We start from the raw sequence: 72,089 nt of genomic DNA on the forward strand, positions 1-72,089 counted from the left end.
TGCCCGGCGGGAATTCTGCCCCTTCCTATCTGTTGCTTCTGTCGGGTGGGTCTGGCTGGACTACCGCTGCCCGACGGGGATTCTGCCTTTTCCAACTCTCGTTTCCTAATGGTTCTGACCCGCACCTCCCAGGTGTCCGCGACTGGCCCAGGCCTCTGTGCTTTCCGCCTGGGCCTCGGCCCGGCCCTGGATCCATGTGGCCCGCCCTAGGGACTCCTACACTTTCCTCCCCTCATTTCCCATGCATTGTGCCCCGCACCTGCCCAAGTGGCCGGGACTGGCGCAGGCCTGTGACATCTCCCTGCCTGCCCCGAACTGTGGGATCTGCCTCCCTGCCTGCCCCGAACTGTGGGATCTGCCTGCCTGCCTGCCCCGAACTGTGGGATCTGCCTCCCTGCCTGCCCCGAACTGTGGGATCTGCCTGCCTACCTGCCTGCCCCGAACTGTGGGATCTCCCTGCCTGCCCGGCCGGAACTGTGGAATCTGCCTGCCTGCCTGCCCCGAACTGTGGAATCTGCCTGCCTGCCTGCCCCGAACTGTGGGGTATGCCTCCCTGCCTGCCCCGAACTGTGGGGTCTGCCTCCCTGCCTGCCCCGAACTGTGGGGTCTGCCTGCCTGCCCGGCCGGAACTGTGGGGTCTGCCTCCCTGCCTGCCCCGAACTGTGGGATCTGCCTGCCTGCCCGGCCGGAACTGTGGAATCTGCCTGCCTGCCTGCCCCGAACTGTGGGGTATGCCTCCCTGCCTGCCCCAAACTGTGGGGTATGCCTCCCTGCCTGCCCCGAACTGTGGGGTCTGCCTGCCTGCCCGCCCGGAACTGTGGGATCTGCCTGCCTGCCTGCCCGGAACTGTGGGATCTGCCTGCCTGCCCGCCCGGAACTGTGGGATCTGCCTGCCTGCCGTGAACTGTGGGATCTGCCTGCCTGCCGTGAACTGTGGGATCTGCCTGCCTGCCTCCCTGCCCGGCCGGAACTGTGGGATCTGCCTGCCTGCCGTGAACTGTGGGATCTGCCTGCCTGCCGTGAACTGTGGGATCTGCCTGCCTGCCTCCCTGCCCGGCCGGAACTGTGGGATCTGCCTCCTTGCCTGCCTGCCCGGAACTGTGGGATCTGCCTCCCTGCCTGCCCGCCCGTAACTGTGTGATCTGCCTCCCTGCCTGCCCGGCCAGAACTGTGGGATCTGCCTCCCTGCCTGCCCGGCCGGAACTGTGGGGTCTGCCTGCCTGCCCGCCCGGAACTGTGGGATCTGCCTCCCTCCCTGCCCGGCCGGAACTGTGGGATCTGCCTGCCTGCCTGCCCGGAACTGTGGGATCTGCCTCCCTGCCTGCCCGGCCGGAACTGTGGGGTCTGCCTGCCTGCCCGGCCGGAACTGTGGGATCTGCCTCCCTCCCTGCCCGGCCGGAACTGTGGGATCTGCCTGCCTGCCTGCCCGGAACTGTGGGATCTGCCTGCCTGCCCGCCCGCCCGGAACTGTGGGATCTGCCTGCCTGCCCGCCCGCCCGGAACTGTGGGATCTGCCTGCCTGCCGTGAACTGTGGGATCTGCCTCCCTGCCTGCCCGCCCGGAACTGTGGGATCTGCCTGCCTGCCGTGAACTGTGGGATCTGCCTGCCTGCCGTGAACTGTGGGATCTGCCTCCCTGCCTGCCTGCCGTGAACTGTGGGATCTGCCTGCCTGCCGTGAACTGTGGGATCTGCCTGCCTGCCTCCCTGCCCGGCCGGAACTGTGGGATCTGCCTCCCTGCCTGCCCGGCCGGAACTGTGGGATCTGCCTGCCCGCCCGGCCGGAACTGTGGGATCTGCCTCCCTGCCTGCCCGGCCGGAACTGTGGGATCTGCCTGCCTGCCTGCCCGGAACTCTGACTGATGTGTCCTCTCTGTGCTCTCTACCTTCCTAACTCCTGAACTCCTACCCCTACCTCACCAGATCCTCACTCACTCTCCTCTTGTCTGTTCCATCACTCCTTCGCTCCATTCCACTTCTCCTTCACTACCCACTGCCCCCACCCTCCACTTCCCTTCTGCCATCACTCTGACTGACGTGTCCTATCCCAAGACCTCGCCAAGGACAAGGATATTAAAGCCATGCTCGAGGGTAGTCACATGCAGAAGCTCAGATCCAGATCGTGGAGGAAGACCCGGTTTTACAAGCTGCAGGAAGACTGTCAGACGGTGTGGTTCAATTCCAAAAAGATCCTGAGGTCAGCCAGGAGCCAAATGTGTGAGTGTTGCTCAAATCTTGGAGGGATGGTGTGAAGGCAAACGTATTTTAAATTAAGTTTTAAAAAATTGTCTTGGGCACCAACAATTGCAGGTATTAGTCCTTGATTCTTGGTATGGCACCACACTCAGGCCAGTAGAGTTACTGCTTCACTGCACCAGTGAACTAGATTCTATCTTTCATTGATTCTGTTTTGTTTGGAGATAGAGTACAGACAGGTCCTTCTGGCCCAATCAGCCACACCACCACCCAGCGGTCCACCTGTTTAGTGCCAGCCAAATCACAGGACAATTTACAACGACCAATTCACCTACTAACTGGTCGGTCTTTGGAGTGTGGGTAGAGACCAGAGCACCCGGAGGAAACCCCCACACTCACAGGAAGGACATGCATACTCCATACAGACAACACTGGAATGGACACACTGCAGTGGGTGCAGAGGCTCCCAGGGGTGGTGGCGAGAAAAGATCAAGATCAGCTTCATTTGTCACATGTGCATTGAAAGTAGAGTGAAATGCATCAAATCAAATCAGCGAAGGTTTTGCTGGGCAGCCCACAAAAGCATCACCATGTCCTAGTACCAACACGGCATGCCCACAACTCACTCATCTTACCTGAATATTTGCAATGGTAGCACCAGGAGCATGGCAACATTTGCAGGCTGTGTCCGGCACATCCTCGAATTGTGTTGCTCGTTGATGCAAATGAGGTGTTTCATTGTTCGCTACGATGTACATGAGACACATAAAGCTCATTTTACCTTAAATCCCAGAGGTTGGATTATAATCTGCCAAACAAAAGGAGCGAACTGGGGCGAGTCTCAGCAACTCTGCCAAAGTCACATGACTCCTGAGAGTCAATGCCACAGCCACCATCCATTCAACCACAGAGTCCACCAAGCTCGTCCCATTCGCTCACTTTTGGCCCAAATCCCTCTGAGCTTTTCCTAAACATGCACTTAACCAAAGGTCTGAAATATTATTATTCGACCTGCCACAACTCCATCGTCTGGTAGCTCACTCCATATGACAACACCCTGATGTCCCTTCTAAATCTTTCTCCTCGCACCTTAAACCTCTGTGCCCTAGTTTTTGGTTCCATGTCCCTGGGTAAAGATTATGTGTATTGGCCCTCATCATTTTCCTCACTTCAGTCTCTGGGCATTCCAAGGAATAAAGTTCAAGTTTGAGTTTATTGCCATGTGACAGTAATTATCTACAACCAAACGAAACAACGTTACTCCGAACCACAGTGCACCTACTAAATATATATCACACTTGACACATAGACAAAAGGTGAGAGTCTGAGCCTGCCCAACCTCTCCCTATTAACTCAGACCCTCGGGTCTTGGCTGCAGACAGGAAAATCTTCTCTCAACTCTTTCCAGTTGAATCATGCATTTTGCAAAACAGGCTAAACTGTACACAGTACTCCAAACACAGTCTCTGCCACTGCAACAGAATGCCCCGACTTCAACACTCACTGTGCTTTTTCTGACGACAAAGAAAGAATATTAGCTTAAGCAGTTTCTACTGTGTCATCAAGCATCCACAGCTCATTAAGTGGTGCCAGAAGCACCCATGGGTGGGGTGGAAGGGTGGCAATGTGTGTGCGCTAATATCCGTGAACCTGGGGGTTGTGCAACCTCCCTTGTGGACTGGGCTAGCCGGGGGAGAAAGTGAGAGCAAGGGTGCCCTTCCAGGCTGTAGGCTCACACAGGTGCTTGTAGAACCGATTCCTGCCCCGTGTCCAGGAGTCAGAGTTACTCCAGCCCCAGGCTCTTGTCAGGGTGCACTCGGGCCCAGTTAAAACTGGCTAAGGCAGCAACAGTGTTATTCACCACACCACAGTGAGGAACACACTGACCCAAACTCCACCGGTCCTGATGAAGGGTCTCGACCTGAAACGTCAAACATCGACTGTTCATTTCCCTCCATAGAAGCCACCTACTATGCTGTGTTCCTCCAGCAATTTGTGTGTGTGTGTGTGTGTCTGTGTGTGTGTGCGCGCGCGCGTGCGTACTGCGCAGGATAACAACTCTCCAATTCCTTCAGCATTCCACAGGCAGAAGAACTTTCAGACGATAGGACCCACATGTTGCAATATTCTCCTCCTAAGCTCCTTTGTCTCTCAGCTCCTGGTCCATTTCCATTTCTCTGTTCATCCAGGTTTCCCACAAACATGACATGAGGCATATCCATCAGGCAGGAGCTAGGGAAACCTGAAGCAACAGGTAGGAAGGGGCAGAACCCCCGCCGGGCAGTGGCAGTCCGGCCGGAGCCGCCCGACGGAGGCAACGGGTAGGAAGCTGGGTCCAGGGTAAGTAGCAGAACTACGGTGATCCACCGGGTACGTTGGTAAAGGCAACCGAAAGCGCGGTTAAGACGAATAAGACTGAACGGCAGGTCCAGCACACCCGAGAGGAGCAGGAAAAGCATGACGAACCGGGAAAAACAGGATAAACCAACTTCGGAGCAAACAAGGAGTAGACGAACCAGGTATAGAGCTGGTTAAACCAGCTTCGGAGCTCACCAGATACAAAACAAAATGACAACTCGCCCGGTCTCCGTCCCACGGCCCCTTATAAACACCTGCGGCCGAATTGGCCACAGGTGTGCCTCCTTGATCCAGGATGATCTTAACAGGCTCAAAGGGGCCGGGAGGGACAGCTGCAAGACCTGGAGTCCGGAGCATTTCGGACCGGATCGAGACCTGGAACGCGGATTCTGGACCGGACCCTGACAATAGATAGATAGATAGATAGATAGATAGATAGATAGCTAGATAGATAGATACTTTATTCATCCCCATGGGGAAATTCAACTTTTAAAATAATACTGAGAAAAACATTACTAACTAATGGAATCTGTGGATGCTGAGGGCCTGGGGGAACTAAAGGTCATGTAGGGGAAGCAAACAGAAAAGTATTGTAACATGGGGATGTGCCTTTGACCTCCTACATGGGGTAGGGGTGGACCTGGCGCTCTCTCCCTGGCTCTGTGTTGTGGCAAACTGCTAGATAGATGCTTGATCAGCCATTCTCTCCTCTTCATGCGGCAGTTTCTCTGCATCAATTTGGAAATGCCACGGATCCAATGACTGGCCTCGTCGGCGTCGGTGCCACCAGATCCAAGTTCTTCCTGCTGCCTTTAAATATTATGCTAAAGCATTGGTCGGTGGGTATTTCTGCGGCATACCGCTGTATTCCCTCCGTCTGATGACCAGGTTTCAACTCCTTGATATCGTCAATGGAGAATGCAAGGGAGGGAGCAAAACAGCGGCAGAGATCAGAACAAGAGATTCAGACACATTCATAAGCACAAGACATTCTGCAGAAGCTGGAAATTCAGAGTAACACACACACACACACACAAAGTTATTTATTCACAGTACTCTATCTATTTAGAGATACTCTGTAGGACTGGCCCTTCTGCCCCAAAAAGCCACATTGCCCAACACCCCACCTATTTAACACCAGCCTAACCGCAGGAAAATTTCCAATCACCAATCAGCCTTCTTTGAACTACAGGAGGAAACCCACATGGTCACAGGGAGAATATAAAAACTCCTTACACACAGCACTGGTATTGAACTCTGAATTATTAAGTATCCACTCCCAGCCCCCCATCCCTGACCGAGCAGCAACTGCATCGCACAAACCCCTCTGCTATTGTGGTGCCCTAAGATGCCGGAGGAACTCTGCAGGTCAGGCAGTATCTATGGAGAGGAGTAAAGAGTCAACACTTTAGGCCAACATCCTCCATCAGGATGAATCCTGCAGACGAGTCTCACTGTGTGTGTGTGTGTTCTACCCCTTCCTACCCTTTGCTTCCGTCGAGCTGTTCCGGCTGAACTGCCGCTGCCCGGCGGGGGTTCTGCCCCTTCCTACCCGTTGCTTCTGTCGGGTGGGTCTGGCTGGACTGCCGCTGCCCAACGGGGATTCTGCCTTTTCCAACTCTTGTTTCCCAATGGTTCTGACCTGCACCTCCCAGGTGTCCAGGACTGGCTCAGGCCTCTGTGCTTTCCGCCTGGGCCTCGCCCCGGCCCTGGATCCATGTGGCCCGCCCTAGGGACTCCTACCCTTTCCTCCCCTCATTTCCCATGCATTGTGCCCCGCACCTGTCCAAGTGTCCGGGACTGGCGCAGGCCTGTGACATCTGCCTGCCTGCCCCAAACTGTGGGATCTGCCTCCCTGCCTGCCCCGAACTGTGGGATCTGCCTGCCTGCCCGGCTGGAACTTTGGGATCTGCCTCCCTGCCTGCCCGGCCGGAACTCTGGGATCTGCCTCCCTGCCTGCCCAGAACAGTGGGATCTGCCTGCCTGCCTGCCCGGAACTCTGGGATCTGCCTCCCTGCCCGCCCGGAACTGTGGGATCTGCCTCCCTGTCTGCCCACCCGGAACTCCGGGATCTGCCTCCCTGCCTGCCTGCCCCGAACTGTGGGATCTGCCTGCCTGCCTGCCCCGAACTGTGAGATCTGCCTACCTTCCCTGAACTGTGAGATCCGCCTCCCTGCCCGCTCCGAACTGTGGGATCTTCCTCCCTGCCTGCCCCGATCCGTGAGATCTGCCTGCATGTCTACCTGCCCCGAAGGGTGGGATCTGCCGGCCCGCCCCGAATGGTGGAATCTGCCTGCCTGCGCTGAAATGTGGGATCTGCCTGCCTGCCTGCCCCGAACTGTGGGATCTGCCTACCTGCCTGCCTGCCCTGAAATGTGGGATCTGCCTGCCTGCCTGCCCCGAACTGTGGCATCTGCCTGCTTGCCTGCCTGCCCTGAACTGTGGGATCTGCCTGCCTGCCCCAAACGGTGAGATCTGCCTGCCTGCCTGCCCCGAACTGTGGGATCTGCCTGCCTGCCCGCTCTGAACTGTGGGATCTGCCTGCCTGCCTGCCCCGAACTGTGGGATCTGCCTGCCTGCCTGTCCGGAACTGCGGGATCTGCCTGCCTGCCCCGAACTGTGGGATCTGCCTGCCTGCCCCGAACTGTGGGATCTGCCTGCCTGCCCCGAACTGTGGGATCTGCCTGCCTGCCCCGAACTGTGAGATCTGCCTGCCTGTCCGGAACTGCGGGATCTGCCTGCCTGCCCCGAACTGTGGGATCTGCCTGCCTGCCCTGAACTGTGGGATCTGCCTGCCTGCCCCGAACTGTGGCATCTGCCTGCCTGTCTGCCCCGAACTGTGGGATCTGCCTGCCTGCCCCGAACTGTGGGATCTGCCTGCCTGTCTGCCCGGAACTGTGGGATCTGCCTGCCTGCCCCGAACTGTGGGATCTGCCTGCCTGCCCGCCCCGAACTGTGGGATCTGCCTGCCTGCCCCGAACTGTGGGATTTGCCTGCCTGCTCTGAACTGTGGGATCTGCCTGCCTGCCCGCCCCGAACTGTGGGATCTGCCTGCCTGCCCCGAACTGTGGGATCTGCCTGCCTGCCTGCCCGGAACTGTGGGATCTGCCTGCCTGCCCCAAACTGTGGGATGTGCCTGCCTGCCTGCCCCGAACTGTGGGATCTGCCTGCCTGCCCCAAACTGTGGGATGTGCCTGCCTGCCCCGAACTGTGGGATTTGCTTGCCTGCCTGCCCCGAACTGTGGCATCTGCCTGCCTGGCCGGAACTGTGGGATCTGCCTGCCTGCCTGCCCGGAACTGTGGCATCTGCCTGCCTGCCGTGAACTGTGGGATCTGCCTGCCTGCCTGCCCCGAACTGTGGCATCTGCCTGCCTGCCCCGAACTGTGGGATCTGCCTGCCTGCCCAGAACTGTGGGATCTGCCTGCCTGCCCCGAACTGTGGGATCTGCCTGCCTGCCCCAAACTGTGGGATCTGCCTGCCTGCCCAGAACTGTGGGATCTGCCTGCCTGCCCAGAACTGTGGGATCTGCCTGCCTGCCTGCCCCGAACTGTGGGATCTGCCTGCCTACCTGCCCCGAACTGTGGGATCTGCCTCCCTGCCCGCCCGAACTGTGGGATCTGCCTGCCTGCCTGCCCCGAACTGTGGGATCTGCCTGCCTGCCCAGAACTGTGGGATCTGCCTGCCTGCCCCGAACTGTGGGATCTGCCTGCCTGCCCAGAACTGTGGGATCTGCCTGCCTGCCCAGAACTGTGGGATCTGCCTGCCTGCCTGCCCCGAACTGTGGGACCTGCCTGCCTACCTGCCCCGAACTGTGGGATCTGCCTCCCTGCCCGCCCGAACTGTGGGATCTGCCTGCCTGCCTGCCCCGAACTGTGGGATCTGCCTGCCTGCCCGGCCGAACTGTGGGATCTGCCTGCCTGCCTGCCCCGAACTGTGGGATCTGCCTGCCTGCCTGCCCCGAACTGTGGGATCTGCCTGCCTGCCCCGAACTGTGGGATCTGCCTCCCGGCCCCGAACTGTGGGATCTGCCTGCCTGCCCAGAACTGTGGGATCTGCCTGCCTGCCTGCCCCGAACTGTGGGATCTGCCTGCCTGCCTGCCCCGAACTGTGGGATCTGCCTGCCTGCCTGCCCGCCCGAACTGTGGGATCTGCCTGCCTGCCTGCCCCGAACTGTGGGATCTGCCTGCCTGCCCGGAACTGTGGGATCTGCCTGCCTGCCCCGAACTGTGGGATCTGCCTGCCTGCCTGCCCCGAACTGTGGGATCTGCCTGCCTGCCTGCCCCGAACTGTGGGATCTGCCTGCCTGCCCGGAACTGTGGGATCTGCCTGCCTGCCTGCCCCGAACTGTGGGATCTGCCTGCCTGCCTGCCCGCCCGAACTGTGGGATCTGCCTGCCTGCCTGCCCCGAACTGTGGGATCTGCCTGCCTGCCTGCCCCGAACTGTGGGATCTGCCTGCCTGCCCCGAACTGTGGGATCTGCCTGCCTGCCCCGAACTGTGGGATCTGCCTGCCCGCCCCGAACTGTGGCATCTGCCTGCCCGCCCCGAACTGTGGGATCTGCCTGCCTGCCTGCCCCGAACTGTGGGATCTGCCTGCCTGCCTGCCCCGAACTGTGGGATCTGCCTGCCTGCCCCGAACTGTGGGATCTGCCTGCTTGCCTGCCCCGAACTGTGGGATCTGCCTGCCTGCCCCGAACTGTGGGATCTGCCTGCCTGCCCCGAACTGTGGGATCTGCCTGCCTGCCCCGAACTGTGGGATCTGCCTGCCTGCCCCGAACTGTGGGATCTGCCTGCTTGCCTGCCTGCCCGGAACTGTGGGATCTGCCTGCCTGCCCAGAACTGTGGGATCTGCCTGCCTGCCCGGAACTGTGGGATCTGCCTGCCTACCTGCCCGGAACTGTGGGATCTGGCTGCCCGCCCCGAACTGTGGCATCTGCCTGCTTGCCTGCCCCGAACTGTGGGATCTGCCTGCCTGCCCCGAACTGTGGGATCTGCCTGCCTGCCTGCCCCGAACTGTGGGATCTGGCTGCCCGCCCCGAACTGTGGCATCTGCCTGCTTGCCTGCCCCGAACTGTGGGATCTGCCTGCCTGCCCTGAACTGTGGGATCTGCCTGCCTGCCCCGAACTGTGGGATCTGCCTGCCTGCCCCGAACGGTGGGATCTTCTTGCCTGCCTGCCCCGAACTGTGGGATCTGCCTGCCTGCCCCGAACGGTGGGCTCTTCTTGCCTGCCTGTCGCGAACTGTGGGATCCTCCTGCCTGCCTGTCTGCCTCGTCTGAACTCTTGGATCCTCCTGCTTGCCTGCTTCTTCTGAACTCTTGGATCCAGCCCCGCCTGCATTAACCCTTACATGCCATGGCATCCCCATCCTGTCCTCCCCCTAGTACTTCAGTGTCTGCGTCCTGCGTTTGGATCCATACGGCCCCCGTTCCTGACCAATATATAGTCAATCTTTAGGTTTTAACATTGTTATGAGTGATGGACAGACCTGATGGACAATGGGGTGCAGAGTTAACCATTCCCAACCCCCTCCTGAGAACTACGAACTATTGCTGTTGCTATGCTGCTCATGAGAGAGAGACAGTTGATTTACTGTATTATGACTCTTTCTGGATTATTTACTTTCTACTACAAGGACTGTACTTTACTCGTTAGCATTCCTCAGGAGATAGCAGGAGTGGCCTGATTTGATGGACACGGTCATTCAGAGTTGATGGATAGCCGAGACCCCGTGAGTGGGGATAAAAGACAGGTCTGGAGAGACACCCTTCAGACACACCAGTGGACACTGACTGAGTGTTGGGAACCCACAGAAAGGTGGGGAGTTTCGGAGACCGAACCAGGAGATCGGTCAGTAAAGCTCACAGTGTTACAGCAGGGCCGGTGGGGACTTGTGTGCGTGTCCACTCATGCCAGAGTGACGAGTCCACCACAGAAGAACGGTCTAGCTGAAGACCAGAGGGGTCATAACTGAATGGCCACAACGACACGATGGATTAAGGAAGCAAAGGAAGGTTTGGCTGCTGTAGCTGTTACCTCTCGCTCGCTCTCTCTCTCTGCCACGATTTCAACACAACAACCATAACTACTTCAGCATTTATGAACTTAACTTTATACTTTTCTATGACAATTCATTTACCCCTAGACATTGATAGAGCTTGTTTATTATTGCTTATTATTATTCCTACACTTTTAGGTTTATTATTGCTAACCTGTGTTATATGTATATTTGCATTATTGGTATTGTTTTGCTTACTTTACTAATAAACTCTTTTGAATATAGTACCACCAGACTCCAACGGATTCCTCAGTCTCTGCTGGTCTGACACCCAGTTACGGGGTACGTAACAACATGTTATAGGTATTATAGGCTAAACTTAATGTTATAGGTGTTTATGAAATGTAAAACTACTTTAAAGATCTGAATGAGATACTTTATTGATATAATATTCTTCCAATCATCAACAAAAATACACAATATTTTGATTTTACAACCAATGCTGATGGTGGATGAAACCCTGTTTGCAAAATACATCGAGCACTGCATTTTAAATGAGTAATGAATCCTCTATGTCGTCCTACCATCAAAGAAGGATGCTTCCTTACACAAGCTATGATATTTTCCAGTGGAATTTTGTTTTTCAAAAATAGTTTCACCTTTTGTATCTGTCTCTAACTGTCAGGAAAAAAGCATTTCCTCACTGGTGTAATCTCATGTGAAAAAGTATCAATATTAAATATACATGTAAAAATAGAACTATATTTTTAGGCAGGTTCTATGACAGTGTCATAGAGTCTGAGCAAAGTACAGCACAGAAACAGGCCCTTCAGCCCATCTAGTCCATGCCTAACTAAGCTGCCTTCTCCTATCGATCAGAGAAGATTCACAAGAATGATTCCAGGAATGAAAGGGTTACCGTATGAGGAACGTCTGGCAGCTCTTGGGCTGTATTCCCTGGAGTTCAGGAGAATGAGGAGGGATCTCACTGAAACATTCCAAATGTTATAAGGCCTGAACAGATTAGATATGGCAGTTATTTCCCATGGTAGGGGAGCCTAGCAAAAGAGGGCACGACTTCAGGATTGAAGGATCAGGGATGTGGAGAAATTACTTTAGTCAGAGGGTGGTATGTCTGTGGAATTTCTTGCTATGAGTGGCTCTGGAGACCAAGTCATTGGATGCATTTAAGGCAGAGACAAATAGGTTCTTAATTAGCCAGTGCATCACAGGTTATGGGGAGAAGGCAGGGGAGTGGGGATGCCTGGGAGAATTGGATCAACCTGGTAGCTTATTCACAATCTCACAATCCTAGACCCTAGGTTTAATCCTATAAACCTCAGGTGCTGTCCTTGTGGAGTTTCTGCATTCTCACTGTGACCATATAGACTTCCTCTGAGTATTCCAGCTCCTATTGGCTAAACTAGGTCAAATTCTGCCTTGATATCAAAGACAGTTATTCCTGACCCTCCTATGGAATTCAGCTTTCCAGTGCCTCTTTGGACCAAGGGTGTGATGAACGCAAGAACATTAGAACTAAGAGCACAAGTAAACCACCTGGCCTTTTGAACCTGCTCTGCCATTCAATAAGATCATGGCTGGTCTGGCCATGAACTCAAGTTCCACTTACCACCCTTTTCCCCACAGCCCCTGCGATGCAAAACTCTGTCTGAGTCTTATGTAACTGGGTGACCGTCGAATCTTATTCATTATCGTTAAAAGTGTACTTAGGCATCCATCTGCAGGCTTGTTGTGAAAACTTTAAAGACTTGAGCTTTTACTATGTTACGCTCAGAGGACACACCAGTTGAATTTGATTTAAATGAAGAAATTAGGGAATTGCGTAGTAGGTTTGATAAAGCCATGGCAACCATAGATACATTAAGCAAAAGGTCCTATGTATATGGCCCAAGGGAAAAGACACATCTTTCCATTGACGGGGGATGTTGAGAAAGATGGGAGGCCTGTTGATGACTTTATTGAAGAAGTACAATGTGCACTTCATTGCAGAAATTAGTCTGACCAGGATCAGTATGACTTTGTTATGTCCCTGCTCAGGGGTGCAGCCTTAGAGGAAGCACGTATGCACAGTGATGCTGAGGAAGACCGGGCTGATGACTTGTTCACCTATCTCAGGGAAGCTTTCAGAGACAGCGTAGTGCACCCCAGCTCTGGCATAGCTTCTACAGTCGCAACCGGCGTGAGGTTTCTGGTAAACTATGCGTATACCTGTCTGGACACGCCCCTCTGCTGACTGCTCCTGTGGCTCCTCACACAGACCCCTGTATAAAGGCAATTGGAGGCTCTGTCTCCAGGATGTCGTGTGGTGGGCTCTTGCTGCTGACGGTGCTTTCTTCTAGCCAATAAAAGCCTACCTTGACTCACGTCTCTGAGAGTTATTGATGGTGCATCAATTTTATTAGCTGGAATTTTAAAACATGGAGAGCATTTTACGACCGGACAGATTGGACATTGATCCTCAAGCCCCAGGAGCAGCCTTTGAACTCTGGCTTGCATGCTTCCAATCGTACTTGGAAGAGATTCCCGTGACTCAGCCTGCTATCATGCACAAAATCCTCCTTTCCAGAGTCAGTCCGAAGGTATACCCCCTTATCAGGGACCTGCCAACCTACCAAGGGGCACTGGACGCCCTCAAAAGACAGTACCTGCGGCCGGTGAACACCGTCTTTGCAAGAGATCGCTTAGCAATGCGGCGGCAGCGGGCCGGAGAGTCGAGCGCTGAGTTTGTCCGGGCCCTACAGACACTTGTGCGGGCCTGCGACTGCAGGAGACTGATGGCGGAACAGCATGCGGAGCTCCTGGTACGAGACGCCTTCGTTACGGGAATCAGGTCCGTGTACGTGCACCAGTGGCTGCTGGAAAATGCCGATCTTACCTTACGCTCGGCGATCGAGCTGGCCAACACGCTGGAGGCTGCTCTGCACAACGCTGACTCTGTCCTGCCGCGCGATCCCTCGCCGGCCCTGTGGACGCCGCAGACTCCGCCACCTGGCCAATCGACCTCAGCTGCTGCCACTCGCGAGTTCACGAACTCCCCGAAACCCTCTGGTGAAGCGACCACAGCTGCTGCCAGTCACAAGTCCGCGCAGTGTTACTTCTGTGGACTCGAAAAGCACCCCCGAAAACGCTGCCTGGCCCGAGAAGTTACTTGCTCCAGCTGCGGAAAGAAGGGCCATTTCACCAAGGTCTGTAAGTCTAAACCACGAGCGGGGTCAAGCATCACTGCGTGCGAGGCATGGGGGTCGCCATCTTGGTTGCCGCCATCTTGCCTGCCCACCTCGTGCAAGGCATGGCGGCGGCCATCTTTGTTGGCGCCACCTCGCCCCGCCTCCAATCCACGGGTGCTTACCGGGCACCAAGACGGCAATTCAACTCTGGCCTCCGTAACCCTCGACCAAAGCGCCCCACACCAGCTTGCAAGGTCAATGATGGAGATCCTGGTGGAGGGGCACAGGACTAGCTGCCTGTTTGGCACGGGCAGCACTGAGAGTTTTATTCACCCAGACACGGTGCAACGCTGCGGACTCGTGACACAGCCGGTAAGCTAGAGGATCATCATTGCTTCTGGGTCATATTCCACACACATCCGGGGGGTTGTGTAGCGACATTGGTGGTGCAGGGCACAGAATATCGGAACTTTGCGCTACTGGTCACGCCTCAACTGTGTGCGCCTGTGCTATTGGGGCTGGACTTCCAGAGCCACCTAAAAAGTGTGACTATGGCATATGACGGGCCCCTCCCACCACTCACTGTCAGGAATCCTCAGTTTTGTGGGACTTCGTCATATACCCCGCTACTGACCACACACACACACCGACCCACACATCCCACCCAGCACCATGCCGACAGCTGCGCTACTGACACCACTTGCAGCCTCTCCACCCTCAAGATCCCTCCCCCACCACTGTTCGCCAACCTGACCCCCGACTGTAAACCTGTGGCAACTAAAAGCAGGAGGTACAGCGCGGGGGACAGGGCCTTCATTAAGTCGGAGGTGCAGCGGCTGCTCAGGGAGGGGATCATTGAGCCAAGCACAATCCCTTGGAGGGCCCAGGTGGTCGTTGTTCGGAACGGGCAGAAAAATAGGATGGTCGTGGACTATAGCCAGACCATCAATAGGTTCACGCAGCTTGACGCGTACCCCCTACCCCGCATCGCGGATATGGTCAACCAGATAGCTCAGTACAAGATGTACTCGACAATAGATCTGAAATCCGCTTACCACCAGCTCCCCATCCGCCCAGAGGACCGCCCCTACACTGCCTTCGAGGTGGGCGGCAGGCTCTATCACTTCCTGTGCGTCCCCTTCGGTGTCACGAATGGTGTCTCGGTCTTCCAGAGGGAAATGGACCGGATGGTGAACCAGTGCCAACTGAAGGCCATATTTCCATATCTGGATAATATCACCATCTGTGGTCACGACTGGCCGGATCACAACACCAACCTCCAACGATTTTTCCAAGTGGCCAAAGCTCTGAACCTTACCTATAATAGGGACAAGTGTGTGTTCGGAACCACCCGACTCGCTATCCTTGGGTATGTCGTGGAGGACAAGGTCATTGGCCCTGATCCTGACCGTATGCGCCCCCTGTTAGAACTCCCTCTTCCCACCACTCCCAGACGGTGCCTGGGCTTCTTTTCCTATTACGCCCATTACGCAGACAAGGCCCGCCCCCTGGTCAAGTCCACCACTTTTCCCCTCTCTGCCGAGGCCCGCGCGTCCTTCAGCTGCATTAAAGGGGACATTGCCAAAGCAACGATGCATGCGGTGGACGAGACCATTCCCTTCCAAGTAGAGAGTGACGCCTCTGACTTCACGCTGGCTGCTACCCTCAATCAGGCAGGCAGGCCAGTAGCATTCTTTTCTCGTACCCTTCAAGGCTCTGAAATTCGGCACTCCGCGGTGGAGAAAGAAGCCCAGGCCATAGTGGAAGCTATTAGGCACTGGAGGCACTATCTCGCCGGCAAAAGGTTCACCTTGCTGACCGACCAGCGCTCAGTTGCATTCATGTTCAGCAAACAACAGCGGGGCAAAATCAAAAATGATAATTTTTGCGGTGGAGAATATAACTCTCCACCTACAACTAGGATATCCTGTATCGGCCTGGAAGACTCAATGAGCCCCCTGATGCCCTATCCTGGGGAGCGTGTGCCAGCGCGCAGCTCGACCAGCTATGCGCACTCCATGCAGATCTTTGCCACCCGGGGGTCACCCGATTTTACCATTTCGTGAAAGCCCGGAACCTGCCGTACTCCCTTGAGGACATCAGGACGATGACCAGGGACTGCCAAGTCTGCGCTGAGTGCAAACCGCACTTCTACCATCCTGAAAAGGCGCAACTTATCAAGGCCACCCGCCCCTTTGAGCGACTGAGTGTTGACTTTAAGGGCCCCCTTCCCTCCACCGACTCAATGTCTACTTTCTCAACATTATCGACAAGTACTCGCGGTTCCCCTTTGCCATCCCCTGCCCCGACACCACTGCCACGTCCGTCATAAAAGCCCTGCGCCAGCTCTTCACTCTGTTCGGATATCCCTGCTATATCCACAGTGATAGAGGGTCCTCCTTTATGAGTGATGAGCTGCGCCAGTACCTGCTGGTTAGGGGCATTGCTACTAGTAGGACCACGAGCTATAATCCCCGGGGTAATGGACAGGTGGAGAGGGAGAATGCCACAGTGTGGAAGGCCACACTTTTAGCCCTTAAGTCAAAGGGATTGCCGGTCTCTCGATGGCAGGAGGTCCTCCCCAAGGCACTCCACTCCATTCGCTCCCTGTTATGTACGTCCACCAATGCCACCCCTCACGAACGCCTATTCTCTTTTCCCAGGAAGTCTGTCACTGGGACCACCCTACTGGCTTGGCTGACATCCCCAGGGCCAGTGCTGCTCCGGAAACACGCGAGGAGCAATAAATACTCCCCACTGGTCGAGAGGGTTCACCTTCTACATGCGAACCCCCAGTATGCCTACGTGGTCTTACCTGATGGGCGGGAGGACACGGTCTCCGTCCGCGACCTGGCGCCCGCAGGAGCAGCAGACCACTACCCCAAACACACCACAGTAACTACGAACCCTGTACCCACCGAGGTGTATACCCACCTGACACTGCGCACACCGAGCCCTACACAGACTCCTCACGACATTCCCATACCGGGCGCCTCGCACACGCATGAGGGATCACCGATGCCTAAAGGGCTGACACCTCGTCAGGCCGGAACCAGCACAACCACCGTCTCCGGTGCAATGTAGATCGCAGCGACAGATTCGACCACCTGATAGACTTAACCTGTGAATATACTTGTAAGACACTTCACCCCATGGGGACTCTCTTTTAACACAAAGGGGGGGGTGAATGTGGTGAACTACATATACCTGTCTGGACACGCCCCCCCCCCCCGCTGACTGCTCCTGTGGCTCCTCCCACAGACCCCTGCTGACTGCTCCTGTGGCTCCTCCCACAGACCCCTGCTGACTGCTCCTGTGGCTCCTCCCACAGACCCTGCTGACTGCTCCTGTGGCTCCTCCCACAGACCCCCTGCTGACTGCTCCTGTGGCTCCTCCCACAGACCCCCTGCTGACAGCTCCTGTGGCTCCTCCCACAGACCCCCGCTGACTGCTCCTGTGGCTCCTCCCACAGACCCCTGCTGACAGCTCCTGTGGCTCCTCCCACAGACCCCCTGCTGACTGCTCCTGTGGCTCCTCCCACAGACCCCTGCTGACTGCTCCTGTGGCTCCTCCCACAGACCCCCGCTGACTGCTCCTGTGGCTCCTCCCACAGACCCCCTGCTGACTGCTCCTGTGGCTCCTCCCATAGACCACTGTTTGGACAGCTCCTGTGGCTCCTCCCACAGACCCCTGCTGACTGCTCCTGTGGCTCCTCCCACAGACCCCCTGCTGACTGCTCCTGTGGCTCCTCCCACAGACCCCCGCTGACTGCTCCTGTGGCTCCTCCCACAGACCCCCTGCTGACTGCTCCTGTGGCTCCTCCCACAGACCCTGCTGACTGCTCCTGTGACTCCTCCCACAGACCCCTGCTGACTGCTCCTGTGGCTCCTCCCACAGACCCCTGCTGACTGCTCCTGTGGCTCCTCCCACAGACCCCTGCTGACTGCTCCTGTGGCTCCTCCCACAGACCCCTGCTGACTGCTCCTGTGGCTCCTCCCACAGACCCCTGCTGACTGCTCCTGTGACTCCTCCCACAGACCCCTGCTGACTGCTCCTGTGGCTCCTCCCACAGACCCCTGCTGACTGCTCCTGTGGCTCCTCCCACAGACCCCTGCTGACTGCTCCTGTGGCTCCTCCCACAGACCCCTGCTGACTGCTCCTGTGGCTCCTCCCACAGACCCCTGCTGACTCCTCCCACAGACCCCTGCTGACTGCTCCTGTGGCTCCTCCCACAGACCCCTGCTGACTGCTCCTGTGGCTCCTCCCACAGACCCCTGTATAAAGGCGATTGGAGGCACTGCTCTTCCTTCAGTCTCCAGGATGTTGTGGGCTCTTGCTGCTGATGGTGCTTTCTTCCAACTGATAAAAGCCTACCTTGACTCACGTCTCCGAGTTATTGATGGTGCATCAATGGTTAACATACCCATACGCAGAGATGCTTTCTGTAACTCTTGCCAGACCCACAAACCCGATTCAACATTATACTGGAAGACCACAATCTGTGCGGATAGGTAATAACATCTCCTCCTCATTGACAATCAACTCTGCTGCGCCTCAGATGTGTGCTTAGCCAATTGCTCTACTCTACTCTAAGGCCATGACTCTGTGGCCAGGCACAGCTCAAATACCATCTAGAAATTTGCTGATGATGGCAGAATCTCAGATAGTGATGAGGAGTAGAGTGAGAAATACCAGCAAGTAGAGTGTTGTTGCAGTAACAACCTTGCACTCAATGTCAGTAAGACTATAGAACTGATTGTGGATTTCAGAAAGGGTAAGACGACGGAACACAAACCAATCCTCAGAGGGATCAGAAGTGGAGAGAGTGAGCAATTTCAGGTTCCTTGGTGTCAATATCTGACAATATGTGGTCTGAACATATTGATGCAGCTATAATGAAGGCGAGACCAGCAGCTATATTTCATGAGGAGTTTGAGAAGATCTGGTTTGTCACCTAAAACACTCAAACTTCTACAGATGTAGAATGGAGAACATTCTGACAGGCTGCATCAGCTTCTGGTATGGGGTAGGGCTACCGCACAGGAGCAAAAGAAGCTATAGAAAATTGTAAGTCAGCTCTATCATAGGTATTAACCACCGTAGTATACCCCCATCACCCAGACATGCCCTCTTCTCATTGTTACTGTTGACAAGGAGGTACAGAAGCCTGAAAACACACACAGCAATTCAAGAACAGCATCTTTCCCTCTGCCATCAGATTTTTAAATGGTTGTTGAACCAATGAAGACGACATCACTTTATTTTGTTTTAGTACTGCTATTTTTAATTTAACTATTTAACAAACATATATTTACTGTAATTCAAGTTTTTATCATGTATTGCATTGTATTGCTGCCACTAAGTTAACAAATCTCACAACAGATATTAGTGATCTGAAACTATTGAAACATCCATACTGATTGTATCAACAATATTGATAACCACCGCATTATTGTCTTATGTAAGGAATGTCACTTGGATGGGAGTTTATTCCCATGTGCCTACTACCTTTGCTCTTCCACACGGGGTGGGAGCAGACTTGGGGACTGCTGTCAGTGAAGATATTGGGTGAAGTGGCACCCTCCCTCTGTGGTGTACCCGCTGGCACAGACCACAAATGACGTTGGTCCAGTCGCACTCTCCTGTTGATGCTGCAGTCTCTCTCCTTGAGTTTGGTGAAGTCATAGATCCAGTGGCAGGCCTCTGTCCATGTTTTCCTTCCTGCCTTTGAAGACAATGGTGAAGCAGCGGCTGGTGGGCATCTCCTTGGCGTACCACTGCATGACCTCTGACTGATGACCTGGCTTCAACTCCTGGATATTGTCACATTCTGCAGGGGTTCAGGGATGGGGATGGAGGGGTGGAGAGAAACAACAGCAGAGATCAGAATGGGAGATTCAGGTTCATAAAGAGATTCTGCTGATCCTGGGAATTCACAGTAACACAATTTGCTTATTATTTATTTAGAAATATAGCACGGAGTCAGTCCCTCTGTCCCAATGAGCAGCACCACCCAACAGCTCACCTACTGAACTCTAGCTGAATCACTGGACAATTTACAATGACCAGTTATGTTTCTGTAGCACAAATCCTTCACTATTGGTGGTGATGAGGGCCTCTGTCAGTCAGAGTTGACCATGGATGTTGTGTCCTAGGTGTCTGGGTACGCAAGTCTGGGCAGTGCCACATAGAGAGCAAGCTCCCCCCCTCCACACATCTGATGAATCCAAAGCCAGAGACCGATACAGTTTGATACCAGAAGCATCACAGAAGTTGCCAGTCAGCATTGAACTCAGTATGGAATGCCTTAGGTATTCCAGTTCTAGATTTTTCCCTCAGGGTTTACTCCCAAAGCCTTCTGCATGAGTGGGCAAGGCAGCAGACCTTTGAGATCAGAGTTTTCCTTCTCTTAGATGAGCTGCCAACCACAGTTGCCGAGCCTCATCGACACAAAGTTACTGATTTTAAGGTGACAGTAACCCTCCGTTTCCCTTCTGCCATTAGTAGAAATGGTTTCGATGGGCTTGTTAGCTAAACCACACGTGAATACCAGTAGCTGAATTTGGTTATCAGAGGCACATGGCACTGGGAGCACTTAATAGATAATGGAATCTTGTCCCCATACCACCCCTGGCTATAACAACCTTAAAATAGTAAATAATTCCTTGCTAACCTAATCCTTTCTACCTACACAATGTCCATATCTTTGAGCCTTTTCAAATATCTCCATTATAATTGCCTCTACTGCTATCCCTGGCAGCAACACTCTGTGTGGGAGAAAAAAACCACCTGTCCCATATATTTCTTCTGAATTTACCACTTCTCATCTTAAGTACATGACCTCTATTCCATTATCCAGTCTGAGTATACAACTTCAATTGGAGCTATTATCAGTAACGTCCTTTGGCACACCAGACATTCCCTCTTCGGCAGGTAGCCCTCATGCAGTAAATACCTAAGTCCAAGTTTGTGCTGTTGGAATCTCACATGAATTACACTGCTGCTCTTGGAACCAGAATAAGTGTCACCCTAAAATATCTTTGGGTCCATTGAATATGTAGAAAGCTACATATCAAATGCAGATAACTGGGGCCACTATAGATGGGTCTGCATTGAGATAGTAAACCAAAGGGCCTTTTTCCCTGCTGTAGGGCTCTGTGACACATCATGGTCTCACAGATGCTTTAATTAACTGCACTCTCCATCTTGTTCATTAGCTGTCAGTTAGTGCAAAGCTTAACAGTGCCAGCACTCACCAGTCGAGGTTTAATTCCCACCGCTGTCTGTAAGGAGGTCTCCCCGTGACTCTGTGAGTTTCTTCACATTTCAAATTCATGCAGGTCACAGTTAGTAGATTGTGCGCCTACGTCGGTGCTGGAAGCATGGCGTCTCTGGCGGGCTATACCAGCACAATGCTCACACTGTTTATTATCGACACAAATGACGCATTTCACGTACTGAGGAATAAAACCGTAGCCTGACCAAGATGCAAGATGCAGAGATACAGCTTATATTTACATCTGTCTTCACTGTGATTCAGGATTCTTGATTGCACTCTGCTACTTTGTGCTCATCACTCAATTTTTTTGTGGAATTTCTGCCATGTGTACTGTTTACTCTGTCACCATTCCCGTAAGCAAGCAATTGCATCCTGGTGTTTCTGACAGAAACTGTCTGTACATTGTCACACCCAAGCATCTTTCCTTCAGTGATATCAGTGGGTACGAGATGAGATAGTGCAAGCTTAGCTTTATCAAAAACATTAGTTTTATTTCTCACAGGAACATTGAACATTGAATGAAATGCATCAATGACCAACACTGTGTGAGGTGGTACTGGGCAGTCTGCAAGTATCACCACACCTCCAGTGCCAACAAAGCACACCTACAACTTGCTAAACTTAACCCGTACATCTTTGAAAGGTGGAAGGAAATCTCAGCACACGGAGGAAATCCATGTGGTCACGGGGAGAATGTAAAAACTCCTTATAGCAGCGGAATTGAACCTTGATTGGTCATCGCTAGCACTGTGAGAGTGTTGCACTGTCACTCTACAGTGCTGTACCAGTGACAAGGGGCAGTTAAACAATTAAACTGGTACCTCCTCATTGAGTCATTCCATAAGCCCAGTTGAACAAGACCTGTTTCAATCAAGCAAGAGTTCAGAACTCCTCTACAAGTTACCAGCTAGGGTATCACTATTGCCATTTTGCAGTGCCAAAGATCACAATTAGGGTTTGATTCTCACCAACGTCTGGAAGAATTTTGTATGACTGGAATAGTTGCTTCTGGGTGCTATGGTTTTCTCCCTCATTCTAATAACGTCCGGGTTCAGGTTAGTGAATGGTAGGCATGTTTTGTTGGTCCGAGTACTGTGGCAACAACTGCGGGCTGCCTTCTGCACCCCGCTCCCCCTGCTAACCACATCCGTGGACTGTGTTGGACATTGACACAAAATCAGGCAGTTCACTGACTGTTTCAATGTACACGTGATAAATAAAGCTAATCTTCAAAAGGACAGCCTAGATTACTTCACAGAGAGGTAAAAAGACGAGGTGGTCAAGAAAGAGATGGCAAACAGGAAGGTGAATTCAACAACACAAGGAACTGTCAGAACCACTTCCTGCACTTCTACAACCACCACGGAGGAGGCCCCAGAACCTGAGATTGTTTCACAGCCACAATTCTTACCTGCCAAACAGAGTGACTCCCCTCATCAGGAAGGACAGCCTAGATTATTTCATGGAGAGGTAAAAAGAGAGGTAGTGGCCAAGAAAGAGATAGCATACAGAAAGATGAATTCAGCACTAACGAGGATCAGAATCCGCATTCATTTTTGAGTCACAGTCTTTTCTACTTATTAATACTGCTTAAACTTTACAGAATTGCAAAGTCTTAAAGTACACTCAATGACCACTTTATTAGGTACACCCATACACCTGTTCGTTAATACAACAATCTTATTGGCCAATCACGTGACAGCAACTCAATTAATGAAAGCATGCAGATGTGGTAAAGAGGTTCAGTTGTTATTCAGACCAGACATCAGAATGGAGGAAGAAATGTGATCTCAGTTACTTTGACCGTGGAACGACTCTTGATGCCTGATGGGGTGATTTGAGTATTTCAGAAACTGATATTGTTTTGGGATTTTCACACTCACCAGTCTCTAGAGTTTACAGAAAACAATGGGATAAAGAATAAAGACATCCAGTGAGCGGCAGTTCTGTGGGCAAAAATGACATGTGAACAAGAGAGGTCAGAGGAGAATGGCCAGATTAGTTCAAGCTGACAGGATCATGGTAGTAACTCAGATAATCATGCGTTATAAGAGTGGTGTACAGAAAAGCATGTCTGAATGCACAAAATGTCACACTTTGAATTGTATGGGTTTTTTTGAGCGTGTCACACCAGACACTCTTGGCCATTCTTGTCTGGCACGTCGTGTCAGGATTGGTCTTCTTTCAGGTTAACCAAGTCACAATATGAACGTTCCTGACTCGACCATTATATTTTTTACGAGGCTTGACGCTCAACCCGGCACGGATGGAAAGTGTGCTCACGGATGGCCAGACTTGGATTCGAACTTGGGAGCCTTCGCTCTGGAGTCCGGTGTTGATGCCATTGCGCCACCAGCTGGCCAGTGAATGGGTTACAGCAGCAGAAGACCACAAAGATATACATTTCTGCCAATACACTTAATTTCTCAAACTCTCTCAAGTAAACATACAGATCTATTTATCTAACCCCTTTTTACCTTCATCTACTCCATAAGAATTAGGATTCCAGCCATCTGATTTTGTTGAAATACAACAACTCATCTTTTCAATTTGATTTAACTATCTTACCTTCAGACACCAGTTTTCTAACTCTGGAAGCCCCCCATTGCCTCTGTGTCGCTCCCATCCACTCTTCTGCCTGCCTGAATCTTCTTGCTTTCAGAATCATCTCAGCTGTCCTCTCTTCTCCTCGGTCGCTTCCACTCCCCAGCCGACCTCACCCCACAGAGATCTGTCGCTCACTTACAGGCCTGTTGGCCACAGATTCCATTCTCCCACTCAACCACTCAATTTCTGGTCCAGCTTCCTACTTCTGGCCCTTCCTACTGAACTTCCAGCAGGTTAACCAGCCAAAGAAGATGGCAGCCACGCATGGCGACACTCCGAGGACCATCAGCGCCGTGAGTATGTGGAGTTACTTCGGTCAGATACAGAACTGCTGCCTATTTCAAGGGAATATGGTCCGAGCTTCAAACGATATTCCAGAGACAAAGTAATAAGACATCATCATCTTCAGCATAGAGGGGAACGGACTTGTCAGGTACAGCTTCCATCCTGCAGTTAATGGACTGTTGAATAGCTCCATAGTATTCTTCACAATCTACCACATTGTGATTCAGCATGTGAATACAAGAAATTGAAGCGTGTTGTGGAAACAGCTCAGCACATCATGGAAACCAGCTTCCTGCAGTACGATAAAAAAAGAGTTGTCACTTCACAATCTACCTCATTACGATCTTACATGGGACTCCACTCAATGTAGTATATACCAGGCATTTTGACTGGTTGCATAAACTTCATATATGGAGGTGCAATTGCACAGATTAGAAAAAGCGACGTAGGGTCATAAACTTCATAATGGGCACTAGTTTCCTTGGCATCAAGGACTTCATTAAAAGGTGGTAACACCATAGAATTTCAATATATTGTAGCATTTTAAAAAAATATTTGACACACATCTAAGAAATACTAAAAAGCTGAATTTATTTTTGTATGTATATTCAATACTGATACTTTTCACATGAGATTACACCAGTGAGAAAATGACTTTTTGCCTGAAAGCTTAAGGCAGATACCAAATGTGAAACTATATTTGAAATCAAGAGCTATTTCTTAAAAAAAAAATCCACTGCAAAATATAATGACTTGTGTATCTGGTAATGCTTTTTCTATGATAGGAAGATACAGAGAATTCATTGTTCATACAAAAAATGCTGTTCCTGATGTTTCTGCATACACTGTGTCCACCATCAGTACCTGATTGCCATAATGTTGGAAGAACATTGGGAGATATTGTGAGATGGGAATGACATTGACATCACATTGCAAGAATAGCTTATTAAGCTGCACAGTGAGATAACAAATCAAGCAAAATTCAAGTGCAGCAAGCAACATTTCTGGATACCAGTGATATTCACGATAATTTTCCAAAACTCTGAGAAAGCCAAATTGATTTTTTATGGGATTTCCCACCACTTACCTAGTTGAATTGTTTTTATTCAATCTCTTCATCTGCAATCAAAACACTGTAAACATCATGCTGTTATGAACAAGATATTCAAAACCTCACGTACAAACAAGCTGGATGAACTCAGCAGATCGGGCAGCTGCAGCATCTGTTGAAATGAGCAGACAACGTTTCGGGCCGAGACTGAAGAAGGAGGGGGCAGGGTGCCCCATAAAGAAGGTAGGGGGAGGGTGGAAAACCAATCAGAGGAAAGATCAAGGGGTGGGGGAGGGGAAACAGGGAGGAGATAGGCAGGAGAGGTGAAGAAGGAATCTAAGGGGAAAGCATTGTGTAGAAGAAGGCAGAATCATGAGAGAGGTGATAGGCAGCTAGAAGAGGAGACAAAGTGAAAGTGGGATGGCGGGGTTTCCGGTGATGTCATCATCGAGAATGGCAGCTTAAGTCACTAGCTCCTCCGGAAAAATGCGTATTAACCCCATTAACCCATCAAATATAATATTTTTTGAAAGATATTTGAACTGAAAAGAGGGGCAAGAATGGGGAGAAGAAATGGAAATAAAAAAAGCGACACTGTGGAGCCCGCGTCCGAGAGGTGTGCAGCGAGCGGCTCTCCTACCCGACCGCGTGCTAGCGAGGCGGCTGCTGGGCCTTGTTCAGTCGAAGCAGCAAATGTATTTGAAATCCTGAAAGAAATAATGGAGGTCCAGCCAGATAAAAAGCAGCAGCTCCGTGATATTAAGGCAGAGCTCGCCAACGTTAATCAAAAAACAGCGGTGGCAGAGACTCGCATTGAGAAGGTGGAAGATCACGTTCAAAATGTGGAACGGATACTGAGCAAGACAATAAAAATAATACATCACCAAGAAGGTAAACTGATTGACCTGGAGGGAAGATCACGGCAGAAAAATATCAGAATCTGCAACGTTCCCGAAGGAGCAGAGGGCTCATCTATGACGGAGTTTGTCGGAAAGTTACTGCGGGACGCGCTGGATCTTCCCCCGGCTATGAAGTTGGAAGTCGAAAGAGCCCACCGCGCGTTAGTCCCAAAACATACTCAGGATACAAAGCCACGCTCATTAATAATTAAATTCCTTTGGTACAGCACCAAAGCGGAGATTCTACGAAGGGCCTTGGGTAAGAAGAGAGTGTTTTTAGAGGATAAATTAATGTATTTCGACCAAGATTACCACCCCCCCTTCCGCGGTCCTCCAGAAACGCAAAGAATACTCCGAAGTAAAGCGAGTATTAAAGCAAAATAAGATTAGATTTCAAACTCCGTACCCTGCTAAACTTCAAGTGCTTTATGACAACGGGACACAATTGTACCAGACAGTGGAAGAGGTGACTACAGACATGAAGGCCAGAGGGTTGCCCGTGAGCATGACCAAAACGAAGGAAAGCCTGGCTGAGGAATTGTCCCACTCGGCATGGGAAATAGTGCGAGAAATGAGAAGGCAGGAGACGTGAGGAGGCCGAGAGAAACATATCAGGAAGAGACCAGTAGTTTCCCAAACACAGTCCTCATCCCTTTCAGAAGAGCCATAAGGTTTGGCCAACTTTAAAAATGTTGAGAAGCTAAACAGAAGCAAAAGTACACGGTGATATATCTATCTCGAGAAATACTTATTATAATGTGGATTTTATATTACTTAGTTATTCTTTATTCGCTCACTTACTCCTTTTTACCCACCAAAATGAGAATATGTACATATATGTGCATGTATGTGTGAATTGTGTGTGTCTATGTATATGTGTGTGTGTGTGTGTGTGTGTGTGTATATATATATGTATGTGTATGTGTGTGTGTGCACGCGCGCATATATATGTATATATAGGAGTACACAGGGAAATCTTTTCTGTGTAATGGATTTGTTCACTGACTTTTACGAATACTGCAATGGGGGCCCTCAACTCACAAGTAGGAGGGATTATCCCCCACAGCTAGACATTTCCTCTAGCTTAACGCAGGGTCATTTATTAGAGACCTCAGCCTTGGAATCACACGTTCATTGCCATTTTTGTTATTATTTGAGTTTCCTGGTTCTTATTTGTTCAGGGAGTAGATGGATTAAGTTTTATTCTAACTTCAATGACACATTGACAGATAAATACAGATGGCTAAGGACAAGGTAAAATTCATTTCTTTTAATGTAAATGGGCTATTAAATCCAATCAAACGTAAGAGAATTGTATCCAAAATGAAAAAAGAAGCCCATGTAGTATATTTACAGGAAACTCATTTAAGTGATAATGAGCATAAAAAACTAAAGAGAATGGGCTTCACTAATCTGTTTTTCTCCTCATATAAATCAGGACATAGGAGAGGAGTTGCTATTCTTATCTCAAGTAAGCTAAATTTTGAAAAAATATTCGAATTGGGAGATAAAGAAGGCAGATATATTCTGGTAAGGGGGAATATAGATGGCAATTCAGTTACTCTATTGACTATATACGCACCCCCGGGAAGTGATACTGGTTTCTTTCAGAAAATTACTGATATTATGGTAACGGAAACAGAAGGTCTCCTAATATGTGGGGGAGACTTAAATTTACAATTACAACCAAACTTACACTCTTCCAATAGAAAAACCTATGAAACAAAATCTTTACATAAGAAAGTTCATACACTTTTTTAGGATGTTGGTTTAATTGATATATGGAGGGACCTTTTCCCTGACAGAAGGGATTACACTTATTATTTTGCTCCACATTCTGTATATACAAGAATAGACTATTTCATAACATTTGGAAAAGAGAAAGGCAAAATAAACACCTGTGGAATTGGGACAATAGATGTAAGTGACCATGCACCTATATATTTATCTGTTGATTTTGACCTACAACCAAAGAATACTATTTGGAAATTAAATTCAAGTCTACTCAATGCTCCGTACTTTAAGGAACAAATTAAAAAAGAAATTGGTCTCTACTTAGAATTTAATGATAATGAAGAGGTTTGACCTCCCATTTTATGGGACACTCTGAAGGCGGTCTTAAGAGGGAAAATTATAGCAATATCTTCATGTAAGAAAAAAATAAGGAATAAAACATTAGAGGAATTACAAAATAAGCTGAAGAAACTTGAGAAAAAACACAAATTGAATTTGGCACAGGATACATTAGGGGAAATTAAAAGAATTAGGAATGAAATAAATAATTTGGCTACACAAGGAATCAGGAAAAACTTAATGTTTCTGAAACAGAGACATTATGAAAGTGGGAGATCAGCGGGAGACGCTCATGGAGTGAGTACTGTTTCAGATCCGCTCCATAATCTTTACTTATTTTAACCTTTGATCACCCTTATTCAACTTATTATTACCTACACCAAAAGACTTTTGCTACTTTCTCGGGCTTATTGTTAAGATTTTATCGTGCATTTTGGAAGATATGCAAACAGAAATGGCTCTTAGATCCAAACGACGAGAACCGGGGCGAAACCCGAACGGTAATGGAAAGAAGCCAGCTCAACCTCAACGCACTGAGTTAACTTATGAACTGCTTATGGAGCTTTTGGATAAAAAATTTGAGGAACAACGTCAGGCTTTTCAACGAGACATAAAGGTTTTTCAAGATTATATGGTTAAGACGGATTCAGTAATTAACCAGCAGCAAGCGCTTATCTCATTGCTGCAAGAAGAAGCGCGGAAACGAGATTTGACAATTGAAAAATTGCAACAGGATTTAATTTCGACTATTAAATTGGTGGAGACACTTAAAGCCAAGAGTGTCGATTTGGAGAATCGGTCCAGAAGACAGAACCTACGCATACTTGGTCTCCCAGACGGCATAGAACAAGGCGATCCTTCGAAATACTTTGCTCAATTTCTAAAAGATGCGTTTCCGTCGGTTTTTCCAGTAAACCCTCCGCTACTTGACCGAGCACATAGAATTTGGAGTCGATCACCGACGGTTTCAGATAAGCCCCCGGTGGTAATCGTCCGATTTCATTACGTACACGATAAAGAACAACTCATTCGTGAAGCTCGAAGGGCTGGGATGATTAAATTTCGTGATTATTGCTTTCGCTTGGTCCAGGATTTCAGCCCAGAAATCATGAGAAAAAGGCTGCTTTTTAAACCTCTGATGTCTGAATGTTATGAAAAAAACCTAAAACCTGCGCTCTTATACCCGGCGAAGCTCAGGATCTCCCCCCCGAATGCTCCGCGTAAAGTATTTTTGTCTACCTTTGAAGCGAAAAAGTATTTGGAAGAGAACTTCCCTACTGATACAGTTACTACTCTCCAGTAAATGAGTGATTCTGATCGTGAAAGATGGTTTTTGATTTTTTAAACCAGGGTTAGTCTCTGGTTATTGGTGTAGGTTTATCCTATACTTCATATTTAAGTTAAAGTGTGTTTTCGTTATATTAATCGCTCTGTCTTATACACTTTAACTACTACACTATATTTTTGTCTATTATTTTTGTTCCCTTGAAGGTATATTTTTAACCTTTCGAAGTGAATTTTTTGTTTAATATCAAGATAATGGTTTTTTGTAAAGTATTGGTTTAGTTTAAGATGGCGTTATTGTTTCTTTTTTCGTCTTCTTCCTATAATGCATCGCTTATCATAGTTTAAATACTTCTTGATTTGTTTGGGTTATAACCCGATTTATAAACTTTTAATGATTTTATTCCCTTTTTCTTTACAACTCAGCATATTAAGAAGCGCAGTTTTTAGTACTGCGTTCATAATTCTTAAAGTTTGGGTGGTTTTTTTATATATATATCCGTTAAATACGGAGTGGTCTGCCGCTGATATGGGGGTAGAGTTAGTTTCATTTTTTCTTTTTTCTAGCCATATTTTGGCTTTTTTTCTTTTTCATACGGGGGTGGGGGTTGGCCTGTTTTCTTTTTCAATTTTTTTCTTATCAATTTGTTTTAGTTTTTTTACTTGGGCTGTTCATGAACTACAAATATGTCTACGATGTCGTCACTTCCGGGTCCGCTCTTTATTTTTGTCCCTCTTCCGGATGCATGAGTTTATAACATGGTTAACCCTTTATATACCAAAGGGATGACTTTAGAAACATGGTTCAAACCATTAACTTTGTGTCTTGGAATACTAATGGATTAAACCATCCGACTAAACGAAAGAAGATTTTCAAAGTATTCCAAAGACTTAATGCTCATATTATTTTTGTACAAGAAACTCATGTGAGGAAGGAGGACAAATATCGCTTCTTTAGGTCTTGGCGGGGTCAACAGTATCATTCGAATTCGAATACCAAAGTTAAGGGAGTTTCAATTTTTATTGACTCCTCTATTACATTTGTTCAACACGATATCCTTTCGGATCCGAATGGTAGATTTTTGTTAATTACGGGTTTACTCGGTAATAAAAAGGTTGCTATGGTTAATGTTTATGCCCCGAATGTGGATTGTCCTGACTTTTTTAAGTCCTTATTTACTTCTTTACCTAATTTAAATGAATATAAGTTAATAATGGGTGGTGACTTTAATTGTTGTTTAATTCCTTTGATGGACAAATCTACACCTATTCAGACTCTACCCAATAAGTCGGCCACTTGTATTAACTCCTTTTTGACTGATAATGGAGTTTTTGATATTTGGAGATTTCGTCATCCTAATGACAAAGAGTTTTCTTTTTTCTCACATGTTTATCACTCCTATTCGAGAATTGATTATTTTTTTATTGACTCTTGTTTTATTCCATCGGTAATTGGTTGTAATTATGATATTATAGCTATTTCTGACCATGCTCCTTTAAAACTTTCTATTAATTTTACGGATACAGCTTTAAATGCTAGACAATGGCGATTTGACTCTACCTTATTGCAAGAACCGGACTTTATTAAATTTATGAAGGAACAGATTGATTTCTTCTTTTCAACTAATTCCACGGAGGATATCACATGCGGAACACTTTGGGACACTTTAAAAGCGTATATACGTGGACAGATTATCTCGTATTCTGCCGGTCTGAGAAAACGCATTAAGAAGGAAACTTTTTTACTGGTTGATAAAATTAAAGAGATTGATAAGAAATATTCGACTACTCCTAGCATGGAACTTTATAAACAAAGGGTTGAACTTCAAATGGAACATAGTTTATTACTTACATCTCCGATAGAAAATCAATTAATGAAAACCAAATCTGATTTCTATATACATAGTGATAAATCAGGAAAACTGTTAGCTAGTCAGCTGAAGAATGTTTCAGTTAAACGCCAGATTACTAAGGTTCGACAGCAGAATGGGGATTTGACAGTTAACCATGATGACATAAATAAGTCTTTTCAAGACTTTTATACCTCCCTGTATAAATCTGAATTCCCTCAGGATCATAATACCATGTGTGATTTTCTCGGGAAATTGAATTTTCCAAAACTATCATCTGATGATATTTCAGTAATAGATACTCCGTTTACGGATGCGGAAATTAAAGGGGTTATTTCCTCAATGAATTCTGGGAAAGCACCAGGTCCAGATGGGTATACAGTAGAATTTTTTAAATGTTTTTCTGACACTCTATCTCCTTGGCTATGCAAGGTGTTTGAAGAAGCAATTAGATTGGGGAAGTTGCCACAATCTTTTTATAGAGCTTCCATTTCTTTAATACTGAAGAAAGATAAAGACCCTACTGATTGTGCATCCTACAGACCAATATCTTTATTGAATGTGGATTCTAAGATTTTTTCCAAGTTGCTGGCTTCTAGGTTGGAGAAGGTATTACCCCAAATTATTTCGGAAGACCAAACCGGTTTTATTAAAAATCGCTATTCTTTTTTCAATGTTAGGAGATTATTGAATATTGTTTATACTCCTTCACATAATACTTCAGAATGTGTTATATCATTAGATGCGGAAAAAGCATTTGATAGAGTTGAATGGCCCTACTTATTTTATGTGTTGGAGAAGTTTAATTTTAGTCCGACCTTCATTTCTTGGATTAAACTGATATATCAAACTCCAGTAGCCTCGGTGTTTACTAATAATCAAAGATCTCCATTTTTTCGTTTATTTCGGGGCACTAGACAAGGTTGTCCTCTTAGTCCATTACTATTTAACATCGCTTTAGAACCTTTGGCAATTGCCATCAGAGAATCACAGGATATTTTAGGTATTAATCGTGGAACAGATATTCATAAGGTATCTTTATATGCAGACGATTTATTATTATTCATCTCTAATCCTGAGAAATCTATTCCAGCAGTTTTATCATTGTTGGCTCAATTTAGTGAGTTTTCTGGGTATAAGTTAAATCTTAATAAGAGTGAATTGTTTCCTTTGAATAGACAGGTCCCAAATTATGGTATTTTACCTTTTAAATTAGCTAACGATTCTTTTACTTATTTAGGGATTAAAATTACCAAAAACCATAAAGAATTATTTCGGTTTAATTTTTTACCCTTAATTGATCAGATTAAAGGTTTGTTTACTAAGTGGTCACCATTATCTTTATCTCTGATAGGTAGGATTAATGCTATTAAGATGGTTATTTTACCTAAATTTTTATATGTTTTTCAAGCGGTACCAATTTTTATTCCGAAATCCTTTTTTACTAATGTTGATTCAAAAATTTCTTCATATATATGGCAGAATAAAAATCCCAGGTTAGGTAAAATATACTTACAGAAGACAAAGAAGGATGGTGGGTTGGCATTACCTAATTTCAGATTTTATTATTGGGCAGTTAATATTAGATATTTGATATGTTGGTTGAAAGAATGGGATGGTCCTTTTGGCCCTCATTGGGTGAGTTTGGAAACCAAATCGGTTTCTGCTTATGCTCTGGGTTCTATCTTAGGGACATCTCTCCCTTTTGCTCTTTCTAAACTGCCGAAGCGAATTGACAACCCGATAGTTAAATATACCTTACGTATATGGTTTCAATTTCGGAAATTTTTCAGGTTGACTCAATTCATGTTAAATAGTCCTATTGTATCTAATTGTTTTTTCCTTCCCTCAATTATAGATCATGCTTTTTTGGCTTGGAAAACTAAGGGATTATTAAGATTTTCCGACTTATTTTTGGACAACTGTTTTATGTCCTTTGAGCAACTAGCTAATAAATATAATTTGCCTAGATCTCATTTTTTTAGATACTTACAGGTTAGGCATTTTTTAAGTACGGTACTTCCTTCATTCCCAAATTCTCTGTCTTCAGATACTTTGGAAAGTTTGTTTGAATTAAACCCTTTTCAAAAAGGGCTTATATCAAAACTTTATAATATAATTATGAAGATACGTTCAGCGCCCTTTGATAAGACCAAAAATGATTGGGAAAGAGAACTTAATCTTATTATTCCTATTGAGAATTGGGATAGAATTCTTAAATTAGTTAATACATCATCTATATGTGCCAAACATTCATTATTACAATTTAAGGTTGTACATAGGGCCCATATGTCCAAGGATAAATTAGCTCATTTTTATTCTCATATAAACCCTATTTGTGACAGATGTCATTTAGAAATCGCTTCTTTAACTCATATGTTTTGGTCATGTCCACTTTTGAGAAAATATTGGAAAGATATTTTTGATATTATTTCGGCGGTATTGAACATTGATTTACAACCCCATCCTATTACCGCAATTTTTGGTTTACCGATGATGGACTTACTTCACTTATCTCCTTCCGCCTGTCGAATGATTGCTTTTCTCACTTTGATGGCTAGAAGATCTATTTTGTTGAATTGGAAGGAAATTAATCCTCCCACGGTATTTCATTGGCTTTCTCAAACTATGTTATGTCTAAATTTAGAAAAAATTAGAAGTGCTGTATTTGATACTTCTATTAAATTTGAAAAGATATGGAGACCATTTATTCAATATTTTCATATGATGTAATGGCCCTGTGCCGGGCTTATTGGTTTTTTTTTCAGCTTTAATCGTATGTATGTTGAGAGGATCGGAGTTGACGTCATAGATGTTTATGTATACTCGTGAGATACTATGAACAGCCCTTTTTTTTTTTCTCTTTTTAAAAGTTTTTTTTTCTTTGTTTTTTTTCTTTTTCTTGATACTAGATTAGTAGATTAGCTAACTTTCTTAGATAGATTTTTTTTTCTCTTTTTTACACTATATATTATGAAATATCTAAACTTACCTTGTTCATATATATACTATATGGTTTATGCTTTGGGAAACTTACTTATGCTCTATTCATTGTTTATGTATTACTTCATGTATAATGGGAGTCTATATATTTGTAATCCCTTACCATTATTTGAATTGTATCTCATTCATAATATTCTAAATATTAATAAAAAGATTGACAGAGAGAGAGAAAGTGGATCGAAATCTATGAAAATACTGGCGTGGAAACTGAAAAAAAAAGATAGCAGAAAATACAATTCATAGAATTAGGGACCCAAGAACAAAAATGATAAAAAATAAGCTAAATGAAACTCAAGAAGCTTTTGAAGTGTTTTACAAAACTCTATATTCCAAAGTTCCAGGGGGAAGCATAACCCAAATTGACACCTTCTTGAATTCTCTAGAGTTACCCACTTTAAGCGAAGAACAAAATAGAAGGATGACTGCTGACATAACTGAAGTTGAATTAAAAGCTGCAATTAGTAGGCTTAAATTAAGCAAGTCACCAGGATCAGATGAATATACGGCAGAGTGGTACAAAGAATTTAAAAATGAGTTAATTCTTGTTTTACTCCCCACACTGAACTGGGCTCTAAAAAAGGCACAAATTCCACCAAGTTGGAAGGAAGCGATAATCTCAGCTATACCGAAAGGCGGCAAGGATAAAAAGGAATGCGGGTCATTTAGACCAATATCCGTTCTTAATGTAGATTATAGGTTATTTACCTCCATCATAGCCAAACGATTACAGGAGTTTCTACCCATACTGATACGTAATGATCAGACAGGTTTTATACGACAATGCCAGACTCAAGACAATATACGAAGGACACTTCGCATTATGGATCATATACAAAAAAATTAAATCGAAGCAATAGTGATAAGCGTGGATGCTGAAAAAGCATTTGATTCGGTTAATTGGAATTTTCTTTACAGAGCTTTACAGAGATTTGGTTTCCAAGACACAATTATTAAAACTATACAGACACTATATGACAAGCCTACTGCTAGGATTAAAATCAATGGATATTTATCAAATAGTCTTACCCTAGAAAGGGGCACGAGACAGGGTTGTGCATGGTCACCACTACTCTTCGCGTTATATCTGGAACCATTAGCTCAATACATCAGACAAAATGAAGATATCAGGGGAATTACTATTAAAGGGACAGAGCATAAATGGGCTTGTTATGCGGATGACATTTTGATCTATCTAGGGCAACCAACATACCTTTTACCTAAATTGATGCAATCCTTTGAATAATATGGTCAATTATCAGGATAAGATCAACATAGATAAAACCCAATTACTTTCATATTATTATAACCCACCAAGAGAAATTGAAAGTCAATACCCCTGGGCATGGCACAGAGTCTTTCAAATATTTGGGCATCATTATGCCAAAAGATTTGGCAAAATTATCAGAATGTAATTATCAGCCTTTATATAAAAAAATTAAGGAAGATATGGCAAGATGGAACCTGATTCCATTTTTCAGTCTCAGTTCAAGGATTGAGTCTATTAAAATGAATATACTGCCCAGACTGTTATATCTCTTTCAGACCCTACCAATAGAGATTAATCAAAATCAATTCAATGAATGGAACAAGATCCTCTCAAGGTATATTTGGCAGGGTAAAAGGCCTAGAGTTCGTATGTTGGTGCAACCCATCATATGACGCTCAATGGAAAAACATTGAGAAGCGGGTACTTCCCACCCCCATACAAAGGTACATAAATACTATTGATAACCCATGGGTGAAATTGACTCTTAAAATATGGAAAACTACTATAAAAGAATATAATCTAGAGGGAGATATTGCAATTCTTAAATGGTGTGCATATGACTCTGATTTTATACCAAAGAAATTGGATGCTACATTTAAGGACTGGACAACTAAAGGAATAACAGTTCTTTGCAACATAATGAAAGAAGGAACACTGTTCAGTTTTGAAATGCTTAAAGAGAAACACTTATTAGAAAAACAAGATTATCATCGATATTTACAGTTGCCACAATATGTTAATAAGACGCTTAAAAATGTAACCAAGGCAAATACGTGCTTGATAGAGCTCTTTAGAAAAGCATATAATTCAGATAATGGTAGTAGAATCATTTCAAGCATGTATAAGGGGTTGTCAAATCTTAAAACACATTCGACTTCATACATTAAAACAAAATGGGAGAAGGAAGGAGGGATAATCATATCTGAGGAAGTATGGACAACAATGGAAATGGAGGGAGTTTGGATGGAAAAACTTGATAAGATATTTTATTACACCCTCTCACAAATCCCATTATGATAGTAACCTCCCTGTTTGCTGGAGAAATTGTGGAAATCAAAATGCAAATCATTATCATATTTTTTGGGACTGCCCTGTTATCAAAAACTATTGGAGGGGATACACAATGCCCTACAAGACATCTTTAAATGTGAAATACCCTTGGAGAGTAAGACCATATATTTTGGATATATACCTCAAGAATGGTTGAAAAGAGATAAATATTTAATGAATATATTGTTGGTGGCTGTTAAAAAGACTCTTACTAGGAAATGGTTATCACAGGAGAGCCCAACTTTAAATACATGGATGGAAATTACAATGGACATTTACAAAATAGAGAAGATAACAGCATCTGTTAATCATAAGCTGGAACAATTTGATTCATACTGGGAAAAATGGTTTAACTACATAATGCCTCATAGGCCTGATTTTATTCTCACAAATCAATGAATCTGTTGTAAAAAAAAATCACTCCCTATTTGTACATAGTTCTTTCCTTTTGCTTGTTTTTTCTTTCCACTCTTTTCTATAAGTGTATACCCCAGATAAATACTTTGTGGAGATTTTGTGATATATATGATTACCGTAGATTCCGGATTTTAAGCCGCTACTTTTTTCCCACATTTTGAACAGCTTTGAACTTTGCGGCCAATAATCCAAAGCGGCTAATGCAAGGTTTTTTTCATGCCGCCTCGTAAACATTTTGCCTCGTAACAGTAGACCAATAAAATTGATGAGTAGTTCACAGAGGTCCAATGAAATTGTACGATAAATCAAGCGCACTTTCACAATTAAATTATTGTAAATCAGTCATTTGTACTCACCCTCATCAACATGGAAAACACTCGAAGCACTGTGCTACCTACCCTACTTAGTTTAAACTATATTTGTTTTCTGTACTACATCGCGGGATGCTATGACGTCACACCCGGTTTCGCGGCGTCTTGTGGGAAAATGCCGTTTGCGATGAAACGGAAAGGAGGGGGGGAGCGGATTCCGCGAGCGGCTTTGGATCCGAGCGAAATCTGCTTTTAAGTTAAAGGTATCAATAACTTTTCCTGGTAGGCTGCAGTATATATATTTTTTACCAGTCGTTAGGAGATATTGGAATGTTGTTCAGTAAAGAAGTATACGCAACGTATATTTAAAAGTAGCCGCGTACGGGCACGGTTCGAAAAAAAGCATTTGCAATATGTATTTGTTTTTGTTACCATATGGATTTAATTAAAAGTTAAAAAAATCCTCACGTGTAATATCTTTCTGTGTAAATATCTCATATTACAACGTGGGACACCTGCGGCCGAAAATTCGGTGCGGCCTAAAATCCGGTGCGGCCTTTACATTTAAAAAAATGATTTTATTTCTAAAATTAGTGCCAGCGGCTTAAAATCAGGTGCGCTCTGTAGTCCGGAATCTACGGTATATGATATATATGTACAATGTCTGAAATACATCTTACGGAAATGTTTGTTTGATGAACTTCAATTAAAAAAATTACAAAAAAAAAAGAAAGTGGGATGGGGGAAGGGAGAGAGAGGGAATTACCGGAAATTGGAGAATTCGATGTTTATACCAAGGGGCTGGAGACTACCCAGACTGCATATGAGGTGTTGCTCCTCCAACCTGAGTTTGGCCTCATCATGGCAGTAGAGGAGGCCATCTATGGACATATTCAAATGGGAATGTGAAGCAGAGTTGAAGTGGGTGGAAACCGGGAGATCCTGTCTGTTGTGGCAGACAGAGCGGAGGTGCTCGACGAAGTGGTCCCCCAATCTGCGTCGGGTCTCGCCAATGTACAGGAGGCCACACCGGGAGCACCGGATGCAATAGATTACCCCAATAGACTCACAAGTGAAGTGTTGCCTCACCTGGAAGGACTTCAGTCCTGACGAAGGGTCTCGGCCCAAAATGTTGACTGCTCATTTCAACGGATGCTGCCCGACCTGCTGAGTTCATCCAGCTTGTTTCTACGTGTTGATTTGACCCCAGCATCGCAAGTTACTCCCTCTTGTTCATGCTGGAGTCTCGTTTCTTGAGTTTGGTGAAGTGATAATTTCAGTGCCAGGCCTCCTTGCTGTCAGTGGCCACCAGGTCCAGCTTGCTGCCTTTAAAGACGATGGTGAAACAGTGGTCACTGGGCATTTCCATGGCATTCTGCTGCATCCCCTCCGACTGGTGACCGGGCCTCAACTCCTAAATGTCACTGATCGAGATCGAGACCACAGGGGTTCAGGGGTGACGGTTAGAGAGGGGGAGTAAAATAACAGCAAACATAAGAATAAGAAATTCAGATTCAAAGGCATAAACACAAGGCATTTTGCAGATACTAGACTAACGCACACATATTATTCATTTATTGTTTTATTATGAAATATTGTGTGAATAAGGCCCCTCGACCCAAAGTGCTGCTCTGCAATGCAATCCACCAATTTCACAACAGTATAATCACAGGATATTTACAATGACTACCGTAGATTCCGGATTTTAAGCCGCTACTTTTTTCCCACATTTTGAACTGCTTTGAACTTTGCGGCCTTTAATACGAAGCGGCTAATGCATTATTTTTTTTCATGCCGCCTCGTAAACATTTTGCCTCGTAACAGTAGACCAATAAAATTGATGAGTAGTTCACAGAGGTCCAATGAAATTGTACGATTAATCAAGCGCACTTTCACAATTAAATTATTGTAAATCAGTCATTTGTACTCACCCTCATCAACATGGAAAACACTCGAAGAAAAGCATTGTGCTGCCTTTATGGCAGTTATTTAGTTTATAATATTTTCTCTTAGTAATTCATTTTCTAGTTAAAGTTAGAAGAGTTTTAACTATATTTGTTTTCTGTACTACATCGCGGGATGCTATGACGTCACACCCGGTTTCGCCGCATCTTGTGGGATACCAGTTTGCGATAAACGGAAAGGAGGGGGGGAGCGGCGGAGCCAAAACGCTGCTTTTAAGTTAAAGGCGATCAATAACTTTTCCTGGTAGGCTGCAGTATATATATTTTTTACCAGTCGTTAGGAGATATTGGAACGTTGTTCAGTAAAGAAGTATACGCAACGTATATTTAAAAGTAGCCGCGTTACGGGCACGGTTCAAAAAAAATCATGCAGTATGTATTTGTTTTTGTTACGGATTTAATGGATTTGTTATGGATTTAATTAAAAGTTAAAAAATCCTCACGTGTAATATCTTTCTGTGTAAATATCTCATATTACAACGTGGGACACCTGCGGCCGAAAATCCGGTGCGGCCTTTACAAGTAAAAAATTGATTTTATTTCTAAAATTAGAGCCAGCGGCTTTTAATCAGGTGCGCTCTGTAGTCCGGAATCTACGGTAATTAACCTGCTCATCAGTGCTAAACAGAGCAAAAATATTGAAGCGTTGTTCATGGGTTTATACCTAAAAAGCTGAGTGTGTGCCTTCAGACTCCTGCACGTCCTCGCTGATTGTAATAATGAAAACAAGACATGTCTTGTGTGGTGGGGATCTTTAATGACGGATGCAGACTTTCTAAGGCATCACGCATTGAAGATGTCCTCGATGCTTGGGAGGTTGGTATCCACAATAAAGCTGGCTAAATTTAAAACCCTCTGCAATCCTGTGCAGTGGCCCATCCATAGCAAGGCAGTGATGCAACCATTTAGAATGCTACAATAATACCATAAGACATAGGAGGAGAATCAGGCCATTTACCCACTGAGTATGATCAGCACTCTGTATGTCAAAGAATTAGGAGGCTGGAGAAATCAAATGGAGGGCATGCAGGTAAGATGCAAGGATATTCATCTGGAGAACAAGTAGAAGCAGGGATCAATGGGTTTAATGGACTCCTTATACTCCAACTTTCTGATGTGCCAGTGAATGCACTAAGAAAATAGTCAACCTTTCAACAGCACTTTCACCATTTAGAAACAAGATTACTTGTTCTCCTGAAAGCCTTGAACACGCCACCACAAGTAGCATCTTATCAGTATCATATCTCTTCTGGCAAATCAGAATCAGGTTTATTATCACCAGCATGTGACGTGAAATTTGTTAACTTAGTAGCAGTAGTTCAATGCAATACATAATCTAGGGGGGGAGGGGGGAGGGTATCTTTCGGTCCTGTGCAGTAGCCCCTCCATACTAGACAGTGATGCCGCCAGTCAGAATGTTCCCCATGGTGCAACTATAGAAGTTTTTGAGCGTGCTTGTTGACATGCCAAATCACTTCAAACTGCTAATAAAGTATGGCTGCTGTCTTGCCTTCATTATGACTACATCAATATGCTGGCACCAGGTTAGATCAACTGTTAGCTCCTTCACTGTGACCTGTCCTGAGCCCTGCACATAGATGCAATAACAAGGGAAGCACCTCAGTGTCTTTAATTTCTCGGGAGTTTAAGAAGGTGTGGATTGTCATCAAACAATATTCTAGACGTACTAATGAAATTATCCTGACTCATACCATCATAGACTTTTACGACAATTCGAATGAGAAGGAATGCAAGAAGCTGCCCAACACAACACAAACACGTACCTTACCCCACCTGCAGAAGCTGCTGCCTCAAGAATACACTAAAATTTATTGTATTTTGTTCAAACTACTCTTTCTTGTAAGAGATGTGAATGAATTATTTTTAATTTTTTTTCCCTGTGACTGTTGCTTATCTGATGTGATGTGCCTGTGATGCTGCTGCAAGTAAGTTTTTCATTACATCCCTGCATACATGACTTGTGCAGGTGACAATCAAATGGACTTCAACTTTAACACAATGCAACACTTAAAGTGCTGTCACTTTCTGCTGAAAGACCATAAGACAGACGAGCAGAATTAGGCTATATGGCTGATTGTGTCTATTCCGCCATTCATTCATGGCTGATTTATTTCACTCTTTCAACCAGTTTTCCTGCATTCTCCCCATAACCTTTGATGCCTGACTAATAAAGCACTTATCAACCTCCACTTTAAAGATACCCAATGACTTAGCCTCCAGAGCTGTCTGCAGCAATGACTTTCCCAGATTAACCACCCTCTGGCTAAAGAAATTCTTCCCCTTCTCAGAATAGAGGCGGTGTCTTTCTATTCTGCGCCTGTGTCCTTTGGTCGTGAGACTCCTCTACTATAAATGCCACACTGTCAGCAACCACTCCATCTTGCCTTTCAATATTTGATAGGTTTCAAGGAGATCCCCCTAATTTTTCTGAACTATACTGAGTAAAGACACAGAGCATTCAGCCACTTACGATATGTTAACCTTTTCATTCTTGGGTTTTCTCCCATGCTACTCTGGACCCTGTCCAAAGCCTCCAATGCTAACAAATCCTTTATTACCTGGGAGCCACAAAACTTCTCACAATACCCAGAATAAGAATCATATCACTAGCATATGCTGTGAAATTTCTGAGCTTTCTTGCAGCAATACAATACTGATAATATAGAAAGCAAACCACTGATTACAACAAGCTTAAATATGTATACCAAATAGTTAAATTAAATCAGTTGTGCAAAAACAGAAATAAAAAAGTAGTGAGGTAGTGTTCATAGCTTCAATGTCCATTCAGAAATTGGATGGCAGAGAGAAATAAGCTGTTCCTGAAGGGCTGAGTGTGTGCCTTCAGGTTTCTGTACCTTCTGTCTGATGGTAACATGAGAAGGGGGCATCTCTTGGGTGGTGGATTTCCTTAATGATGGACACCTTTTCAAGGCATCGCTCCTTGAAGGCTGTTGCTGTGACACTACTCAACTAGCTGGTATATCTCACTCCTGTACACCTTTTTGTTAGCATCTGAGATTCTGCTAACAATGGCTGTCCCATCAGCACATCTTTAGATGGCATTTGAGCTGTGCCCAGCCACCCAGTCAGAGGTATACAGAAATTGAAGAAGTGGGCTAAGTACACATCCCTGAGATGCCCCAGTGTTGACTGTCAGTGAGGTGAAGATGGTGTTACCAAAAGGCACAGACTGTGGTCTTCTAGTTAGGAAGTCGAACATCCAGTTGCAGAAGGACATGACCTGCAGTATCCTCAGAATAAAAGATAAGGTACTCAGCAGATTAACAAAGGCAGAATTGGGGCACAGTGAGGCATTTAGAAATATCTCATTCTTCTCAAAAGTATAATGTGACAATTCTTGTGCATGCCTCTTCCCCAGGGCACCGCTGCTCAATACAAGGGGGCATGGCTTTAAGGTAAGGGGTGGAAAGTTCAAGGGGGATATTAGAGGAAGGTTTTTTTTTACTCAGAGTGGTTGGTGTGTGGCATGCACTGCCTGAGTCAGTGGTGGAGGCATATACACTAGTGAAATTTAAGAGACTAGTAGACAGATATGTGGAGGAATTTAAGCTGGAGGGTTATAAGGGAGGCAGGGTTTAAGGGTCAGCACAACATTGTGGGCCAAAAGGCCTGTACTGTGCTGTATTGCTCAATGTTGATGCCCTGGAAAAACCAGATCAAAGACTCAAGAGATGATGTAAATGCCATGTTTATCAAAGATCCCTTGTTATAATATAGGATCTGCTTGCAAGTTTGGAACACAACCAGCTCACATCCATAGTCCATCTGTGCTTCCATATTTTCAGCTCATGCCCCTCCCAACTCATGGTGAAGCAGCTCACACCACTGCCTCATTATAGGAGGAATGTGGAAGCAACAGAGAGTCTACAGAGGAAATTTACAATGATCATATCTGGACCAGTGTACAAATGTTATGATGATAGGGTAAGCAAGTAGGATTTCTCTCTGGAGCAACGGAGGATGAGAGGAGACTTAGTCAAAGTGTACAAGCTGATAAGAGGCATTGATCGAGCAGATGGCCAGAGACTTTTTCCCAGAGCATAAATGGCTAATGCGAAGGGGCATAATTTTAAGGTGACTGGAGGAAGTATAGGGTGCATGTCACATGTAGTGCTTTTTTTAAACTATACAGAATATTGAGTGCATGGAACACACTGCCAGCAGTGGTGGTAAAGGCAGATACATTAGGGACATTGAAGAGATCTTGTCCACATGTCACCAAACTTCTCAGTTCATCCCCCTTCTCACATCTCCCACCTTTCCCCTGATCATGTTCACCTCTCACCTATCAGTTTTTACTCTTCCCTCTCCTCTCACCCTCTTCTCTGGCTTTTGCTTCCTTCCTATGTCATCCTAATGAAGGGTCTTGGCCCAAAATGTCAACTGTTTATTCTAGTCCATAGATGCTGCCTGACCTGTTAAATTCTTCCAGCATTTTGCTATGAGCCTGTGGTGCTCCACAGTTTCACCTTAAGTCCCCCTAAATTTTACCACTCACCTATCCACTAATGGCTATTGACAGAGGCCAATTAACTTAAGGGCCTTTAAAGCCACCAACATAACCAGGAAATCCTACCACACAGGTCATTCTCTCTGTTCCCTGTTGGGCTGAAGATGTAACAGCTCAAGAATACAGGGACAGCCACATTACTGGTTGAACAGTTATTTGCATTAATGAGCAGCTGTACAGGGATACAGAATAAAATGGCCATTGGGTGTATATTCTGCATTTTGGCATTGTTTTTCCTTTGTATGACTTCAATGTACTTACATTATTAAATAATCTGTGTAGCTGTCCATCGTATTTATTGTCATATGTAAAGTACATGTGTGAACAGGGGCAATGACAAACTTACTTTCAACAGCATAACAGGCTCATAGAATCAGATCAGCAGCATTCATTAGAAAATAAAATTATATGCAATGTATTGAAAAAACATAATTACAAAAAAACAAGGTCCATTTCAGTGCAAAGTGATTTATGCAAAACACAGTTGTACACTGTATCTCGTCATTTGTGAGAATAATATCCCAATTATTAATAAATGGAAGGAAAGTGAAGCTCCCAGGAGAAACACATATGGCGACAGGGAGAAGGTGCAAACTCCACACAGACAGCATCAAAGGTCAAGGGGTGTAGTGGTTAGTGCAACACAATTACAGCTTGTGCCATGGGTGCTTGGACCTGTAACCCGTCTGTACAGAGTTTGTACGTTCTTCCCGTCAGTGCGTGGGTTTCCTCCGGGTGCCCCAGTTTCCATCCACATTCCAAAGACGAACCAGTTGGTAGGCTAGTTGGTCATTGTAAGTTCTGCTGTGATTATGCTAGTGTTAAATAGGTGGGTTGCTGGGCAGCACGGCTCAATGGGCCAGAAGGGCCTGTTCCACGCTGCATCTCTCAATGAAATAAGTAAAATGTATACTGGTGCCTTGATGTTGAATCTCCACTGGCTTCAGCATGGAGCCATATCAGGAATCATGGACTCATCACAGGCAGGGTTGTTGCTCTGGACAAATACTTTTGTAAACTTTCTTTAAACATGCTCCCTCCAACATCATTCCTCCAAAACTCGTCAATACTCACAGACTGATTCCCGGCCAACATCAGGATCTTTTGGAAATTGTACAACACTGTCCGACAGTCACCATGGAGTTTGTAAAAGCGGGATTTCGTCCATGAGCCAGATTTGATCTTCTGTATGTGATTACCCCCCAACATGGCTTAATATCTTCACGCTTGATGAGGTGAACCGAGAGGAAGCATCAAAGAGATGTTGTCAGGGAAGGGGAGGGTGGGATGCAGGGTAGTGAAGAAGAAGAAGACAAGTGGAGGTTCCGCTGGGATGGGCAAATAGAGAGTGAGGAACTGGAGAGATAGCAATAAGGAGTTCGGAATTAGGAAGGTACGGGTGAGCAATGGAGAGAAGGGGAAATTTCTTAACATACGGGAAGGTGAAGAAATTACAATGAATGATACTGAACACAACAGTACAGTATGGGCCTTTCAGCCAACAATATTGTGCAAACCACTTAAGCTGCTCTAAGATCAATTTAACCTTCCCTCCTGCAGTAACATTCAATGTTTCTATCATCCATATGCCTATGAGTTTCTGCAAAGTACCTAATTTACCTATCTCCACCTCAATCCCTGGGGTGGTTCAGCACATCTACCAGGCTCTGTAAAAAAAACTTTATCTCTTTCTGCCCTGGGAAAAAGCTTCTGGATATCCACTCAATCAATGCTGGTTATGATCTTGTAAACCTCTATTAAGTTACCTCTCATGCTTCTTCATCCTCAAGAGAAAAGCCTCAGCTCACTCATCCTATCCTCAGAAGACAATATGAGGATAGGTTGAACAAGTCCAGGCAGCAACCTGTTGAACATCCACTACACAAAAGATAGGAGACAGGAGGAACAGTAACATTTCAGTGAAAATTGTAAGCTTTTAATTGATCTTGGAGTTGGTTAATAAGTTGGCACAACATCGAGGGTCGAAGGTCCTGCTCTAATGTTCTATATAAGAGTTCAGAAGAGGCTCAACAGAATGATTCTGGGAACAAATCCCAAAGTTGCAGGAGGTGAGCAGCTGGGTGACTGTCAGGAGAAATAGAAACAGGCAATTAGAGCAGAACACACCAGTGGCCATCCCCTCAAAAATAAGTATACAGCTTCGGATACTTTTGTGGGGAATGACTTCCTGGGAGAACGTCACGGTGACCAGGTCTCAGGCACTGAGCATGGGTCCGTGGTGCAGAAGGGAAAGAGAGAAGAAGGCAGCGGTAGTGATTGGGGACTCAATAACGAGGGGAACAGATGGGAGATTCTGTGGACATGAAAGGGGATGCAGTGTATGTTGTCTATTTGGACTTTCAGAAGACCTTTGACAAGATGCCACACATGATGCAGTCTACCAAGTTAAGAGCCCATGGTATTACAGGAAAGTTACTAACATGGTTAGAGCAATTCCTGATTGGTAGGAGGCAGCGAGTGGGAATAAAAGGATCCTTTTCAGGTTGGCTGCCAGTGACTAGACGTGTTCTACATGGATCGGTGTTGGAACCACTTCTTTTTATACTGTATATAAATGATTCAGCTGATGGAATAGATGACTTTGTTCCCAAGTTGGCAGATGATATGAAGATTGGTAGAGGGGCAGGTAGTGTTGAGGAAACAGGTAGGATGCAGAAGGACTTAGACAGATTAGGAGAATGGGCAAGAAAGTGGCAAATGAAATACAAAGTTAGAAAATGCATGGTCATGCACTTTGGTATTAGAAATAAATGTGCAGAACATTTTCTAAATGGGGACAAAAGCCAAAAATCTTGAGATGCAAAGGGACTTGGGAGTCCTTTTGCAGAAAACCCAAAAGGTTAACTTGCAGGTAGAGTCAGTGGTGAGGATGGCAAATTCATTGCAAGAGGTCGAGAATACAAGAGCAAGGATGCGTTGCTCAGGCTTTATAAGGCATTGGTGAGGCCTCACCGTGAGTATTGTGAACAGTTTTGGGCCCCTCATCTTAGAAAAGATGTGCTGGCATTGTAAAGGGTCCAGAGGAGGCTCACAAGGAAGATCCCAGGAGTAAAAGGGTTATCATACGAGGAACGTTTGATGGCTCTGAGTCTGTACTCGTTGGAATTCAGAAGGACGAGGGGGTGGGAGGAAGAGAAGAGGTGATTGAAGGATAAGGGTGTGAAAGGAAAAGTTAGACAGGAGCAGAGAATAAAGTGAAGAAGGGTAAAAGCTGCAGTGGAGAGAGCAGGGAGCTGAAATACTCTCATCATTTACGACAATCATATATTGACTGCTTTCACCATGTGCAGAGTCGAGCCACTGGAGGAACTCAGCAGGTCAGGTCAAATATATTCAGCAGAATGATCTCAGCCCGAATTTTCAGCCATCCATTTCTCTCCTTGGATGCTGCCTGACCTGCGGAGTACCTCTGGTTCTCCCTGTTTTCGCACTCCACATCCCAGCATTTGCTGCCCCTTGTGTCTCTGTTTTGATGAAGACCATTGTGTATCATGAGATAATCTGTGGTACTTTGGGCTAAATGTCATTGACTATATGGTAGCAATCAGTTACCCAAAGCCCAGCTCTCAAATTCGAAAGTGAACAAGCACCAAGATATCTGGTGTCACTGAGATGGTAACGTCTCAAACCGAGGGAACACAAGGCCCTTTCGGCTCTTCTGAGACCCTGAAGGTTCTGGTCCAAACACACAGACACCATGGCTAACAAAGCCCCCCAGTACCACTCCTCCCTCTGTGAGCTGTGCACACAGCGCAACATATCACAGAAACCAGTCCATGGATTCAGCACACACTTCTCACTGCCTCAGTACAGCAGCCAACATAATCAAAGATCCTCAATCTCTCTGAAGCATTTACCATCATTCTCAAGAAGTTTCTCTCCCACTGTTATAAAACTACTGAACACTTTTGTTCTACCGTACGAATTGCACATGCACACACAATCTACTACATCATGGCCTCGAACCTACACTGCACTTTCTCTGTAACACTTCATTCTGCATTCTCTTATTGCTTTTCCCCGGTACAACCTCAATGCACTAATGTCATAAAATCATCTACATGGATGGTGAGCAAAACAAAGTTTTTACCAGTGCAACTTGGTACATGTAACAATAATAAACCACTTACAGTCATAGAACCGTCTCAAATTGTCGCCATTTCCAGAGAAGTGTGAGATGCCACGTGCTGTCAGTACTTTCAGTTCCCAGTCCAGGAACTTCAGTTTATGATAGAGGATGCATTCTCCTGCATGGTGGGGAAAGAAAGGGTTAAATAATGGATTGGTATGGTGATAAAGACCACTTGATTGGACACACTAGTACTGAGATATAGATCACGTTAAAGGACAGTCCATGGAAGGTGACTTTCCACTAAAGTACAAAGTTAAATTCAAGCTGATTAGAAAACAAAAAATATTGGTTGTACAGAATGTCCCAAGATTGCAAAACAAAGGACACTCTTAAGAGTTAAGTATCCACTCTGCAGAGACCACGTTACAGGTAATGAGAGACTCTAACCAGAGTCTGCTAACTATCTGGAAAATGGAACAGCACAGATCTGAAAAAGGCTCTTTGCCCCACCATGCCTTGACAAAATAATTACAACAGTAATTAATTCCTACTTAACCTGCCCTCTTCTGCCTACACAATGTCCATTTCTTTCCATTCCATACACATTCATCTACCCATGTAAGAGCCCTTTAAAATACCTCTTTTAACCTTTCCTCCAGTACCATCCCTGGCAGCCACCACTCTCTGTGTGATTAACAACTTGCCCAGCACATCTCCTTTGAATTTACCCTTTCTCATTTGAACTGATTGCTCAAAAGTCTGAGTATACAACTCCATTCTGGAACTAATATCAACAGTGTTCTCTGGCACAACAGACATTCCCTCTTTGGCAGGTGTCCCTCGTGCAGTTAATGCTTATCTAAGACCAAGTTTGTGCTTTTGGATTCTCACCTGAACCACATCTGTCTTAAACCACATCTCTTGGAACCAGAATCAGTATCACCCCAAAGTAGCATGGATAGGGGCCCCTGTTGAAGGCAACAAATATGATGCTCATAACTGGGATAGTACTGATGGGTCAGCATGGAGATTGTGGGCCAAAGAGTCTTCTTCCCTGTTGTGGGGCTCTATGAAACTTCATAGCCTGACAGAACAACAGATTATGGTCATTACAGTGTGGGCCTGCCATGTTGGTGCTGGAAGCATGGTGACACTTGTACACTGTCCCCAGCACAGTCTTCAGACTGTGTTTATCATTGACACAAGAAACATATTTCACCGTCTGTTTCTGAGAATTGTATAGCATTAAGAAAAAGGAAGTATGAGAGAGCTAAGGTGAGTGGGAGGACAGATGATTGGGAAGTTTTTAAGGAACAACAGAACTTAACTAAAAAAACAATACGGGGAGAAAAAATGAGGTATGAACGCAAGCTAGCCAGGAATATAAAGGAGGATAGCAAAAGCTTTTTTAGGTATGTGAAGAGAAAGAAGATAGTTAGGAACAATGTTGGGCCCTTGAAGAATGAATTGGGTGAAATTGTTATGGGAAACAGAGAAATGGCAGAAGAATTTAATAAGTACTTTAGATCCGTCTTCACTAAGGAAGACACAAGCAATCTCCCAGATGTATGGATGGGCCAAAGACAAAGGGTAACAAGAGGAAATGAAACAGATTGACATTAGGAGGGAAACGGTGATGAGTAGACTGATGGGACTGAAGGCTGACAAATCCCCAGGTCCAGATGGTCTGCATCCTAGGGTACTAAAGGAGTTGGCCCTGGAAATTGCAGATGCATTGGTAATCATTTTCCAATGTTCCTGAGGATTGGAGAATGGCTAATGTTATCCCAGTTTTTAAGAAAGGAGGGAGGTAGAAAACAGAGAACTATCGACCTGTCAGCCTGACATCGGTGGTGGGGAAAATGCTAGAGTCCATTATTAAAGATGAAATAGTGGCATATCTAGATAGCAGTGATAGGATTGGGCTGAGCCAGCATGGATTTACCAAGGGTAAATCATGCTTGACTAATCTGTTGGAGTTTTTCAAGGACGTAACCAGGAAATTAGACGGGGGAGATCCAGTGGATGTAGTGTACCTCGATTTTCAGAAGGCATTTGATAAGGTCCCACATAAGAGATTGGTGGGTAAAATCGAAGTTCATGGCATTGGGGGGGAAGACATTGACATGGATAGAAAACTGGTTGGCAGATAGAAAGCAAAGGGTAGCAGTGAATGGGTGTTTCTCGGAATGGCAGGTGGTGACTGGTGGGGTGCCACAGGGCTCGGTATTGGGACCACAGCTGTTTAAGATTTACATCAACGATTTAGATGAAGGCATTGAGAATAACATCAGCAAGTTTGCTGATGATTCTAAGCTGGGTGGCAGTGTGACATGTGATGAGGATGTTAGGAGAATTCAGGGTGACTTGGATAGGCTGTGTGAGTGGGCAGATACTTGGCAGATGACGTTTAATGTGAATAAGTGTGAGGTTATCCACTTTGGGAGTAAGAACAGGAAGGCAGATTATTATCTGAACGGTGTAGAGTTAGGTAAGGGAGAAATACAAAGAGATCTAGGAGTCCTTGTTCATCAGTCACTGAAGGTGAATGAACAAGTGCAGCAGGCAGTGAAGAAGGCTAATGAAATGCTGGCCTTTATTACAAAGGGAATTGAGTACAGGAGCAAGGAAATCCTCTTGCATTTGTACATAGCCCTGGTGAGACCACACCTGGAGTATTGTGTACAGTTTTGGTCTCCAGGGTTAAGGAAGGACATCCTGGCTGTAGAGGAAATGCAGCGTAGATTCACGAGGTTAATTCCTGGGACGTCCGGACTGTCTTACGCAGAGAGGTTAGAGAGACTGGGCTTGTACACGCTGGAATTAAGGAGATTGAGAGGGGATCTGATTGCAACATATAAGATTATTAAGGGATTGGACAAGATAGAGGCAGGAAATATGTTCCAGATGCTGGGAGAGTCCAGTACCAGAGGGCATGGTTTGAGAATAAGGGGTAGGTCATTTAGGACAGAGTTAAGGAAAAACTTCGTCTCCCAGAGAGTTGTGGGGGTCTGGAATGCACTGTCTTGGAAGGCAGTGGAGGCCAATTCTCAGGATGCTTTCAAGAAAGAGTTAGATAGGTATCTTATGGATAGGGAAATCAAGGGATATGGGGACAAGGCAGGAGCTGGGTATTGATAGTAGATGATCAGCCATGATCTCAAAATGTCGGTGCAGGCTCGAAGGACCGAATGGTCTACTTCTGCACCTATTGTCTAGAAGTGTGGATGATTGTTGATGCCAGGCAGGGTGGTTTGAGTATCTCAAACTGCTGATCGTTCAGGCTTTTCACGCACAACAATATCTCCAGTTTACAGGGAATGGTAGGATAAACAACAAAAACAAACATCCTGAGTGGCAGTTCTCTGTGTAAAAGTGCCTTGTTAATCAGAAAGTTCGGGGGTGCATGGCCAGACTGGTTCAGGCTGACAGGAAGGAACAGAAACTCAAATAATCACTCGTTATATCAGCGGTGTGAAAAACAGCATCTCTGAATGAAAAACATGTCAAACCTTGAAGGGATGGGCGAAGGCGACAGAAGACCGTGAACCACTTCATTCGACACAGGAGATCACTGCGTTGATTTCGTATTAAAACTAAAATTGATGCATTTTTTCCTTGACATTTACCTGCTCAAACTCTCTCACGCACACAGACAGATCTATTTTACTATCATTTTTGCCTTCATCTGCTCCATAAGAGTTGGGATTCGACCTTCTCTATTTTTTACTTGATCTCTTCGGGCACTGTGCCGTGTTGTTCTATGTTTTATCTGGTCCCCCCGGCCTCTCTTCCTCGTTCAGCTCCTGATCCTTCCTCTGCCCTCACTTCACATTTTCACTCTCTCCTCACCAGGATCCCAGTTTCCGTCCATCCTGTTCATCTTTGGGCCAACTGCCACTTCCTGAGGCTTGATCCCCTGCCCCTTCCCTCAGAGCCCGTCCCCGCTTCCATATCCAGATTCAGTCTCCCCTCACCCACATGCAGGTTCCCAACCTCCTGATCTGATTCCCTCTCCCCTCGATCCAGGCTTCCAGTCTCCCGGCTCCGCTCCCCAACCTTCCGACTGGGCCGTGCCGCCCCAGCTTGGGGCTCCCCGGTCGCTTCCTCTCCCCCACGGGCATAATTCCCTCAATTCCTGACCTCTCGGCCACCGACTCCCTTCTCCGGCTCGGCCGCCCCAGCTTGGCGACCCTTCCTGCCCCACATCGGGCGGCCGAACAGCTGAAGCCGAGGGCGGCCCCGCCGGCCGACAGTCGCAGCCGCCAGCGCGGGGAGTCTGCGGACTTGCACCGGTCGGACGGGGCCCATATCTGGGGAAATGTCCGTGTGACGGACAGCAGTTATCAGACTATTGAACCGAGTGTGGGTGGCAGACACGGAGGGTGAGGGAGTGTGGGGGGAGGATTGGGCCGGGACAGCGGCTCACGGGGAGCGGACACAACCGGAGAGTGTCGGCTCTGGCGGTTTGCACCGCCGGCAATGTGAGTGAGGGGAGCCGATGGGAGGAAAGTGCTGGGTTTTGGCGAGGAGAAAGAGTCGGGGCTGGGCGGGTTCCTGACAGGTGCAACCCACCATCAGTACAGAAGAAGAATAGTCTATCGAGACATTCCACAGCACAACCAGATGGACTCATGGCTTCACAATCTCCCTCATTATCATCTTGTCCGTGACTACAAGACATTCAGAGGATTATGGAGACACATCACAGAAATCAATCTCCCCCCGGGAACTCTGTCTCCACTCCTCACTGCCTCGGGAAAGCAGCCAGCAAAATCAACGCCACTCCACCCTCTCTCCTGTCCCCTCTCCATCCGACAGAGTTTACAAAAGCCCCGCCGCCATGCTGAACACAGCTTCCACTCGTGCTGATGTCACGTGTGTTGGACAGCGTTCTAAGCATGCGCGGAAATCTGAGAAAGATCCAGAATGATCGAGAAGTATGGCGGTTTAAAACGTGGTTTGGTTGTTGTCAATAAAAGTTCTAGTTATATTCTTCCACAATATGTTTCTTTATGCGTAACCCATGGGACGTATTAATATAAAGAACACAACACTACCCCATCTGTCCTTGACAATAAGGACAGGTACAGTAGGGAAAATAAAAAACTCTTAAAATTTCTTCTCCTTTTATAATATTTTATTAATTTTTAAATAAATGTATACAGAGTTCAAGAAAATACATATTATAAAACAAAAGAATGATGTAATAATACCAAATAGATTATATTTGAATCACATTAACGAATTCCTTACCCTATATTGATGTAGATTACATCAATTCATATGTTGAGATATGAATAATTTTTTATATATATAAAAATCTATACCACTACCAAAGCCAAAGCTGTTTCTAAAGAAAAAAAAAGGAGAAAAACCCTATCAGATAATGAAATATGCTCTTAACAAGCATCTGTACTTTAATGGGAAATCCAAGGTTTTGAAAATAATTCAAAAACAGTCCTTCCAAATTTTGAAAATCTTGGTTAGATTCATAAATTGAACAACGAATCTTTTCTATATTTAAGCATGCCATAACATCCCGTAACCAGTGAGCGTGAGTAGGCGGAGCAGCATCCTTCCATTTCAGCAAGAACGCCCTCCGAGCCATAACAGAGATAAAAGCCAAATGTGCTAGTCAGATGTCTTCAAAATGGTATCTTTCCCTCCAACAATACCAAATAAAGCAGTCAACGGATTAGGCTTAAATTTTACTTTAAAAAGAACAGGAAATGATTGGAAAACTTCCTTCCAATATTTTTTAAGTCTTGCCATGTTCAAAACATATGAATGAATGAAGCTTCTCCATTGTTACACCTATCACAGTAGGGAGATATATCCTTCCTGAAGGAAGGGGCATGCGTAAACACGAGCAATTTGAACTACAAATCCCAGCTACGATTGGAAGTGGAAGTGAAAATGAATCTGAGGTGGATTCGGATTCTCTGGAACATACAGATGAAGATGAAGAGGCAAAAGAAGAACAACAGGAAGAGGTTGAAGGTGGAAGATCTTCTGGAGACATAAGAAAAGCTTTGGTGCAAATAATGCAGGAATTAAAAGAATTAAAAACATTAAAAAAAATAAAAGAAGATATTAAAAATATGAAGACTATGTTTGATAAAATGGTGAAAAAACAGGAGAAAATGGACAAAAAAGTTAAAAAGTTGGAAGAAATAACGGAAGACACTATTGATAGAGTGAATAAAATGGAAGATAATATTCTTGCCTGGACATCAGAAAGAAAACGACTGTTGGAAAAAATAGACGTGCTTGAAAATTTTAGTAGACAAAATAATATTAAAATTGTTCGTCTTAAAGCAGGGATAGAGGGAGAGGATCCAATAAAAAAATTTCAAAAATGGATCCCGGAAAATTTGGAAATGGAAGAGGGAACCCAGTTGATTGAAATCGAAAGGGCCCACAGACGCTTAAGACCAAAACCTCAACCTGATCAAAACCCATGACCAATCTTGATAAAATGCTTAAGATATCAAGATAAAGAAAAGATCCTGAAGGCGGCTGCCCAATGTGCCAGAAAGAGAAATGAGCCATTGATGATAGAAGGGAAAGCAGTTCTTTTATATCCTGATATAAGTTATGACCTTTTGAAGAGAAAGGAGGAATTTAATCCAGCAAAAAAAGTTTTATGGGAAAAGGGTTATAAATTTATATTGCGCCACCCGGCAACACCAATAATTTCTTCTCATACATATACTTTTTTCATGCTACGGGGGAGCTGGGGGAACTTTGGATCGATCGCTACGGGATTCACGTGTGTAATCATGGCATTTGCCTTGACCCGCACAACGGAGGGGGGTAATGTTGTGTTTTTTTTTCATTCAGAACATTAGCAGGGGGGTTTTTTGTTGTTTTTATCTTTATAATCTATTTTTCTTTTATCTTTCTTTCTTTGCCTGGATGATCGGAGGGGAGACACATAGCAACATGGAGAATTTTAAAATAATTCCCCAAGGTACTACGAGAGTTAAAATATTATGTATTATTATAGATTGGAGTAACCCCGTTAAAAATAATGACTAATTTAATGAATTTTTAAAGTTTTAATGATAATGGGCTTAATGGACCGGTGAAAAGAAAAGGAATTTTAACATACATTAAGAAAATGAAAATAGATATAGCTGTTATACAAGAAACACATTTAACAGAGATAGAACATCAGAAATTAAAGAGAGATTGGGTCGGAAATGTTATTGCAGCTTCATTTAATTCAAAAGCGAGGGGAGTTGCAATTTTGGTTAATAAAACTTTACCAATTAAAATACAAAATTTTTGTGATTTTATGAAAAAGCAGATTCAGATTTTTTTAGATACAAACTCGCATTCAGTTGATGATAAATTTATATTATGGGAAGCGATGAAGGCATATTTGAGAGGCCAGATAATAAGTTATACTTCTAAAATTAAGAAGGAATATATGGTAGAAATAGATCAATTGGAAAAAGAGATTACAAAATTAGAAAAAGAATCTCAAAGATATATGACAGAAGAAAAACAAAGACAACTTGTTAATGAGAAGCTACAATATAATACACTTCAGACATACCAAACAGAAAAAGCAATTATGAGAATTAAAGAGAGATATTATGAACTAGGTGAAAGATCACACAAGATTCTTGCTTGGCAGTTAAAAACAGACGAGGCTTCCTAAACGATAAATGCAGTTAGAACAAGTGTAAATAAAATTACTTATAAACCTTTAAAAATCAATGAAACTTTAAATTTTTTTTATTCTGAACTGTATCAATCAGAATCACAAAATGATATTGTTGATAGAAAGGTTTTTATCAGAAATAACTCTCCCAAAATTGAATTCAGAAGAACAGAAGGGATTAGATGTGCCTTTTACATTAAAAGAGGTCGAAGAAGCTCTAGGATCACTTCAGAGTAATAAATCTCCAGGAGAAGATGGTTTTCCACCTGAATTTTACAAAAAGTTTAAAGATTTATTAATTCCTCCTTTTATGGAGCTAATACACCAAGCAGAAATAACGCATAAACTTCCAGAATCTTTTTCGACAGCTATTTTAATAGTATTGCCAAAAAAAGACAGAGATCTTTTAAAGCCAACATCATATAGACCTATTTCCTTGTTGAACACGGACTATAAAATAATAGCAAAGATTTTATCTAATACATTATCTAAATACTTACCAAAATTAATACACATGGACCAAACAGGATTTATTAAAAATAGATAATCGGCAGATAATGTAACTCAGTTACTTAGCATAATTCATCTGGCATAAAAGAGGGAAGAAATGAGTGTGGCAGTTGCTTTGGATGCAGAAAAAGCATTTGATAGATTGGAATGGGATTTTGTATTTAAGGTATTGGAAAAATATGGATTAGGAGTATCTTTTATAAAATGAATTAAAACCTTAAATACTAACCCCAAAGCTAAAGTGGTGACAAATGGCCAAATTTCAACATCATTTCAGTTAACAAGGTCAACCAGACAAGGTTGTCCATTATCACCTGCTTTATTTGTGTTGGCGATAGAACCATTAGCTGAATTAATTAGAACTGACTCAGATATTATGGGTTTCAGAGTTAATCAGGAGGAATATAAGATTAACTTATTTGCTGATGATGCTCTGATTTATCTAACTAACCCATTGCATTCGTTGCGTAAATTATCTTCTAGATTGGAAGAATATGGGAAAATATCAGGGTACAAAATAAATTGGGATAAAAGTGAAATTCTACCCCTTACTAAAGGAGATTACAGTTAATGTCGATTAATAACTCAATTTAGATGGCCGATAAATGGTATAAAGTATTTAGGTATAAGAGTTGATAATGATATAAAGAATTTATATAAACTAAATTATTTGCCATTATTGAAAAAGATTCAAGAGGATCTTGACAAATGGATGATGTTACCAATAACATTAGTAGGTAGAGTCAATGCTGTAAAAATGAATATATTCCCTAGATTACAATATTTATTCCAAACACTACCAATACAATTACCGCAGAAGTTTTTTCAAGAGGTAAATAAATGTGTGAGGAAGTTCCTTTGGAAAGGTAAGATGTCAAGAATATCGTTGGAAAAATTGACATGGAAATTTGACCTAGGAGGGTTACAATTACCAAATTTTAAGAATCATTACAAAGCAAATCAACTTAGATTTATTGCATCTTTATTTGATGAAGATAAACCGGCATGGATTTGAATAGATTTAGATAAAATAGGAGAAAATATACCAGAACATTTTATATATAAATGGGAATCTAAATGGATACGGGAAAAGAAAGAATCTCCTGTACTAAAACATTTGATCGAATTATGGAATAAGATAAATGTTGATGATGAGATAAAGAAATCTTTATTAGCAAAGAGACCTATAATTCAAAATAAACTTATTCCTTTTACAATGGATAATCAACTTTTATATAACTGGTTTCACAAAGGGATTAGATATATAGGAAACTGTTTTGAAGGAGGTATATTAATGTCATTTGACCAATTAAAGAATAAATACAAAATATCAAACAACACTCTTTTCTGTTATTTCCAATTAAGGGCTTATTTAAGAGATAAACTAGGTCAAACAATGTTATTGCCAAAATCTAATGAAATAAACTTTAATTCATAAAGGAAAAATTAAAAAAAATATTTCTGGTATGTATAATTTGATTCAAAAACAGGCAACTAAACAATGAATTCATAAGTCAAGACAAAAATGGGGAACTGATTTGAATATTAAAATTGATGAAACAAGTTGGTCAACATTATGTCTTGACAGTATGACAAATACAATAAACGTTCGACTAAGATTAGTACAATATAACTTTTTACATCAATTATATATGACACCACAAAAAATAAATAGATTAAACTCAAATTTATCTGATCTGTGTTTTCGATGTAATTAAGAATTTGTACTTTTTTACACTCTACTTGCTCTTGTTTTAAAATTCAACTTTTTAGGACAAATTTAAGAGTTTTACTGGAACAAATTATTGGAATACAACTTCCACATAATCCAACATTATTTTTACTAGGCGATATTGAAGGGATAAAATCCAAATCCAAACTGAATAAATATCAGAAAGAATTCATAAAAATTGCATTGGCAGTAGCCAAAAAGGCTATTGCAGTTACTTGGAAATTGGATTCATACTTAAGTATAGATCGTTGGAAGAATGAAATTTTAGCTGCATTCCACTTGAAAAAATTACTTATAATTTAAGAGATAAATATGAAATATTTCTGAAAATTTGGTGCCCTTATTTACAAAAGATAGGATTAAATATATGGGTGCTCTGAAGATAAAATTATTGGTTATCTGGGGAAAGAAAGAAATATACATATTAAAGCTATTATGAACTCCATGGAGCATGTGGGGATCTTCCGATGTCCAGGCATTCTTTCTTTCTTTTGCTTTCTTTCTTTCTTTTTTCTTCTCTTTTTTTTTCTATAGGGATATGTTAGGGGGGAGGGTTTAAGGGTTGACAATTTTTTTTCTTTCTGTAATCTATTTGAAAATTCAATTAAAAAAATTATAAAAATAAACCATAACAGAATCACGAAAGACCATGCCAGCAGGATGGACAAGCAGTATACAAAAGACCACAAACTGCAAATACAAATAAAAGAAATAATAAGATAAGCAACAAATTTTAAGAATATGAGGGCTATGTGGGGGGAAGATTTAGATGGAACTTAAAAGGTTGTTATAAGAACATGGGTTGAATGGTCTGTACTGTGCTGTAATGTTCCATATTTTCTTGATGGAATGCAGACCTTACAATTTACCTTATTATGATTTTGCATCTTATTGTTTAACTGCACTGCACTGCCCTATCTCTGTAGTTGTTCAACTTGCTCATTCTAAACTCGTAAAAGATCAATAATTACAAGATCCAATAGTTTTTGCCACACAATGTGGGACTGGTTACTTGAAAGAAACAGAAATCGAAGAATTCATTGGTCAAAGAAAGCAATTTTTGATGCACATCCATGAGGTAAGAGAGCTTCCTCCGTTCTTGAATTATCAGAGAAATCATCTGATTCTGCTTCAGCACAGCATTTAAAGGGAGTTCATCAGAGAGAATTAAACTGTATTTTGCTTTATTTGTGGTGGATCCCCACTAAGAAATTAAGAGTTGCAACTCTAATGGGCTAAGAAATCAGCCTTCATAAATTTATGGGTTAGGAATAAGTTCTGTGGCTGAGAAGTGACAGATGCAGTTTAGAACAGGTAAGTGTGAAGTGGTTCATTTCAATAGGTCAAATTTGAAGACAGAATGTAATATCCATGGTAAGACTCTCGGCAGTGGAGGATCAGCTAGATTTTGGGGTTCGTGTCCACAGGACACTCAAAGCTGCTGCGCAGTTAACATTGTCGTGAAGAAGGCATATGGTGTGATGGCCTTCATCAACTGTGGAATTGAGTTCAAGAGCCATGAGGTAATGATAAAGCTATATTGACTTTACTTAGGCCTCACCTGGAGTACTGTGTTCAGATCTGGTCACCTCAGTACAAGAAGGATGTTGATGCTATAGACAGAGTGTAGAGGAGATTTGCAAGGATGTTGCCTGGATTGCAGAACATGCCACATGAGAATAGATTGAGTGAACTTGACCTTTTCTCCTTGGAGCGACTGATGACGGGAGGTGATCTGATAGAGGTGTGTAAGATGTTGAGATGCAGTGGTTGTGTGAAAAGGCAGAGGCATTTTCCCAGGGCTGAAATGGCTAACACAAGGGGGCACAGTTTTAAGGTGCTTGGAAGTAGGTACAAGGGGGATGTCACAGGTAAGTTTTTACACGTAGAGTAGTGGGTGCATGGAATGCACTGCCAGGGACATTAATAGAGGGAGATACAATAGGATCCTTTAAGAGATTCTTAGATAGGTACATGGAGCTTAGAAAAGTAGAGGACAATCCGCTAGAGAAAATTTTGGGCAGTTTCTAGAGTAGTTTACAAGGTCGGCACAAATTGTGGGCCGAAGGCCGATAATGTGCAGCAGATTTCAATGATTCTGTGAAGTGACAGCTGCTCGGTGGTCCAAGTATTCCACTGTTCTTGTGGTAACAGGGCAGCCTACATCACGACTAGAACCTCTCGATCTTAAAGTCGCTGATATACACATTGTCTCAGAAATTTTGTTGATTATTGTGTGAAACTAACCCAAGTTGTTTAGTCTATTTCTCAACAGGATTCTGCTGCTTGAAGTGGTCTAGTGGAAGGAGGACACACCTTGATTCCTGGGAGTGGGTCCTGGTCAAAAAACAATACAAGGCACCACTGGGAGCTCGGTGGGAAGGTCCTTAGCAAGTACTGTTAATTAACAATTCAGCAGACAAGGTAGGAGGTAAAAGTAGGAGGATACACACCAGCCACTACAAGTGAGCTAAAGTGACTCCAGATTAAGACGTGCTGTGGGAAGACTTTAAGCACAAGTAATTTGTGAACTATAAATGTGCAGAACCCAAAATCGCTCTAACAAGTTCAAACTTGTGTAAGTATTCCTAATGTATGCAATCATGACATAACAGTTTCGATGTTTTTCAGAACCCGTATTCCTTTTCTTACTATACCATCAAAGTAGTTTTAATTACTCTGTAACGTAGAAACTAATAAGATTTTCTGTCTCTGAATTTTCAGATGCAGTGAGTGTAACGTACTACCTTATTGAATCAAAGGGAGGACTGTTGGAATTGAGTTTTTTTTACACAATGCACAGAAACAATTAGGAAGGCTAATAGAATGAACTCAGTGGAGTTCAAGTCAAGAAACATTCTCCTTCAGCTGTATAAAGCATTTGTGAGGCCACACCTTGAAGGCTATGGACAATTTTCATCTCCATACTTTGTCAGGGATGTGAAGGCGCTTGTGAGAGTCCAGAGAAGGGCAACTGGACTCATTCCAGGTCTGCAGGGTATGAGCTATGAAGAAAAATTGAAAGAATTAAACTTTTATAGCCTAAGTAGACGTAGAATCAGAGGAGATATGATAGAAGTGTTCAAAATAATTAAGGGTGTAAGTAAGGGCAACTACTTTAAAGTTAATCCATCATCAAGAACATGGGGCCATCGGTGTAGACTGGTCAAGGGGAGATTTCAGACTACCATCAGGAAGCATTTCTTTACACAAGGAACTGTGGACACATGGAACAAACTATTTGGTTGTGTAGTTGAGAGTAGTATCGTAGAGGCTTTCAAATCTAAACTCTATATAGTTATTTCAACACACCATTTGAATAGGAATTGGACAAGCGTTTTTGAGCCAAATACCCCGTCCTTGTCAAAAACTTTCTAAACCCTTTCCTTCCCACACAGTCCCCCATTGTCCTATCATTCATGTGCCTTTTTTAAATGTTACTAATGTATCTGCCTCTACCAGCATCCCTGGCAGGAAACGTGAGCACCACACTCTCTGTTTGAAAAACACACCTACTTTGAATATCATTGTAAAAGAATGTACCGTTTTATTAGCCATTGTCACCTTGTGAAAAAAGCATTGGCTGTACACTCTATGCCTTTTATCATCTTTACTTTATTGTCACCAAACAATTGATGCTAGAGCGTACGATCATCACAGCAATATATGATTCTGCGCTTCGTGCTCCCTTAAGTACAAATCCAAGTAAATATAATAAAAAGGATTTTAAATTATAAATCATAATTAGAAAATAGAAAAGGGAAAGTAAGGTAGTGCAAATTAGGTCCAGATAGTTGAAAGGTACAGCCCAGATCTGGGTCAGGATCCACTTCTGCAGTCTTATCACATTTGGAAAGAAGCTGTTCCCAAATCTGGCCATATGAATCTTCAAGCTCCTGAACCTTCTCCCGGAGGGAAGAGGGATAAAAGGTGTGTTGGCTGGGTGGGTCGTGTCCTTGATTATCCTGGCAGCACTACTCCAACAGCGTGCAGTGTAAAATGAGTCCAAGGATGGAAGATTGGTTTGTGTGATGTGCTGGGCTATGTTCACTATCTTCTGTAGCTTCTTCCGGTTTTGGACAGGACAACTTCCATACCAGGTTGTGGTGCACCCTATAAGAATGCTTTCTATGGTGCATCTATAAAAATTAGTGAGGGTTTTAGGCGACAGGCCAAATTTCTTCAGCTTTCTCAGGAAGTAAAGACGCTGGTAGGCCTTCTTGGCAGTGGACACTGCTTGGTTAGACCAAGTCTGGTCATTTGTGATATTCACACTGAGGAACTTAAAGCTTTTGACCTGTTCCACCTGCACACCACCAATGTAGAAGGGGTCGTGCGATCCGCTACTCCTTCTGAAGTCAACAACCAATTCCTTTGTCTTGCTGACGTTGAGGGATAGGTTATTGTCTTTGCACCATGCCACCAGGTTCTTAATTTCCTCTCTGTACTCCGACTCATCATTACCCAAGATGCGGCCTACAATTGTGGTGTCATCAGCAAACTTATCTATTGAGTTTGATGGAAACTTGGCTACACAATCATGGGTGTACAGTGAGTACAGCAGGTGCCTGAGTACACAGCCTTGTGGGGCACCATTGCTCAGAGTGATTGTAGTGGAGAGCTTGTCCCCTATCTTTACAGCCTGGGTCCTGTCTGTGAGGAAGTTGAAGATCCAGCTGCAGATCTGAATGCTAAGACACAGGTAGCGGAGTTTAGGAATCAGTATATTTGGAATGATGGTATTAAAGGCAGAGCTGTAGTCAATGAAAAGGAGCCTTACATATGAGTCTTTATTCTCCAGATGTTCTAAGGAGGAATGTAGTGCCAGAGAGATGGCATCTACCGTTGACCTGTTGCTCCGGTAGGCGAATTGCAAAGTGTCGAGGTTGACCGGTAGGTTATGGTTGATCTGTGCCATAACCAATCGTTCAAAGCACTTCATAGCAATTGATGTTAGAGCCACAGGTCGATATTCATTCAGGCATGCCACCGTGCTTTTCTTCAGCACAGGGATTATCGTTGCCTTCTTAAAACACGAGGGGATCTTAGACTAAAGCAGGGAGCAGTTGAAGATGTCAGCAAACATTCCAGCTAGCTCGCTTGCACACCAAAATCAAGTGCTGGCTGGTGGTGTGGTGGAATCAACATGGCACTTCCAGAAGAATGATCCCAAGTTCAAATCTGGCCAGCACCCTACACGCTCTCCATACATGCTGAGCTAGCAACCTAGTCTTGTAAGAAAGTAGTCATATGCTATGGAACCGGCAAAATGCCACCCAATGTACAGAAGGTGTGAAAACAAACAACACCACCTAGATCAAGTCTAATTCCATTCACCTTCCCTCAAAGACAAAAGCCCAAGCTCACAAAATCTTTCATCATAAAACATGATCTCTAACCTAGGCAGCATCCTGGTAAATTTCCTCTGCACCCTCTCTCGTCCTTCCGCGTGCTTCCTATAATAATGCAACTAGACCTGAAGACAATAATCTAAAGTGTTGTCTATCAAGAGTTTTATAGAGCTGCAACATCACCTCATGTCCTTAGAATTCAGTCCCTTGACAGGCCCTCTCTCTCCGCTACCAAACTCCTAGTTCTCAGACCCTACATTACTTGCTTCTACTTCCTACCCCAAATCCACAAACCTGATTGTCTGTGTAGGCCTATCTCTGCCTGTTTCTATCCCACAGAACTTGTGTCCTCCTACCTCGACTATATTCTATCCACCTTGGTTCAGTCCCTTCCCACTGACATCCACCACACTTCCCATGCTCTTGAGCTCCTCAGTATGTTCACCATGGATGTCCAGTCCCCGAATACTTCTAACCCTATCATGAAGGCCTCAAGCTCAATATAAGAACCAATCAGTTCCCCTCCACCACCTCTCTCCTCCATCTGGGACGTTTCCTTTGGCTCCTCCTATTTTCTCCAGACTCAAAGGGACAGCCATTGGCACTCGCATCGCCCCCAGCTATATCTGCCTTTTTGTTAGTTATGTAAAACAGTGCATATTACAAGCCTTCCCTGGTAATGCCCCCCAACTCTTCCTCCGCAACATCGATGGCTGCATTGGTGTAGCATCAGACAGCCATGCTGAGCCTGTCAATTTAATCAACTTTGCCTCTAATTTCCACCCTGTCCTTAAATTCACTTGCTCCATTTAGGACACCTCAATCCCCATTCTCGATCTCTCTTTTTCCATTTCTGGAGACAACCTGTTGATGAACATCTTTTATAAGCCAACAGACTCCCGCAGTTATCGTGACTAAACCTCTTCCCACCCTGTCTCCTGTAAAAATGCTATTCCTTATTCTCAGTTCCTCCATCTGTTCCAGGATGCAGCTTTCCTTTCCAGGACATGAGAAAAGTCCTCCTCCTTCAGAGAACGGGGTTTGATTTCCTCCACCATTCTTGCTGCCCTCATCTGTATATCCTTCATTTTCCAAACATCCACACTCACCCCATCTTCCCACCACCTTAACAGTGATAGAGTTCCTCCCATCCTGACCAATCACTCCATGATACTCCACATCTGATACACCATCCTCTGCAACTTCCGCCTTCTCCAAGGGTTCCGATCATCAAAGATACTTTCACCTCCCACTCTCTCTGCTTTCGGCAACAATCGACCCCTCCATGATTCATTTGTCTATCGGACCCTCCCCACTAATCCCCCTCCTGGTACATATCCCTGCAATTAGCTTAAATGCTACACTTGCTCATTCACCTCCTCTCTTACCTCCAACTCAGGGCTCCAAACCTGCCTCCTCTATATTGGTGAGATGGGGTAGAACTTTGTCAAGTCCTTCCGTTCCATTCACCAAAAGCAGAAAATTCTAGCTGGCCAAACATCTTAATTGTCATTCCCATTCCACTGCTACATGTTGGTCCATAATATTTATATGATGGGTGCAGGACAGGTCCTCCGAGATGGTGCCACCACCTCTGATCCTCTGACGATTAATGGCTCATGGACCTCTGCTTTCCCTCACCTGAAGACTACAATCAGTTCCCTGGTGTTATTGACATAGAGAGAGAGATTGTTGTTATTGCTCCACTCAGCCAAGTTTTCTATCTCCCTCCTGTTCACTGATGCATCACACCCTTTGATACAGCCCACAACAGTGGTGTCATCAGCAAACCTGTATATGGTGTTCGAGCCATACTTAGCCACATATTCAGAGGTGTAAAGCAAATAGAGAAGCAGCTAATTACATATTGTAGAAGTGCTCCTGTGGTGATGGAGATTGTGGAGACGTTTTTGCCAATCCAAACTGAATGGGGTCTACAAGTGAGGAAATGCAGGAACCAATTGCACAAGGGAGTACTGAAGCCCAAGTCTTGGAGTTTACTGATAAGTTTTAAGGTGATGATGAGCATAAAGAGCATTCTGATGTATGCATCTTTGCTGTTCACATGTTCCACTGTTGTCTGAAGAGTCAACAACATAGCATCTGGTGTAGACCTTTCGCTTTGGTAGGCAAATTGGAATGGATCCAAGTCACCATTCAGTCAGAAGCTGATATACTTCAACACCAACCTCTCAAAACCCCTCTTCACTCTAAGTACCACTGGGCAATTCTCATTTAGACAGGTTACCACGCTCTTCTTGGGCACCAGTATGATTGAAGCGTGCTTACAGGTGGGTAGCACATAATGTCAAAGCAAGGTGCTGAAGATATCCGTGAATACACCAGCCAGTTGGTCGGCACATGTCTCAGCTGTTGGCCAGGTTCTCCATCTAGAGCAGATGCTTTCCTTGGATTCACTCTCTTGTAGGCAACCTGCACATCACCTTCAGATACTGAGACCAAAGGATTTTTGGGGGTGAGTAATGGTTCCTCCTAGTTCTAGTGGTCAAAGCAAGCATAGATGGCAGTGAGCTCAGCTGGAAATGAATCTCTGCTGTCCTCTATGTTGTAAGGTTTAGCTTAGTAGGAGCTTATGGCATTCAAACCCTGCCACAGTTGTCGAACGTGCCTCATGATTCCAGTTCAGTCCGGAATCTGCATTGCCTGAGAGACAGGTTTCTGTAGATCATACCTGCACCTCATACAATTCTTGATTTTCAGATTTGACTGCCTCTGATCTGGCTCACAGCAGGTTCTGGATTTCATGGTTTATTATGGGCTTCTGACAGGGGAAAACCCTGCATTATTTTGTGGGGACAAGGTCATCCACAGTTGTTTAAATAAGTCTATAATGGCCCTAGTGTAGTCATGCAGGTCCTCAGATGGGTTCTTGAACACAGCCTAGTCCACTGACTGCAACCGTTCTTCAGCACCCTGCGACCACCTTTTGGTTGTCTTGATCTCTGGAGCCTTGCTCTTTCGTCTCTGCCTGTTTGCAGGAAGCAGGATTACAGCAAAATGGTCCAACTTGCCAAAATGCGGTTTGGGGAAGACACAACGGGCATTCCTTCTCACAGTGTAGCAGTGGTTTAGTGTGTAGGGACCTCTGGTGCAACTGGTTATGTACTGGTGATAACTGACCAGGGTTTTCTTCAAACCTGCCTGGCTATAGTCACCAAATATGATTTGAAATGAGTCGGGATGGGCCGTTTCTTCTTTGAGTTTGCAGTTTCGTGAGTGCTTGCTTATAATTGGCCGCTGGTGGTATGTGAACTGCAGTCAGGATCACAGATAAGAACTCCCGAGCCAAATGGAATGCCTCATTTAATCATCAGTTAGAAACATAGAAAATACATGCTCTTCAGCCCACAATGCTGTGCTGAACATGTTCTTACTTTAGAAATTACCTAGGGATACCTACAGCCCTCTATTTTACTAAGTCCATGTACCTATCCAGGAGTCACTTAAAAGACCCTTTCGTATCATATCTGCCACCACCACCATCGCCAGCAGCCCATTCCATGGACTCACCTGGCATCTCCTCTGAACCTACTTACAAGCGCGTTAAAACTGTGCTCTCTCATGTTAGCCATTTCAGCCTTGGGAAAAAGCCTCTGACTATCCAAATGATAAATGCCTCTCGTCATTTTATACACCTCTATCAGGTCACCTCTCATCTTCCATCGCTCCAAGGAGAAAAGGCCAAGTTCCCTCAACCTATTCTCGTAAGGCATGATCCTCAATCCAGGCAACATCCTTGTAAATCTCCTCTGCACCCTTTCTATAGTTTTCACATCCTTCCTGTAGTGAGGTGACCAGAAATGAGCACCGTACTCCAAATGGGGTCTGACCAAGGTCCTATATAGCTGTAATATTGCCTCTCGGCTCTTGATCTCACTCCCACGGTTGGTGAAGGCCAATGCACCATATGCCTTCTTAACCATACAGTCAACCTGCACAGCCCCATCTGCCTCTGATACAGCAGGCTTACCTTGAGACCGGCAATTTTACTTTTTTTATTACTCATTTTTGTTGCAACACCAACAAGTTAAATTTAATACAAACAGTTGCCGATTACATTTTGACGGTTTAACCCAGCCACCGCCAACCCTCATCCCCTCCACCAACCAACTGAAATAGTAGTGCATACAATGCTATTTTAATAGAAGATCTTTTAAGTTAAATATAAAATTCGTCCACACTAAGATTGTGTTTGGCCGTGCATCATTTAATCTCGCTGATGATAATTCCAGATAAGAAATGTCCAAAAAGCTCTGAAGCCATTGAGTACTTGAAATATCATGAAGAAGTTTTCAACGCTGGACTACAACCTTCTTAGCTGCAGTTAAGCCTGCCAGCCAGATTTTGCGTGAATTTTTCTGTAAGGGATAGGTGGGAGTCATCATTTACAAGATGTACAGCGTGTTCCATTGGTAATTGTATGCCCGGTAGTTCTGTAAAGGAACTGATAACCTTCCCCCACAAACCAAAAACTCCTGGTCATTCCCATACAACATGTATAAAAGAGCCAACCGTTCTGTGGGGGCAAAATGAGCAATATGGGTCAGGAACCAGTCCCATTTGATGTCTAATTCTCGGTGTTAGATGTGCTCTATGACAAAATTTCAAGTGTATATACAGATAATTTGGGTTTTTTGAAGCACGAGGAGCATTATCCCAAATCGCAACCCAGTCTAAGTCTTGTCCCAATTCAGATATATCCTTATCCCAGGCTTTCATTCCTGATGTAGGCAGATACTTGTGAGAATTTAATTTATCATAGATATATGACACTGAAGAGTGGATGGTCCTTTATATCTGACCCCCAGGGAACCCCGTAGGCTTTACAAGCTGATATTACTCTATAGTAGAAGAAATGAGTGTTTATCAATATATCGAGATACCAATTCTTGAAAGCTAATTATGGTACTTGCCCCATTAATATCTTGAAGAGTAGTAATACCTTTATCCTCCCAAGTTCTGTTAGTGAATGGTTTCCCTGCAGATAGAAAATGATTATTGCTCCATAATGGAGATGATTTGCACCATACATTTCCAAATTTTAGGAATTTTTCTGCCGATCTAAACACATGCTGCATATAGGTTAAAATTGGACCGTAATACAAATCACACACCTATAAGGAGATAGTCCATCAAACTTATTGGTGCTATTAGCTCTTGTTCTATATTTTTCCATGACAAAACTTTATCATCCTCCATCAAATAGCTAAGACTTTTTAATACAAATGCCCAGTGATACAGTTTAAATTTTGCGCTCATATGTCTAAAGACCAGCTCTCTCGATCAATTTCAGATGTATCTCCTTACTGTGACAGATGTAATAATGGAGAGGCTTCATTAACTGATATGTTTTGGTCATGTTCGAGCCTTGAAGAATATTGGAAAGATGTATTCCAAACTTTTTCTGTAGTTTTTAAAGTTAGTTTTAAGCCCAATCCTTTGAGTGCCTTGTTTGGTTTTTTTTTGTAATTCAAATTTTTATTATTACTCTATTTGGTATTGTTGAGGAAAGAGTTATAATTTTGGAGCCTTCTCATTCGCATGTACTGGCTTTTATTTCTCTTATGGCTAGGAGGGCAATCTTGCTTAAATGGAAGGAGGTTGCCCCCCCCCCCCCCAATCATGCTCAATGGTTATGTGATGTTATGTCATGTTTAAATCTAGAGAAGATTCGTTGTTAGATTTCTGATTCTAACCAAGCTTTTCAAACATTATGGGGACCCTTTCTGAACTAGTTTAAAAATCTTTGAATTGTGTAGGATCTGGGCTATTATTATAAAACACTATATGGTACTCTTTTCATTCCCGTTTTCTTTTTACCAACCAGCTTTGTCTTGGGAGGGGGGTGTAGATTTATTTTATAATAAACTTAAACATGCTACTGTATTACATCATTCAATTTATTTTATTTGATTAATTATCAATTGGGATACAGTGATTGTATCAGTGTGATTTCTATATAGTGCATTTTGTGCTATCTTATGTTGATTTATAATAAGTACCCTTATGAATTCTGTATTTGTGTATATGAAATTTAATAAAAATATTGGAAAAAGAAAAATAACTTTTGCGCCGATTGGGTGACCAGGCGCTTTGCTCTCTCTATGAGTGTTCCACAAAGCTGCAAGGAAAGCATGAGGCCTGCAGAATGGCAATTGAAATTTACATCACCTGGCCTTTCCCAACAATGACTGTGAACAAGCCATAGCCCTAACAAGCTAAAGTCTGAGACCTTGGTAAAAGCTGTCTGAGAGCTCAAATCTCTTGGGATGCCCAAACTTTTGCATGGTGCTCCTCTCCTTTCTTTTCATTCTAATATTGTACAAAAAAAACCCACTAATATTGCTTAAAATGTTGAAAAGAATGGTTCATCTTTAATTTTATGACTTCTGGAAATCAGTTCATCTTCTACTCTCTTAACTATTCACAGTACATTAATTTTGATCAGGGGTGCCTCAACTTCCATGCCGCTGTACGATTTATATAATTGGAATATCTTGACCCTTAAAGTGCTTTCCCCACCTGACAGGGAGTGTTGGTGAAGGTGGGATGTTGAGTACAGGTACAAGGTATAAGGTGGATGGATGGCAAGCATGCACAGGAGCAGGAATCTGTGATGGCTGTGTGTATGCCAAATGGTGTTGTGAAGCTGGGCACTTGTTGGAAGCTGAATGGCACTTACTGGATATGCAGCTCCTAGGCCTCCCCATTATTCCCAGAGGGTGGCGTCCTTGATATGAGGTGCCATATGTATGCCATCTAGTGCCCTGGGTGAACACCTTGCCCATGCTGGTTGGTAAGAGGGCTATTACAAAGGAAGAGTATTGTGACTGATTGCCTTTCTCAGCATGGTACAGCCAGACTGTACTGGGAACTGATTCTGATGGCCTTGTATTACCTGCTCAGAAAGGAAGGTGACACTTGAACTGTTATTGGTCAAGAATGCTGCACCTACATTCCTGATGGGTAACATTACTCACCTGTGTGATCACATCTAAGAGTCAGTGTATAAGATGAAGTGAGAGACCACCTCAATGGGTATTACAAAACAATAAACTAATATTGCTTAAAATGTTGAAAAGAATGTTTCATCTTTAACTTTATGACTTCTGGAAATCAGTTCATCTTCTACTCTCTTAACTATTCACAGTACATTAATTTTGATCAGGGGTGCCTCAGCTTCCATGCCGCTGTACGATTTATATAATTGGAGTGTCTTGACCCTTAAAGTTAAGGTGGCGCCGACCAAGATGGCCACCCCATGTCTCACACGAGGCGGTGGTTGGTGGCCTTTTGGAGCAAAGGAAGGCTGGAGGACAACTGTAGAATATTGGGGGTAACAATTGGGCTTACAGCACTGTGTATTGTACTTGTGTTTCATGTATAATTTAGTTGGGAGTTCATGAGATTCTTTATTATTAAAAAAATTTACTATTTGTAATTAAACGATTAATATACCTATTCACAGAGATTACTTTCTGAATCTGCTGCCAGACCCACAAACCTGATTCAACATTACACTGGAAGACCACAATCTGTGCGGATAGGTAATAACATCTCCTCCTCACTAACAATCAACTCTGCTGCACCTCGGGGATGTGTGCTCAGCCGATTACTCTACTCTCTCCAAGGCCATGGCTGTGTGGCTATGCACAGCTGAAATGCCATCCAACAATTTGCTGATAATGACAGTTTCTCAGATAGTGAAGAGAGGGAGTAGAGGAGTGAGATATACCAGCAAGTAGAGTGGTGTTGCAGTAACAATCTTGCACTCAACATCGGTAAGACTAAAGAACTGATTGTGGACCTCAGAAAGGGTAAGATGAAGTAACACAAACCAATCCTCATAAAGGGATCAGAATTGAATTTTGAACTGAATTTCAGTTTACTGTCATTTAGAAACCACAAATGCAATGCAGTTAAAAAATGAGACAACGTTCCTCCAGAATGGTATCACAAAAGCACATGACAAAACAGACTAAACCAGAAAATCCACATAACGTTTGGCAATCCCCAATCCAGAATCCGGAGAGGCTGCTGCGTATTAATATCGCGCTAACATATTATCGTGGTTCCCGGAAAGGAGCACCAAACCACCAGACAAAACAAGACTACCCAGACACACTAAGTCAAGAGACCAGCTATACCACCCAACAAAGCAAAAACTAAAGCTACAAGACCTACACAGAACCAAATAGTTACATATAGTTATAGTTAACATATAGATACAACAGTGCAGACAATACCATAATTGATAACAAAGACCATGGGCACAGTAAAAAAAGTCCAAAGATGTTAAAAGACTGTAAGCTCGAAAGAAACCACCACACAGTTTCCACAAGTTCTCAGGGTCCCGATAGACTCATCATCCCACACCGGCGGCAGAAGGGAATACCCCTGCTATGGACTTTCAAGGCGCCTCCGGACTCAGCCTTGCAGACGCAGCATATAATGAAAGTTCCGTCGGACCCAGCCTCGCAGATGCAGCATGCAGTGAAAGCAGCCCGTCCACAGCAAACTCCGAGTCCATCGAACCTCCGAGCCTCCGGCACAGCCTCTCTGAGCACCATCTTCTTTCCAGTACATTATGATGACCCCGCCAATGGCCATCGGTAACGCGACCCCGGGGACTGGGGGCCTGTTCTTCTCAGCAGAGACCCGGACCTCACAGCAGCAGCAATAAAGTTCTTCCTGGAGACTTCCAGATGTAAAGTGGAGAGAGTGAGCAACTTCAGGTTCCCGGGTGTCAATATCTCTGAGGATATAACCTGATCTCAACATATTGATGCAGCTATAATGAAGGCAACACAGCAGCTATATTTGATTAGGAGTTTGAGGACATCTGGTTTGTCACCTAAAACACTCAAAAACTTCTTCAGATTGTTATAAGTGATGAACAGACCTGATGGTCAATGGAGTGCAGAGTTAACCATTCCCCCCTCTGAGAACCACAAACTGTTGCTATGCTGCTATTGAGAGAGAGAGATAAAGCCCAGGCAAGAACATCTGCTACAGATAAGAGGGGAGAGAGAGACTGTTGATTTACTGTATTATGACTCTTCTTGGATTATTTACCT

General features: G+C 44.3%; 1 long non-coding RNA gene across 2 annotated transcripts; it reads right to left on the reverse strand.

Annotated features, from left to right (window-relative positions):
* Positions 1-19,009: 19,009 nt before the first annotated feature.
* LOC140717122 (uncharacterized) lies at positions 19,010-52,587 on the reverse strand. 2 transcript variants are annotated; one of them, XR_012096449.1, is made up of 4 exons: positions 51,236-52,587; positions 47,782-47,898; positions 38,204-38,538; positions 19,010-19,568 (listed from the first exon to the last, which is right to left on the reverse strand). It is a non-coding gene; the product is annotated as an uncharacterized lncRNA (long non-coding RNA). The 2 variants fall into 2 exon arrangements; XR_012096450.1 differs by lacking the exon at positions 19,010-19,568 and adding an exon at positions 21,009-24,201.
* Positions 52,588-72,089: the final 19,502 nt, after the last annotated feature.

Source organism: Hemitrygon akajei, chromosome 27, assembly GCF_048418815.1.
Source record: "Hemitrygon akajei chromosome 27, sHemAka1.3, whole genome shotgun sequence".
NCBI classification, from domain to species: domain Eukaryota; kingdom Metazoa; phylum Chordata; class Chondrichthyes; order Myliobatiformes; family Dasyatidae; genus Hemitrygon; species Hemitrygon akajei.